The 72,089-nt window shown below is 42.9% G+C and overlaps 4 protein-coding genes across 9 annotated transcripts in view; all 4 read right to left on the minus strand.

The window, feature by feature from the left end:
- Positions 1–2,068: 2,068 nt before the first annotated feature.
- On the minus strand, positions 2,069–5,167 carry LOC143033127 (uncharacterized). The gene has a single exon (XM_076198332.1). It carries the CDS (start codon positions 5,165–5,167, stop codon positions 2,069–2,071), a length of 3,099 nt encoding a protein of 1,032 aa, XP_076054447.1.
- Positions 5,168–30,006: 24,839 nt separating this feature from the next.
- On the minus strand, positions 30,007–30,693 carry LOC143033128 (general transcription factor II-I repeat domain-containing protein 2-like). Its single transcript, XM_076198333.1, has one exon. The coding sequence runs from the start codon at positions 30,691–30,693 to the stop codon at positions 30,007–30,009; it is 687 nt and encodes a 228-aa protein (XP_076054448.1).
- A 2,705-nt stretch (positions 30,694–33,398) lies between these two features.
- Positions 33,399–34,705, minus strand: LOC143033035 (general transcription factor II-I repeat domain-containing protein 2-like). Its single transcript, XM_076198233.1, has 2 exons — positions 34,528–34,705; positions 33,399–34,345 (listed from the first exon to the last, which is right to left on the minus strand). Exon 2 carries the CDS (start codon positions 34,136–34,138, stop codon positions 33,416–33,418), a length of 723 nt encoding a protein of 240 aa, XP_076054348.1. The 5' UTR covers positions 34,139–34,345; positions 34,528–34,705; the 3' UTR covers positions 33,399–33,415.
- A 17,106-nt stretch (positions 34,706–51,811) lies between these two features.
- Shc (SHC-adaptor protein) overlaps positions 51,812–72,089 on the minus strand; it is a 291,472-nt gene continuing 271,194 nt past the window's right edge. For all 6 annotated transcript variants that reach the window (XM_076198803.1, XM_076198805.1, XM_076198804.1 and 3 more), the window contains one exon: positions 51,812–55,767. In XM_076198803.1, coding sequence (XP_076054918.1) covers positions 55,621–55,767 — 147 coding nt within the window. In that variant the 3' untranslated portion in view covers positions 51,812–55,620. The remainder of the gene's footprint in view (positions 55,768–72,089) is intronic.

Raw genomic sequence — 72,089 nt, forward strand, 5'->3', positions numbered from 1 at the left:
CCCGTTGTGGCATGTATAGCACAATTAAGAGTCCTCTGAGTCTCTCCTAAATATTTTGGCCATTGATATGGATGACCCTGGCACATGACATTGAGCAAAGTTTTCATGGTTCCGTGCATCCTTTCAGAGATACTATTACCTTCGGGATGGTAGGGGGTAATGAAACCAGTGTTTATGTTGTGTGACTTGCAAAGATCTCTAAACTGCTGAGACGTGAATTCAGCACCATTGTCAAGAATTACACACTTTGGAACTCCAAAATCATTCAAATACTTCTCAAAGTTTTTACTGACAACCTCTGTAGTCTTGTTCCTAAGTGGGTAAAACTTCACATAGCGTGAGTAGTGATCAATGATGGTAAGAACGTAACTGTATCCATTTGCTCCAGACACCATGTCTGTCAAATCAATACTGATACGCTCCAAGGGTTTGTTTACTGGAGGTAGTTCTTGGAACTTCTGCTGGAAGGATGGACTGTCTTTGTGGACTTGGCAGGTGATGCATTCTTTGACATATTTAACTACATCAGATCTAAGTGAAGGCCAATAGAAGTATGTCTCCAAAGCATCAATAGTTTTCCTTCTACCTAAGTGACTTGCAACATGCTCATGACCAAATTTTAGTGCTGCTTTCCTAAGCTCTTGAGGTACTACAAGTCTTAACTGAATACTATTATCTTGCCTGTCAGCACTCAGGTACAACAAACCCTCATACAGTATAAACTGATGAATCAAAGCTCGGGGAAACCTCTTTCTAGGCAATTTTCCTCCTTCTAAATAAGCAATCAAGTCACCCCATCTTGTTTCACTTAGCTGCCAATCTTTATATTCCTCCTTACTCAATCCAAGATAGTTGTCTTGATTATTGTGAAAGATTGCTCTAACTGGCCTACTTAGCTGATCTGCTACTTCATTGTGCTTTCCTGGTCTATACACAACTTTGAAACGGTAATCCTGCATTTCAATAACCCATCTATTCATTCTAGGAGACTTTGTCTTCCTTTTGAATACTGATACAAGTGGCTGATGGTCTGTCTGTACTGTGAACATGGTACCCCAAAGAAAATGATGGAAGCGTCTACAGGCCAGTACTATGGCTAAAGCTTCACGATCGGTAGTGGAATATCTCTGTTCTACAGGCTTTAATTTCTTTGAAAAATATCCAACTGGCTTCAGAAGACCATCACTCTCTTGCATTAATACTGCACCTACATGATCTAAACTAGCATCTGTAAATAGCTGAAAAGGCTTTGTCATATCTTGTCAAATAGGTTCGAACGGTAATACTCGGGAAAATTTGAGAAGGCGAGAGAAACACACGACACACCAACAAAATGTGTTTATTCGGAATAACACAGGCTAAAATTAAGCTACACAAAAGATTAAATTATAAAAACAAATTGTAACTTCCCTGGGTGGGGAGAAAGAGACTGAAGTGGCCTGCTCGGCAAGCAGACAGGTCTCTCTTGTCCTTCGACGACGACGAGCGTCGGAAAAGAAGTGCCTTCCAGGTTCTCCATGCCCTTCCTTTGCACGTCCGGGAGGGTGAGGGAGAGTGGAAGGGCATGGATCTGCGCATGCGCACAGCAGTAGTGACCTCGTATAGGGACAGTTGGCAGCACTGAAGCCAAGTCTGGACCTCACGATGACAGTCCTTCGGCCGGTCAGGTGCTCTGGTTCACTAGCACCAAGCTTCGTCTCGGGCGAATCACGTGGTCAGCGGGGGATGACCAAACGTCCGCGCCGACAGCCCCCCAAGTCTCGTCACGTGACCCACGTGACATTCCTCCGATGATGGGGACAACTCGCGACGCGGGTCGCGAGTTGTAAATGTGCCTATTAGCCTTGCTACCTCGATCTTCCGGATGAGCGAAAAACCTCAGGATCTTTCTTTTTCCTTGAGGGAAAACTCCGATGGAAGATGGAGTAGCTGTGGCTTCTCTGGCCAAAACGGCATGGCATACAAGTGTCGAATGTCTGTGTGTGTGTGTGTATGTAGACGTGACTGTATGGAATAAAAAAAAACGATGTCTCCTTCCTCCGGATCTGGGGACAAAAAAATACAGCAGTTATTTGTTTCCAAGTCTGGACAGTAGGTCCGCCCCCACATTCTCGTTCCCTTTTATGTAACGCAAGGTGTAGTCAAACTGTTGCAAGTATAGTCCCCACCTGGTGAGCCTGGCGTTGGCTGTCTTGGACGGCTTCAAATGCTCCAGCGGCATATGATCCGTCTCCAAGACGAACTTACCTCCGTACAGATAGAATTGAAATTTCTTTATCCCATCTACCACACCTAGTAACTCACGCTCGATGGTGCTGTAGTTCCTCTCAGCTGCCCGCAATTTTCTGCTATGGTAGGCCACTGGGTACATCCATCCGTCCTGCTCCTGGAGTAGAACAGCTCCGACGGCGTCCTGGGATGCATCGGTTCGTAGCGTGAAGGGTTCTCTGGGATTCGGGAGCTGCAATATGGGACTGTTACATAGGTGTGATTTTAGTTGTTGGAATGCCCTTTCCTCTGTCTCTCCCCAACTTACTCTGTTTGGAGCACTCTTCTTTAGAAGGTTATGCAGCGGCAGTGCTACCGCGGCGAATTCGGGGATGAACTGCCGATAGTAGCCCACAAGGTTGACGAAGGCCCTCACTTGTTTCTTCGTCGTAGGGATCAGGGCCTCCTTAATCTTCTTCACCTTGTCCTCTTGACAACCACATTTACCATTTCCCACTGTGTGGCCCAGATACTGGATTACGGTCTGGCCGAGTTCCGTTTTGGAGGGTTTGACAGTCATACCTGCTGCTGATAACCTCTCCAGTACCTTCCTTAGCACCACCATGTGCTCCTCGAATGATTCCGTATGAACCAAGACGTCGTCGACGAATACCTCTGTGCCGGGCACATCGTGAAGTACGTCGCGCATGGTCCTGTTGAACACCGCTGGGGCATTGGTGAGGCCGAAGGGCAGCACGGTGAATTGGTACAGCCCCCATGGTGTGCCGAAAGCTGTAATCCTCCTGCTCTCGGGATGTAGTCCTATCTGAAAAAATCCTCGGGAGAGATCTAGTTTTGAAAAAAACCTTGAATTAGCTAATCTAGAAAATATCATCCGTTGATCGGACATTGGCTCTGCGATGGGCCGTGTGATAGAATTGACTTTCCTGTAATCCCCACACAGCCTTACTCCTCCGGTCTTCTTACCAACCACCACTACGGGACTGCAATACGGGGAAGTCGACCTTTCAATTATTCCCGCTTCGACCATTGCGTTTATTTCTGCCTTGACGTCGTCCACGAGTCTGAGGGGTATAGAATACGGCTTAGTCTTAAGAGGGAATTCATTGATTAACTCAATGCGGTGGGGCTCCACTTGGGCTTGCCCCGGCTTGTCGCTAAAAACGTGGGCGAACTCCCTGCATAAGGACACAGCTTCGTCCTTTTGCCCGCTTTCCAGGCAGTCACTTACCGTTACATCTTTCCATGTCTCGTTTTGCCTGGCTTGCGCTGTCTCGGGACCTACATCATTCTCACCTTCCTCCGAAATGACGGTAGCACAGCCTACTAGCTCTCTCACCTCGTCCTGGAACTGTTTCCTAACTAAGCGCAGGCATCCTAGCTGCTCAGATGTCCTATGTCCTGTCACTCTTTCCTTTCCTACATTCATACTAGCTACGGCCTGCTGGGGCTCTATATAGCGCTTAAGCATGTTCACGTGGAAGCGCTTGGTCTTATGGTGGCCCACCTGTATGGTGTAGTTGACCTCGGAATTCCTGGCAACTACTTCGTAGGGCCCACGCCAGGTGGCCAACAACTTATTATGGGACGTAGGCATTAATAGCAGGCACTTGTCCCCTGGCAGAAATTCTCTCAGCTCGGCCTTCCTATCAAAGTAGGACCTTTGGACCTCCCTGGCCTTAACCAGCTCCTCCTTAGCAAGTTCACACGTGGCCTGGAGCCTATCTGCTAAGTTGAGCACATACTCATACGTAGAGCTAACCACGGGATCGTCCCACAGCTCACGCAACATCTGGAGGGGCCCCCTGACTTGCCTCCCATAAATCAGTTCAAAGGGGGAGTGCTTCAAGCTACTCTGAGGAGCTTCGCGGTATGCGAAGAGCAAGGGTGCGACAAACCTAGGCCACTCCTTAGGTTGTTCGCTCGCCATCCTCCTTAGCATCTTTTTCAACGTGCCGTTGAATCTCTCGCACAGACCATTGCATTGGGGGTGGTACGGCGTAGTTCGGATGCCTTGGATCGAAAGCAACCGTAAGAACTCGTTCATCATTCCCGAGGTGAACTGGGTTCCTCTATCACTAAGGATTTCCTTGGGCACCCCTATCCTGCTGAAAATTCCCAGCAATGCCTCCGCTACAGTGATGCTCTCTATGTTCTTAAGAGCTACGGCCTCCGGCCAACGAGTAGCAAAATCGACTAGCGTCAATATATATTTATAGCCTTCTCGCGATCGGGGCTTAATGGGACCCACGATATCGACCGCGACGCGTTCGAATGGCGTGGCTATGATGGGCAGCTGTTGCAAGGGAGCAGGCTTAACTCTGCCCCGGTCTGTGGTTTTCTGGCACGTATCGCATGATTTTGTCCAACGGGATATATCTGTGGCCATACCCGGCCAAAAGAAATCCTTGCTGATCCTATTGAGGGTCTTATGGTATCCCATGTGACCCGCTAATGCTGCCTCGTGTCCAAGCTTAAATACTGCCTGCCTATACCGCTCTGGTACTATGAATTGGTGTTTAATCTCTTGACTTGTCTCAACCTTCCTATACATTCTTCCTGCCTTCCTTACATAAGTCATAACACTTTGACCCACTCGCCGTACGGTACCATCCTGAAGTTTCCTACGTACGGTTTCTAACGAGGGATCGTCTAGCTGCCTATCCTGAACTTCCTTCGAATCTATTAACTCCTGCATCTCAGGCACAGTCAGAGGCACCGCAGCAGAAAGGTTTCTCACCATTGCGCGGGTTACTACGGCCGCGGTGGTCTGCGTTCCTGCTTCTACGGTGCTCGTATTACGCGCCCCGGGGATATTGCCAATCACGCAATCACTTATGGGATTCCGCATGACCGCCGCTTCTACCCATCCAGTGTATATGGCCGACTCCACGTGCACGGTAGCCTCGGGCACGACGGTAGTGGAACCGTCTGCCATGCTGCACTTAATTTTCTTACCCGTATACTGCTCGGGTCTAACCAGTTGCCTTCTCACGATGCACCCTGTGCAACCCGAATCTCTCATTACATGTGCCTCCTCGCCATACACCAGGCCTAACCAAATGTTAAGTCCTTCCTGGCCTAGTCATAACCGGTGCGTCTCGCGGCAGCCTCCTGTTACAATGTCAGGAGAACCTTCTGCCCACGAACGTGGCGAGCTCCCGGCAAGGATGGGACGCTCGTTACTGGTCTGACCTTGATTCGTGCTCATGGAGTCGTCCTGGGTACTCACCAGATTGGCAGCGGTCATGCCCGCACCCATCCTCCAACTTTGCGCTGGCTGTTCGCGCCCCTTGGCTCGCATTCCACCATCTTGTTGGGGACGACCTCGTGGCGCCGTCCATGAGCCAGACTTAGCCCTATTCATGCCGCTCCTGTCGGCTACCTGCTGCCTATACCATTCACGTGACTGACTTACCTCACCAGCACCACCTATTCCCTTACTCTGTTCTCTCCTAAAGGTATTTCTCCCGTACGCTGCATAGTGTGCTTCGGCCTTAGTGCACACATCCTCTATGCTAGTCACCTTATCTAACCTAAGCTGCGCAACTAATTGAGGACTACAAGCCTTCTCGAACTGGGTCCTCACCAAAAGATCCACTAGGCCCAAGAACGTCTTCTCTGCTCCATCTTTTTCAATCCAGAGCCCTAGGCGGCTCGCCAAGCGACTAGCATATTGTGATGCCGTCTCATATTCGAGCATTTCTGCTTCGAAAAATTGCCTGCGGGCGTCCTCACTGGACACGCCATACGCTTGAATCAGCGCCTGCCTCATAGAGTCGTGCGTTCTGTCCTTCGATGGCACACTCATCAATATATCTAGTGGCCTTCCGGAGAAAAGGCTCATGAATTGGATGGCTTTGGCGTCTTCGGACCATTTCATCCTACCTGCTATGTCCTGGAATCTCTCCATGAATGTTTCAATACATTCCCCTTCCGAATACCTCTCTAAATTCGCGGCTGCGGGCATGAAAGACGTACCCTGGCTCTCGTTCTGACCGTTGCACGCGAATCTCGCCCGTTCTAGCTCGTGATTCCTAACCCGCGCGGCTTCCTCCATGCTAAGCCTAGCCATTTCCTGCTCGTGAGTCCTAGCGGCCTCCTCGCGCGCCCATTGCCTGTCCTGTCGTTCCAAAGCCTGTTGGGATTTCACGTATTCAGCGATCTCGGCCGGGTCGGTCATTCCTAACCCTTCCTTGGCCTCCTCTATGATCGCTTGGGCGGTCCTGAAAGTACCTTCACTACCTGCCATGATGAGCGCTGAGTTAATCCGACAACTGCGTGGACGTACTTAATACTAATCATGCACACTTCACTTGTCCCGCAGTTCTGTATTTCTCTCTCTCTCAACCGAGTCCCTGTTCGTGGCGCCACTGTCAAATAGGTTCGAACGGTAATACTCGGGAAAATTTGAGAAGGCGAGAGAAACACACGACACACCAACAAAATGTGTTTATTCGGAATAACACAGGCTAAAATTAAGCTACACAAAAGATTAAATTATAAAAACAAATTGTAACTTCCCTGGGTGGGGAGAAAGAGACTGAAGTGGCCTGCTCGGCAAGCAGACAGGTCTCTCTTGTCCTTCGACGACGACGAGCGTCGGAAAAGAAGTGCCTTCCAGGTTCTCCATGCCCTTCCTTTGCACGTCCGGGAGGGTGAGGGAGAGTGGAAGGGCATGGATCTGCGCATGCGCACAGCAGTAGTGACCTCGTATAGGGACAGTTGGCAGCACTGAAGCCAAGTCTGGACCTCACGATGACAGTCCTTCGGCCGGTCAGGTGCTCTGGTTCACTAGCACCAAGCTTCGTCTCGGCCGAATCACGTGGTCAGCGGGGGATGACCAAACGTCCGCGCCGACAGCCCTCCAAGTCTCGTCACGTGACCCACGTGACATATCTGCTTTAATAAGTACAGGAGCTGTCATCAAAAGTTGCTTTAGCTGTTCAAAACTAGATTGACACTCTGGTGTCCAACTAAATTGTTCTTTTCCTCTCAGATGATTGGTTAAGGGGACAGCAATTTTTGCAAAATTGCGTATGTGTTTACGGTAAAATCCACACATACCTAAAAAACCTTCTAGTTTCCTTGACATTTGTAGGAGCTTTCATATGTCTGATTGCACTCAGGTTGTCAGGACAACGTTTGCATCCTTTCTTGGATATGATATGGCCAAGAAATTTGATCTCTTCTTGAGTGAACTGGCACTTCTTGATATTCAATTTCACACCCTTTTCACCAAATAATTGGAACAACTCTCCCAATCTCTCAATTAATTCTTCTAAGTTAGGAGCCCATACTACAATGTCACCTAAGTAATTCTTGACCCAACCCTTCTTTATTAAGGGGGCTAAGATATTTCCAATTACTCTTGAGAATATGGCTGGACTACAACTCAGACCAAAGGGGAGTCTCTTGAACCGATATAAGGTAACTCCATCACTAAAAGTTGTCAAATCTCTACTATCTTCATCCAATTCTACTTGGTAATAAGCATCCTTCATATCTAAAGAAGCATAAAATTGATTTCCAGATGCCGATTCAACTAACTCTTCTAATCTAGGTAATGGATGAATATCAGTCTGAAGGTGAGAGTTAACTTTCCTATAGTCCAGACACATTCTTTGAGAGTTATCGGGTTTTCTGACTAGAACTATAGGACTCAACCAGGCAGCTGTGGATGGCTCAATTATATCTTTGGCCTCCATATCCTCTAACAGATCGGCGGTAAGCTGCTTAGCCTTCTCGGGATATCTATACATCGGGGTCCTCACGAGCTGGGGATCACTAACATTAATATGCCCTTGAACTCCCTGGGATTTCCCTAACTCATTACTTTCTACTATGAAAATCTGGTGATTCTCAATTACCAGGTTCTTTATTTGGGCTTGTTGTCCATTATCTAGATGTGACCAATCTTGTTGTGCAATTAAACTTTCTAATTTCTCCTCTCTAGTGCTTCCTCATCCTGGTGCAACACGCATGCTTTCAGGGATAAGATCATTCTTAATTTCAATCTTTCTACATGTGGTAGCTACTGAACTGATGTCCCTTTCATCAATCTTATTATAAGTACCTATCAATGTTCCTATCTTCAACTTAACTATACCCTTTGTACTGTTTATTAGAGGTACGGGGACTTCCTGATCCTTATTGACTTTAAGGCATAAAGCTTTCATAGCACCACTATGTTTCAATCCTGACTCAAATCCAAGTACAGTATCTACATTTTCATTAACTTTAATGGCATATATTCTTGCAGAGGAAGGAGGTAGGATAATTTTTCTCTTTAACCTAATCTCATTTACATCATGGTTTGATGGTTTAATTATCTTGAGTCTCCTAATTCTGCTTGTGGAAGGTCTCCGTTTAAGAAGCCGCACACTGTAGGTAATACTATCCCAAACTAGTATACCCTTCTTATGATCCCATGTTAGACGGGCACTTCCAAGTAAATCTGCACCCAAAAGGACTTCTGTATCTAAAAGGGGGTCTGGCACAATATAAAATAAGTGAGTAACTACTCTATGGCCAATACTAACACCCAAATAAACAGATCCTAATACTGGTACAACTGTGTCTGTGACTCCCGTTAACCTAGGTAAATTTCTCATCTTAGCAGGCTTCAAACCTAAACTGGCCACAAAGGATTTCTTAGCTATACTAACACACCTACCTGTATCAACTAAAGCTGCAACCATATTATCATTAACCATCAAACTTATACTTGGAGATCTTGCTTGACCTCCTAGTCATTGTGTATTATTCCCATTTAATTGTCCTGGGCATCCTACATGACCTCTTCGACTAATGTATTTGGTTTATGGCAATCAAAGCATACTCCTCTAGGTGGATTACAAGGACAATCAGACAGGTTATGGTCAGTCACTCTGCAAAAGGCACAGTAAGTGTTACTACTCTTTTGCTTCTTCATGGATGCTTTCTCAACCCTTTTGCTTAATTCCTCCAATTTCTTTGTCAGTTTATCTATTTCATTACTTGGAGTTACTTGAGGAATACCTGTCACTGGGGTTGGTGACTGGGAATTCCCAGCACCTGAAATGGGCATGACTCTGTTACTATTACCAGTGTTCATTCCTTGAGCTCAATAGTATTCCTCTTCAGCATATGTCATAAAATTTCTCAAAGGAATATGATCTGCTAGGAAATCAACTAATTTAGCTTTAGAGTATGAATTCAATCCCTTATATATCTTTGTCTTGAGGAACTTATCTGATGTTGGGATTGGATCATTGGGGAACTTCAGTGTTAAAGCTGAAATTTTACACTGTAATATATTAATAAAGGAGCTAGGAGGTTCATCAAAATAATAAGTCAGGGCAGTTATCTCTTGCCATGCCTGCAACAGTGTAGCCGAACCTATAAAATGCCATTTCATTATCCTCTTAATCTCATCCCAAGTTAGATTATTACCCTTCGTGGCTAGCTCCACTGTTAAGAACGTGGCTATATCCTGTTCAGTCCTGGCTAATGCCACTTCTATTCTCTTCTCATCTGAGTTGGTGTATGACTCTACCTGCCTAACGAAAGTATTCAACCTATTATCGGCGCTAACACCCTTTAGCTCACTAAGTTTGAGGAGACTTACCGGTACATCTTTTGGCTTGAGTATATGTATTTCCTGAGGGATTGGCGTTATTAAGAGGATAGTTAGGTGATCCACTAAAAGGATTGGCTGTGACAGTCTGATTACCTTGCTGCAGATTGGAAGGGTTTGTCTGATTAACAGGAGGTTGCGGAGGAGGATAGGCTGGGGATGGATTAGGGACGGGTGTGGGGAGTTGTGTAGGAGGGGGTGTGGTGACTGTAAGGTTATGTGATGCTGGCCAGGCTCTTATAGGTGTTAGGGGTACTGTACTGATGAATGCAGATGCACCTAGTGGTGTGCTTTGTGTATTAGTATGCGGTGGTACTGGGGGTCTCGATTGTGGTGTCCCTGTTACAGTATTGAGGGGTTGTATGGATTGTGAAGTGTATGTGGTGTTGGTATTACTGGTGGTTGTGTGTTATTATGTATTTCTATTAAGTGTTGCATTGTCCCCTGTAGATTAGACATCTCCCTGTCCATATTGTTAATCTGTTGTGTCAAATTCCTTACTTGTGAACAAACTCCCTGATGGGACTGTGTAAGATTTTGTGTTTCTGTTACGGCTTGTTGGACTTCATTTTCCAATTGAATTAATTCCGTAAAAGAGTTATCCAAACCATGAGCCATCATTTTTTTTTCAAGTGTGCTTTAACCACTTACACCAATAAATCCCTAAAAAAGGTGAACATCTAACATAAGACATATCTGTTCAATAACAATTCTTGAGGGGAATACAAAGTATAAATCATAACACAATGATCAAGCTCAAGAAAAACTATAGAAATTTCTACTACTACACTATGTGACCTTCTTTACAATAATTAGGTCTCGTGGGTAAGTTGGAATCAATAGCATAAAGCTAAAGAATCCGAACAGCTGCCACCATTCTGTTGTGGCGAACCGCGACATTAAAAAAAAAAAAAAGATAAAAAGAAATTGTTGTATATATATCAACAATACAGATGCTACAGATTGCCACCCATCTTCTGGAGGAAGCGAGGATTCTTCCGCTACTCCGTGACAGCCAATCACACAAACCGAAGGATGAGGAGTTGTACTGGGCTGCAGGTTAGTCGTCTGGTAGAACATGGGACCTGTGAGTATGTGGGTCCTAGTCCTCTTTCCATTCTTGGTTGAAAGGAAACTCGACCGTCATTGGTTCGTTTATTCTTCTAACCTCATCCAAAAGCTTCCCAAACCGGGGAAGGGAAGGAATTGAGAACGTGCGTCCCATCCGGTCTTCCAGACCGGTTCACTGGTTTCCAAGACCAGTTCTGAGACTAGTTCTGGTTTCCCAGACTGGTTCCCTTTTAAAAGGGGACAATTTGAAGATGACTTTAATAGCTTGTTAGGCCGTCTGGCAGTGTTTACTTGGCATCGCTCTCTCAGACCAAGTGAGTGTGTGCAAATACATCGAAAACGTTTTTGATCCCTTCTTTCCGATAGAGAGTAGGAATATAAGGGACTTAGTAACATTTTTACATGTTTTTGTTGATGAATACAGTCCTTTTTATGGATTTCATTATAATTAATTTTAATTATTACAATAGTAATTTAAAGATATTAGAGCTGGATGATGAATCAATTTCTAAGTACATCCAAAATTTTAGAAGGATAGCTTTCCTCTCTGACACTATTGATGTGGTATTTTTTTCTGAGGAAATTGTAATCTTACAGGGAACCAGTCTGGGAAACCAGAACTAGTCTCGGAACTGGTCTAGGAAACCAGTGAACCGGTCTGGAAGACCGGATGGGATGCACGTTCTCAATTCCCTCCCTTCCCCGGTTTGGGAAGCTTTTTGATGAGGTTAGAAGAATAAACGAACCAATGACGGTCGAGTTTCCTTTCAACCAAGAATGGAAAGCGGACTAGGACCCACATACCCACAGGTCCCATGTTCTACCAGACGAATAACCTGCAGCTCAGTACAACTCCTCACCCTTCGGTTTGTGTGATTGGCAGTCAAGGAGTAGCGGAAAAATGATCGCTTACTCCAGATGGGTGGCCATCTGTAGTATCTGAATTGTTGATATACGTACAATTATTATTATAATTATTATTATTTTTTTTTTTTATTCTGTCGCGGTTCGCCCCGACATAATGATGTTGAACTTCTGGGCTGGGTTGTTCAATACAAAATTTTGCACTATCTTGGCGTTAAATCTATCTTGACATTAAACATCATGGTAACATACATCAAGATAAACTAACGCCAGAATTAGTTTTTGAACAACCCAACCCTAGACTACTTGTTATCAATGTTTATGTTAGGCAACTTTTTGTGCAACAATAACACCATGAAAGTTGTATAATTTCAATTTAAATAATTTGTTTAATAAATTTCATTTCATTTTCACACACTATGTGCAAAAAATATTGTTACTTTTAATAATATATTTTCTTTCAATGATAAATAAATAATGATAGCAACGTTTGGAGGACTGCTATTATTATTCATTTATTATTGAAAGAAAATATATTATCAAAAGAATAATATATCACCGGCGATTTCAGCCCAGAAAAACCCTGGGCCGAAATCACCTTGGGCCGAAATCACTCGAAGCCTAAGTGATCATTCTTTTCTGAGAGGCGATTAGTCTCCAACCGTAAAAGAACATTGCGAGACTCTGGTCAGTTTGGGTGCTGTAGGAGTTTTTGTTGTGAGAGCTGGCAACTGCGAGTCACGCTCGTAGAGACTACCCCAAGCGCGGGTAGTCAGTCACCCGCCAAGAGCCCTATTGTAATCAAGCTTAAATAAAAACCTAACATGGCGCAGTGATAATCCTTCCTACGCATCTTCGATGACCACCCCGAGACGCCCTAGGCTCCCTGCCACATCAGGTAGACGGAGGGAAGGAGAAGGCCTCCTAGCACAGGCTCAGACGCTCTTACTGTCCCAGCAGGGAGCCATAGCGGCTTTGCAGCGAAACATGGCGGCGATGGGGACACCAAGCCGCAAGGCCCTTAGCACAGCTGGGTTGGAGAAGTGCGACCTGGACATGACTACAGCAGACTTCAGGTCATGGCGTCGGTCCTTGGAAGATTGGATCGAGCTCAACGCTGTCGGCGACGGCGACGCCGCACGCTACATCCGGCTTTTATGTGCCCCAAGGCTCCAAAAGGCGCTCGACGCCAGGTTCCCCAAGGCTCGTTGGGACACCCTTCCCGCTGCCGAGGCCCTGGAGAACGTCAGCAAATTAGTGTTGCGTGCGGCGAACCAGGCAGTACAGTGGTCGGACTTCTTTAGTGTCAAGCAGGCCTCGGGGGAGTCGGTGGGCGATTACTTCACGAAGTGTTCCCAGATGGTGTTAGATTGTGCTTTTCAGTGCCCAAGTTGTGACGCGAGTTTAAGTGAATATATGTTAGTGCGAAAGCTCATTGCTGGGTTGCGTGAACCAACCCTAAGACGCGAGGTATTACAGTGCTACGCTCAATTCAAAGAGGTTGACAGCCTCAGATCTTACTGTGTGGCATTTGAAGCAGCTCAGAGGGACGCGCATGATTTCCCGCCAAACCGCCATCCCGAGGCTGCCGCGGGTGACGTCATACACGACGCTGCGAGTGACGACGACGTCATCGCTGCTGCTGGTCCCGGAAAAGCCCGCCACCGCCCTTGTTGGGACTGCGGTGACCGACACCAGCCCGGTAGGGCAGCTTGCCCGGCAGCAAACGCCACGTGTCTTGCTTGTGGAAAGCTGGGCCACCGCCCTTGTTGGGACTGCGGTGACCGACACCAGCCCGGTAGGGCAGCTTGCCCGGCAGCAAACGCCACGTGTCTTGCTTGTGGAAAGCTGGGCCACTTCCAGAAAGTGTGCAAAGGGGTTAAGAAGCCTGCGAAGAAGGACGCTGTGGCCAGTGCTGTGGTAGCGACCGCCGAGGTGATGAGCCAGCCACGGCTTCAAGTCATCGTCTCCGGGCCGGATGGCGACACACACCACTCCACCACAGCCATCGCAGATACAGGCGCGCAGGTATGTGTAGCGGGACTCAAGCTGTTGAAAGCTCTGGGCCTCTCGCCCAGGCAACTTAAGGGACGCACTGGCCTGCGCGACCTCGCCAATATTAACCTACCAACCTTGGGGACCATAACCTGCCACTTTAGCATCCCTGGCCGCTCCACCCAACAGGAGGTGTATTTCGTACGGTCTGTGCGGCAGGTCTATCTGTCCCTCGCCGCCTGCAAGGATCTGGGCCTGGTACACGAAGGCTTTCCGCATCCGCCACTACCGACCATAGCGAGCGTGGGCGGGGGGAGCAGCGACAGCCGGGGTCCGCCACCCAGACCAGCAACCATGCCTTTCCCTCCTCTCGAGGAAAACGTGCCGAGGCTACAGGAATGGCTGCTCGGCCACTTCTCGACATCGTCCTTCGACACCGACAGGTACCCGCTGCCGATCATGGCGGGGCCCCCTCATCATATCCACCTATCACCCGACGCTGTCCCTTATGCCTGCCACACTCCCGCCCCCGTCCCAAAACATTGGGAAGCGGAGGTCAAGCAACAGCTGGATGAGGACGTCCAGAGAGGCGTGATCCGTCCTGTCCCCGCGAGAGAGGCCACAGAGTGGTGTGCCAGGATGGTCGTGGTGGCAAAAATGTCTGGCAAGCCGCGCCGCACGGTCGACTTCCAGAAACTCAACGCATGCTGCCTACGAGAGACTCACCACACCCCTGCCCCGTTTGACATGGCCTCTGGGGTGCCGGCACACTCCTACAAAACCGTGGCAGATGCGCACTGGGGATTCCACCAGGTGGAATTGGACGAGGAGAGCAGGCGCCTCACTACGTTTATCACACCGTGGGGCAGGTACCAGTATTGCCGGACGCCCATGGGACACTGCGCAGCGGGGGATGCATATACCAAAAGATTCGACGACGCCATCATCGACCTGCCGCGAAAATACAAGTGCGTGGACGACACACTCCTCTATGACGCAGGCATAGAAGAAGCCTTCTGGCATGCCTACGACTTTTTGGAAGTATGTGCCAAGGCTGGAGTGACACTAAAGCCGGAGAAATTTCGCTTCTGCCAGAGGGAGGTCGACTTCGCTGGCTACCACTTGGATTGGGACACATACAAACCGACTACAGAGCGCCTTACTGCCATCAGGGACTTTAAGATGCCAGAAAAACCGTCCATCACAAACGTGCGCTCCTGGTTTGGCTTTGTGAACCAACTGGCGCCCTTCCTGGCCACTGCCCCTCTTATGGCGCCCTTCAGGGATCTGCTGAAAAAACCAGCAGGTAAGGTTGTCTACTGGGACGAGTGTCTCCAGAATAGATTCACACAAGCCAAAGAGATCATCTGTCAGCTAGCCAAACAGGGGTTAGCATACTACGACATGACCCGACCTACCATCGCCATCACGGACTGGTGCAAGGACGGCATCGGGTTCGTGGTGATGCAGCAGTACTGCTCATGCCCGCCAGCCACTGCTCCACACTGCTGCAAGGGAGGCTGGCGCCTGGCATTGTGCGGAAGCCGGTACCTTACCCCGGCCGAGTCGGGATATGCACCGGTGGAGGGGGAAGCTTTGGCGGTAGCGTGGTGCCTGCGTAAAGCCCGGCTTTTCCTCCTGGGGTGCCCCAACCTGGTTATCGCCACAGACCACCGGCCCCTAGTTAGGCTCTTTGGCGACAAGGCCCTCAAGGACATCACCAACCCACGGCTGTTTCGTCTGAAGGAGCAGACCCTGCAGTACAGGTTCACCATGCGCTTTCTGCCGGGGAAACACAACGCGGCAGCCGACTTCTTATCCAAGTATCCCGTGGCCAAGTTTAATCCGGACGAGATGGATGAAGAACAAGACGTCGCTATCACCGCAGCCATGTCAGCAGCTACTGTAGCCGCCCTTGACCTAAGTGGGTGCGCCACCATCGACGAAGAGATGGTGCTGCAAACGGCCCTTGAGGACCACACCTACCAGTCACTGGTGTTAAGAGTGAGCAGCGGCGACTGGGAGCCCCACAGATCACGGGAGCCCGCCTGCCTGCGGCCCTTCTACGGTGTACGAGACAGACTGGCAGTGTCCCGTGGCCTAGTCACCTATACCTATGATCAGGGATGTGTGCGGCTTGTCATCCCTGAGGCTCTGCGACAACGAGTGGCAGCTAGCCTTCACGCCAGCCATCAGGGCCTCGACTCCATGCTAAGAAGAGCCAGACAGACGGTGTACTGGCCTGGAATGGAGGGTGACCTGCAGCATTACAGGGCCACATGTAACTCCTGCAATGCTAACGCGCCGTCACAACCACCTGAGCCCCTCATTCTCACCCCACCCCCCGATTACCCCTTTCAGCAGACGGTGGCAGACCTATTCCAGCTGGCAGGTCAAACATACCTAGTCTACGCCGACCGACTCACTGGCTGGCTAGAAGTTGCGCACCTACCCTCGGGTGCCACGTCCAGCGAAATCATGAAGCACCTAAGGCACTACTTCACCAGATGGGGGGCCCCAGAACAACTCTCTATTGACGGAGGTACGAACCTAGTGAGTGGGGAAATGACCGCTTTCCTCAGGAGATGGGGCGTCACGACCCGCCTCTCCTCCGCTCAGTACCCTCAGTCCAACGGCCGAGCCGAGGCCGCCGTGAAGACAGCCAAGAGGATTCTGCGAGACAACACAGGGACCAGCGGCAGCCTGGACAACGACAAGGTGTCGCTTGCCCTCCTCCAATACCTCAACACCCCGCTACGAGAAGGAAACGCATCCCCCGCACAATTAACAACTGGCAGACAGCTACGTGATGGAGTCCCCACGGCCAAACAGAACTACAAAGTCAATTGTGAGTGGCAGCGGACCCTGGAGGAGAGGGAGACTCAGATGGCGCAACATCATGCAGAGATACGACAGAATAGCACGGGCCAGCGACGTCGACGGCGCCGCCTGCAGCCGGGAGCCCGTGTGTGGGTTCAAGACCAGACTTCTAAGGCATGGAGCAAGTCTGGTACCGTAGTCGAAGTCCACCCACACCGCCAGTATGCAGTGAGGATGGACGGAAGCGGTCGCATCTCACTGCGCACCCGCGGCCATTTGAGAATGGCCGCGCCACCACGGGGGCCATTATCACCCGGGGGTTCACCCGGGGGTTCACCCGAGCCGCAACCACCGACCCAGGGGACGCCTCCGCCTGCTTCCCCGAGAAGGGAACGTCCTCAAAGGCACAGGTCTCGGCCGAGATGGCTGGACGACTACATAATCTAGCTGTTCAATTTTGTTCATATTGTATGTCATTGGAATTGCCATTTATATTGTCTTGTTCAATGTAATCAGATTGTCAAGGTATTTGTTTTGTTTTTCCCTCACAATCTTGAGGGGGAGATGTAGGAGTTTTTATTGTGAGAGCTGGCAACTGCGAGTCACGCTCGTAGAGACTACCCCAAGCGCGGGTAGTCAGTCACCCGCCAAGAGCCCTATTGTAATCAAGCTTAAATAAAAACCTAACAGGTGCAATTAAATTTCTTAGAATATCGAGTGTATGAAACGTACAATACAGTACAGGAATACAGGAGAGAAGTGATATGATATCTGTTAAAAAAAAAAAAAACGCAATCAGAACGGGATGAAAGAACAAACCGAAGCCGGATGGATTCATCTGCGAAATAGATCAGAAGAAAAGATCCAGATGAAATACGAATAGAAATAAAACAACATCTGACATATAAAGAGATTTTGTAAGTAGTGTAGCAGTTGTAATATACTGTAATGTAATGTGTAATTCATAACTGAGTGTTTACCTACACGCATTCTCTAGCACAGCGTTTTCCAACCTGGGGTGCTGAAATCAATTATAGGAGGGTGCTGGGAAGTGATGCACACAAAAACTACATGATATATGTATTACTGATTACCCAGCTGTGTATATTTGACTTTTTCCGTGCTATTTTATTTTTCTATGGTGTTCTTATTTCTTCTACTAACAATATTATAAATTTGTTTCAAGCAGTACACTTCACTTTCTTTTATCCTTCTAATAAGATAGGGGTGCAGGGTTGCTTAGACATGACAACAGGGGGTACTGCTATGGTCGGAAAAGGTCGGGAAACGCTGCTCTAGCACAGCAAGCAACATGCACCAATATGTCGATGCCACATAATATGATATATAACTATGTATACCTATGCATATATGTCACGGCGAACCGTGACAAAAAAAAAAAAAAATTGTTGTATATAGATAAACAATTCAGATGCTACAGATTGCCACCCATATTCGGGAGGAAGCGAGCATTATTCCACTACTCCTTTTCCAATTGCACAAACCGAAGGAGGAGGAGTTGTACTGGGCTGCAGGTTAGTCTTATGGTAGGACCTGGGACATGGGGTAGGTGGGTCCTAGTCCACTTTCCATTCTTGGTTGAAAGGAAACCCGACCTTCTTTGGTTCGTTTATTCTTCCAACATTATTCCAAAAGCTTCCCAAACCGGGGAAGGGAGGGAATTGAGAACTTGCGTCCCATCCGGTCTCCTACTAGTTCCAAGACTAGTAGTTCTGAGACCAGATTAGTTCCCTGTAAGTGTATAATTTCCTTAGAAAAATATACCGTATCAATGTGAAAATGGAGTAGGGTATCTGAAAGATTCGGGAGGCAGAAGAAATCCTTATAAGATTAAGTGAGGTAACATGCCTCTTCCTGTAATATAACATAGGATAGGCCTCTTCAGAAATCTTTAAATTACCCTACTTAATGTTTACAAATGATTTTAGGTTAGGCTATAATAGGTCAGCGCGACCCTTAATTGTAGGTTAGGTGTAGGCTAACCCCCTATACGGCAGCCATTTCGTTACACCCTCATGCATAAAAAAAAAAAAATATATATATATATATATATATATATATATATATATATATATATAATATATATATATATATATATATATATATATATAAATGAAAACTTTTTGGCACATTTTACTTTTCATAAAACAGAGTATAACATAGTTATGAGAACCGAAAAGGGTTATCCAAACACATATCAACAACACAAGGCATGGGATTATTGCCAGCATCCGTGTAACTTGCATTCCCCTTTTACGTCTCATTTCCTCTATATCGGACGTGGTCTCTTTACTTAAATGTTAATAACTGGTTCTGACTTTAACTCTTACCTTTTAAAAGGGACAATTTGAAGAAATCATTAATAGCTTTGTTCGGCCGTCTGGCAGTGTTTACGGGGCATCTTTTTCCCTATCAGACCACGCGGGCTCGAGAAAAACATCGAAAACGTTCTTGATCACTTGTCCGATAGCGAGAGTAGGACTTAATTTGACATAGTAACATTTTTTTTACATGTGTTTGTTGACGAATAATGTCCTTTTTATGGATTTCATTATAATTAATGTTAATGATTACAATAGTAATTTAAAGATATTAGAGCTGGATGATGAATCAATTTCTAAGTACATCCAAAATATAAGAGGGATAGCTTTTCCCCCTGACATAGTTTTTCCCTTGGGGAAAAATTGATTCATGTCCACTCTAATATCAAGCCACTTTCCGTCATGGACCTGCATAACCTTTACTATGTGTCTGCCCCAGTGGAATACAGATCTTTGTCTAACAATCTCAGTCTATGACAAAAAAAAATATTTTACTCTTGTAACAAGACATGGATATATTGGAGCACTTAAATGTGGACACTACCCTATGGGTGTGCATTCAAACTGCTTTCCTAATAGCTTTGCCTGGCCTAATGCTGGGGTTGGATTGACTCCACTTACACAGGAGATCGCGTCACTCTACTTCAAAAGAGCTCTCCATTTAAGAAGACAAACTTGGCTCCTATCAAGGCATCCTAATGACTATCTGTCCAGACTTCTTGGCCAGAAACAACTCGTAAAAATTGAGTTTCAAAGGGGTTTGGAAAGGGGCGCACTCCATCCTAGGAAATGTACCAACCCGGTACTACAAGAGCAAGACTTAAGACAAGATCCATAATACCACTAAAACATTCACAATTATGACAATTTTCTGTGATACATTACAGATTCCTATTACAAACTTCTTTTCCTCCAACATAAACCTAAAAGAATATCATCCACTTTGAATAATTCTATGATACTACACAGAAGTTACAAGCAAGTACAAAAGTATAAAAGTGCAAAAATAGTAAATCCTTACAACTAGGAACAGATTTGATTCCCCATCCTGCTGAGGGATGGTCCTGGTTCTGGATTGTGGTGTCCCTGTTACAGTATTGAGGGGTCCACTTGCGGAGGGGTTGTATGGATTGTGAGGTGTATGTGGTGTTGGTGTTACTGGTGGTTGTGTGTTATTATGTATTTGTATTAAGTGTTGCATTGTCCCCTGCAGATAAGACATCTCCCTGTCCATATTGTTAATCTGTTGTGTTAAATCCCTTACTTGTGAACAAACTTCCTGATAGGACTGTGTAAGATTTTGTGTTTTTGTTACTGCTTGTTGGACTTCATTTTCCAATTGAATTAATTCTGTAAAAGAGTCATCCAAACCATGAGGCATCATTTTTTTTCAAGTGTACTTTAACCACTTACACCAATAATTTCCTAAAAAGGTGAACATCTAACATAAGACATATCTGTTCAATAACAATACTTGAGAGGAATGCAAAGTATAAGTCATGACTAAAATGATTAAGCTCGAAAAAAATATTTCAAAGAGAACTTTCTACCACTACACTATGTGATCTTCTTTACTATAATTAGGTCTCGTGGGTAAGATGGAATCAATAGCATAAAGCTAAAGAATCCGAACAGCTGCCAACATTCTGTCACGGCGAACCGTGACAGAAAAAAAAAGACAAAGAATTTGTTGTATATAGATCAACAATTCAGATGCTACAGATTGCCACCCATATTCGGGAGGAAGCGAGCATTATTCCACTACTCCTTGACTTCCAATGACACAAACCGAAGGAGGAGTTGTACTGGGCTGCAGGTTAGTCTTATGGTAGGACCTGGGACATGGGGTAGGTGGGTCCTAGTCCACTTTCCATTCTTAGTTGAAAGGAAACCCGACCTTCTTTGGTTCGTTTATTCTTCCAACATTATTCCAAAAGCTTCCCAAACCGGGGAAGGGAGGGAATTGAGAACTTGCGTCCCATCCGGTCTCCCACTAGTTCCAAGACTAGTTCTGAGACCAAATTAGTTCCCTGTAAGTGTATAATTTCCTTAGAAAAATATACCGTATCAATGTGAAAATGGAGTAGGGTATCTGAAAGATTCGGGAGGCAGAAGAAATCCTTATAAGATTAAAGTGAGGTAACATGCCTCTTCCTGTAATATAACATAGGATAGGCCTCTTCAGAAATCTTTAAATTACCCTACTTAAGGTTTACAAATGATTTTAGGTTATGTTGTAGGTTAGGCTATAACAGGCCAGCGCGACCCTCAACTGTAGGTTAGGTGTAGGCTAACCCCCTATACGGCAGCCATTTCGTGACACCCTGCATAACAAAAAAATATATATAAATGAGAATCTTTTGGCACATTTTACTTTTCATAAAACAGAGTATAGCATAGTTATGAGAACCGTAAAAGGGTTACCCAAACACGTAGCAACAACACAAGGCATGGGGTTATTGCCAGCATCCGTGTAACTTGCATTCCCCTTTTACGTCTCATTTCCTTTTCTCTATATCGGACGTGGTCTCTTTAATTAATGTTAATGAATGGTTCTGACTTTAACTCTTACCTTTTAAAAGGGACAATTTGAAGAAACCATTAATAGCTTTGTTCGGCCGTCTGGCAGTGTTTACGGGACATCTTTTTCCCTATCAGTAGTGGTGGGCAGCTACCGGTGAAATTATCGGTTTTATCGGCAACAAACTTAATGCTAGCTTACCGACAAAAAATTCTGCTAACGGTAAAGCTTCGTTAACCGATAACTCGATAAGCTATACCATAACACTCACTCAGAGAGCGGTAACTTCGGTAAGCACGTCTCGGCTTGGTGGTACTGAGTGAACGAAAATGTATACACCACACCCACCCTGAGGGTGGGTGTGGTGTAAGCCGAGACGTGCTTACCGAAGTTACCGCTCTCTGAGTGAGTGTTATGGTAAAGCTTATCGAGTTATCGGTTAACGAAGCTTTACCGGTAGCAGAATTTTTGTCGGTAAGCTATCATTAAGTTTGTTGCCGATAAAACCGATAATTTCACCGGTAGCTGCCCACCACTACGGCCTCCATTCACTCACTCGCGCGGTAGATACAAGATAGCATACTATAGTAGCACCAATTAAAGTATGACCTTTTCCCTTTACAATAACATAACAATAAAAACAATATGTAAAATAGGACCAGAGATATAGCTTATTAAAGGACAAAAACATTGATTTTTCGAACTCGACTAGAACTTGTGACGTCACGAGTCTTTTACCGGTAAACTGTCGGTAATTTCGGTAACTGTATTGTTGTTCACCAATAATTTCGATATTGAAATTAGCGGTATTTGCCCAGCACTACCTATCAGACCACGCGGGCTCGAGAAAAACATCGAAAACGTTCTTAATCACTTGTCCGATAGCGATAGTAGTGACGCAAATTCCTGGACAGTGGAAGAAGGTGGTAGATGAGGTGGTGTGGGTAACACGTACCTTAAGTGATTGATGAAGGGAGGGGGAAGATAGCTGCAGTTGGGGAACCGAAGTCCAGGTGATTTTTATCACATCTCGGGACCACTCGCCTTCCCTCCAAGGCAAGCGTGAGTAAATCAAAGAGGGGTGTGGGGACAACTCATAAAGATGACCGTCTTTGGGTAATGAAACCCAGAATTCCTAATGTGACTTTTAATTGATAACTTGTTCAAATATCAAATATGGTTAGTATAGTCTATAAAGGTAGGTCTAAAAGTTAATTAATGGTTCCTATCGTACTCTGTCTCCCTGCGCTTCAACTAAACATCTTACAGTAACATCAAATAAATTGAACTTAGCATCTAATGTGGGTAGTGGGAGTGGATTCAGGCGAGCACGGCTTCACACCTCGGATGAGGCCTTTGTTGGCGATGGGCGGGAACTGCCTGGTTACAGTTGACATCTCCGAGCGGGCACTGAAGACGGCTGGGCAGGCGTCTCTCCGCAATTCTGCCAATGTCCCTCCGGTCTGGATGTCCCGAAAGGGGATGCATCTGCATCTGGCGGTCTTGATGAGATGATCCTGGTAGTCTACGCGATGTTGATAAGATCCCGATCACCGGCAACACGGAACTCCGTAGCACTGAGTTCATCACTAAAAAGTGTCACGCGCTCACCCGTCACCGATGGTCACTCCGCCTTGAACACTGGATGACGTTTAACCAGTTCGTAATAACGAAAGGAACTCATCGTATCCACTGTGCGAGATCGATGCACCTGAATCTTCCGAGACCGTGTAGGAGTTCCTACATGGATTGGGAACCCACGCTAGACTGCCCCTGTCCTGCGACAGGTCAGGTCACGATGTCCGCTAGCCGGCTTCCGACGTTGCCAATAGTACTATGTCTCCGTCCCTAGTTGCGAAGGGTACTACGAATAATGTTCATGCGGGAGGGTGACACAGTTCCAAGTGTTCTTTGAGGTAGACACTGTTCACGAGCGGGTTAAACACAGTCCTAATAATTCTAATTACCTAGCTTAAAACAAATATGTGGCAGCGCGCAGGGGGGGGGAGGGGGTGTGTTTGAGTGCTTTGTGTGGGCGCGAATCGTTGAGCATGGCTCCGAGAACACAAATCAAAAGGGGGGGGGGGTGTTTCTAGGTATTAGAAGTCTCTCCCTTCGTTAAGGCATTGAATTGGTTGTCAAAAATGACATGACAAATAAAGAGGATAACGAGGAGAAAAGACAGGATGTTGCTACTAGTAGTCTTAAGGACTGGAAATTCCCCCGACTATGGGGAATGAAGGGCTGATACGGAGAGAAAACAGACGAGAAAATGGGAAGGGAGACAACGAGCTGGGTGTCACAATTTAAAAATTGTGACAAGTAGGACTTAATTTGACATAGTAACATTTTTTTTTACACGTGTTTGTTGACGAATAATGTCCTTTTTATGAATTTAATTATAATTAATGTTAATGATTACAATAGTAATTTAAAGATATTACAGCTGGATGATGAATCAATTTCTAAGTACATCCAAAATATTAGAGGGATAGCTTTTCCCCCTGACATATATTCTATCCGTATCCAGTCCTACCTTTTCCTGTAGCATCTTAGCATGTAGTTGTTCTATATGTATCCATGTTCATAATGTAATTCTGAGTTATGTACTAAGTATGCCCGGGCAGAGACGCCCGAGGCATACGACCTAGGATCTGGAGTAAGCTACTTGCGTTGATTTTGCTTGTAACTTAATATCATGTAACCTCGACTTTTATTTGCTCTATCCACACCGTATTCATGGTGACCCGTACTATAGTGGTTTACCCCGACTTTGCCTTTTCTTTTTTGCTTATATTTTTGTCATCACTGGTGTTTCTTTTTGTATATGCAAAAAATAAATAAGGGTAACAGTGATTTCTCTAATGGAATGAGGCGCCATGTCATCAGTTTCCGCGACATTACTCGGTAAAATAGTGATTTTTCCTTATCTACTAGACTCCTTCAAAACCTCGCATTTTTCGAAGGTATTGTTATTTCTTTCTCCCATAAGACACGTTTTCTCTTATCACCCTAAGAGAAAACAAAAACAGCTTAGCCCTGACTGATATTTTCTATTTTTTCTTGAGTAATGTTTGAAGTTATTTCGTCCATTATTGACGCAGCTGAGATGGACCTCCTCTGAGGCACCCTGTGGTACGTGAACCACTTTACTTCGCCACATTGGTTTAATCCTGCTTGATAAGGTTGTATGTATAGTGATATATCACATTTTCTTCGCAAATCCAACAAAAATATAAATATACTTACATCAAATATATTTTCAATTAATATTTATTTTGTGCAGTAGAACGTTGTTTTTTACTCACCCAATGTCGAACGTTCTTCTTTCCTTCACGTCAGTGCGGGCGATCACTTTCGCTCTTACTCATAACCCTATCACTAATTCCTACTCCCGAACCGCCTAATCCTAGTCTTTGTCACCATCCTTTCACTCTTAGTCCACACACGTCATCCACTGCACCTGACCAAAGTACTGTCCCGACCCTGACCCCCGTAGTGTCCTGTGGTGCCTTGCGTCCCCCGGGTCAGTGGTGTCAACGTACTCAAAGGATTACAAAGGATTACAAAGGCAAAGCATGCCGACAGGAGACCTTTTGATCCATATCTAGGTCGGATGCAAAAAAAAAAAAAAAAAAAAAAAAAAAAAAAAAAAAAAATTAATTAAAACTATAACAATGTAAATAACAATTAAAATACATAAATAAATGCATTGGTATAGTTGAATAACAAACAAACAGGTAAATAGTAAATGATAATAAATTGACATATAACTAATAATAAATGAAAATCAGACAGACAAATTATAACAAAACAAAAACAAATAATATAACATAAATTATAATAATTACAGCATCTTACTTAGGTATTTATCTAAATGATTCTTAAAGCTTCGAACTGAACTACATTGCACTACCTGTGCAGGAAGTTTATTCCATTCATTAACTACACGGTTGGCAAAGTTGTTTCTACCTACTTCCAAATTGAATCTATTTCCGGACAGTTTGAGACCATTGTTTCTTGTCTGATTCTCATTCAATGTGAAAATGTTGTCACTTTTGATGTTGTCAATTCCCTTTAAAATCTTAAAGACCTGTATCAAGTCACCTCTGAGTCTACGCTTTTTTAGGGAAAACAGATTCATGTGCTTAAGTCGATTTTCGTATGATTTATTTTTGATATTTGGAATCAGTTTTGTGGCTCGCCGTTGTACTTTTTCCAGTCTGTCAATGTCTTTAATGAGATTCGGTGACCATACGGAAACAGCATATTCCAAATGTGGACGAACTAACGATTTATATAGCTTGTTAATGAGTGATGGACTTTTGAAATCAAAAGATCGCGCAATTAATCCCCTCATCGCACACATTCCGTGCATTCGTCCACCACATTCACACACACACCTTGATTAGGAGTAAGCAAAAGTGAGCGGCTGCACTGACATGAAGGAAAGAAGAACTTTCGACATTATTTTATGAGTGGCAGGAAACATTATATGTATGTATGTTTTCCACGATGAAGAAAATTATTAATGTTATTCTAGAGCAAGGTTTCTCAAAAATTAACCAAAACTTTGGGGCGCATCATTGATGCTAATATAAAAGTTAGTCTTGAATTTTGAAAATAGGAAACTTATAAAGGAGTATCCTGAAACAACCATTTATCTTTTAGACAGTACATTTTACAGTTAAAGTATCCTAATGTGAAACATGTGATTGATGAGATTTGGCAATTTGCCGATCTTGTGAATGTCTTGCCTTATTTGTGATAAGCATACTCATCTCTTCATCAATGCATTTAATATTTGATATATTTTTACACTTAATGTTTGTACAGAAAATCCTTGGTGTCTGTAAAGTATGTGAAAACCATACACATTTTTAAAAATATAAGCATATCTTATTAATTAAATCTTTCGTTATCTTGTGGCTCACCTGGCTACCTTCCAGGGCGCACCGTTTGAGAAACACTGTTCTAGAGGTTATGTCACTCTTGACCTAAGGTCAACAGCTCAATTTTGTACTTGGAAGGCCACCCCCAATGGAGAAACCTGACCTTGATATATAATATTTTATCTAATCTTATCATTGATTCTAAAATCTTGAGTAAAGGATAATGTAGCGAGCTAAAAGGTTGACACATCTATAGTTTAGACGATACTAATCAACATTAAAATAGAGTACAGTACTATATTTTACTTTGTGAACTATTACAAATCTATATAATAAATAGCTGCATATGGCACACAAATCCACCCACTTCTCACGACAGTCTCACATTTCTTGCGCAATACAAATTGGTGATCAGGCGTGCCAGCAGATGTAGGCTGTCAGTTTACGTTGCTATTGTTGGTAGAACCTAGCTGTTGTAATTCGGGACAGCCAATCAGGTGGAGTCTGCTTTTTCTCAATATCAAGATACCCCTTCTACATGTTATCGTGGGGTTAAACGCTCCTCAGTGGCATGCAGTTGATACTTTAGGATCTATACGGGGCGCCCTTACGGACCAGAGTCACACATAATTTTGTCTGTGATAGAGGAAATCTCTCTTATGTTGTACCCCACCCTTAATACTGTGCTGTACCTCTTCTCTGAATATTCATTTCCTTTTCCGCTGAGCCCTGTGGTAGGGGAGAAAGAACACTGCCACCAAGTCTTCCCACTTGAGTCGTAAAATGCGAGAAAAAAAAAACGGGATGGGGGTAGGACTAAACATAAAAAAGGCAAAGACATAAAAGGGTCTGGGAGGAGTTTTCCAACCAGATTGAGAGAAGTAAGTGTTCTGGAGGATTAAAAAATTAAATAAGTAGGCATTTGGGAATGGATGCAAAGAGATTATATGAAGATTGTGCTGACAACACTGTATGGGACAGAGACATGGAATTTAAGGCATAGAGGAAAAGTTTAAATGTGTTTGAGATTTAATGTCTAAGAAGTATGGTATGCGTTAAAGTTTGGGTAGAGTGAAAAAGGTTCGGAGAACTGGGGGTGGAGAAGGGGCAGATAGGGTTGATGAAAAAGGATTGGGATGGTTTGGACACATGGAAAGAATGAGTAAAGATTAATAAGTGTGGAAGGCAGAGGTGGGTGGAGTGAACATAAGGGGGCAATCAAGGATGAGATGGATAGCTGGTGTAAAAGGGACATTGAGCAGGAGGGGAATGTCTGTTGAGCAAGGAATAGATAAGGCAGGAGATGGGGTGAGTGGGGAATGGCTATGTATAGATGATACTGTGATACAAGGAAGAGAGTGGGAGGGGGAGGGGGGCAGTTTAGGAAGTGGTTATGTGTGAATGATATTTTGTTGCAGCCCAAAGGGATTTCTCTCAGACTTCTATTTTTCGGAATGAGGGGACAGAGAGGGGGTCACCAATTAAATTAAACAGCTTTGCTGTGGATGTGCTGTGTCTTGCTGCATTGCTTTTGACCTGGGGCAGTGGGCAGGATATAGGTATGACCCATCATATATGTGGAGCTAAGATAAGAGGGAGGAAAGGGTGGTGGATGGGAGTGGAATGGGTGGGGATGAAATGAATGGGAGTGGGTATATGGCTTTTGACTTTGGCTACCTCCCTTATAAGGGGGAAAAAGCCATTGGTATGTGGATGGATGGACCTTTTCCAAGTCCAGGCATACACAATCTATCCTTCTCATGTAGCAGACCAACTTCAATGCAATTTCTTACTGTTGTCATCACTCTCATCCATTTTTCCTCTCTCTTTTTCCTTCACCTATTTGAGCTTCAATAATTTCTCCCTGCTGTAAAGTTGGTTAACCACTTCTTGTTATTGTTATGAATGTCTGTCTCAATTATTTTTTCAGATAGTATGTGTCTGGGCACTTCATCAAAAGCCTTATTTATCCATATGGCAACCATAACTGTTCTCTCTGGTTGGGCTTCTTTTATAAAATATTTTCAGTGCAGTACTTTTCATGTGATATGTGAGCAGTGTTGGTAGAGTGGCCTTCCTTAAAACCATGTTGTTTGGGGGTTTAGGTATTTCTGAATTAATTCTTGCTATTACCATCCTTTCCATTGGTTTGGATATTGTGAATAATAATGAGATTGCTCTATATGATATAGTTTTCAAGTGGTTTGTTTGGTTTCAAGATTGGTATAATGTGAGCTCTTTTCTGGATGTTTGGGATGTTGTTGTATAACCAGAAGTAATTGAAAATATTAGTTAAGGCTCTTATAGCTGTCTGGCTAAGGTGTTTGAGGTGACGAAGTATACAAGTTGTGCACTTTCTTTAAATTGCATACACTCTAAGAACGTCTTGGCAAGGATGAAACGTCAGTGAATAAAATTACAACTCTGTGCTTCTCAACGTGAGCAATTTTTTTTTTTTTTTTTTTTTTTTTTTTTTATCTGAAGTGTTAAACCAAGGTTTTATGCTTTTTCAGGCTGCCAGTGGACGTCATCTTGTCCAGTTTCTTGTTGATCTTGAGAGCTTCGTCTTCACAACCCATTGTTATAAGAATAAAAGGGTGGTTTGTAATTTTAAGTCACGAATACAAAGCCAGAAATGCGTGACGCTTCTGGAAGCGAACGCCGGCCAGATGTAAGATAGCCAGATTTGCAATATTGAAATAGAACAATGAAGGGTTATACTACAATATTACTATATTTAGAACTCAAAAGGGTTATAAATGTATTAATTACGGCGAGTATAAGTCAGATGATATGAAAATTAAACGTTCACGATGATACACGACACAATGTGACAATGTCAAAGAATGTCAACTGCGACAAATGTCGACATTTCAGATATCGACGTGATTATGTGTATTGTTTATATCAGTATATTGTATTATGTATAGAATGAAGCAACATTAAGAGATAGAAATATTCTATTGAATTTAATAAGCCGTGAAAAAATTCAATCTGGAGGTATTTCTTAAGCCGTTACTATCAATCCCTCCCTTTCTCCATCCTTCTCAGGCCTTCCTCCCGTGTCATAAGGTAATATCTCTCCACAGAAAAGTTCACATGAATGTTTAATTTTCTCTTCTATATTTCTCCGTATGTAAAATCTAAGAACACCATCGTGTTCACGACATAATTATTTATTAAACCACACATTTTATTGTAAGCTTGCTATAATGATATATGCATATATCAATAATAAAATGCTGTATAAACTGTAATATCTTGTCATCTGACTTATACTTGCTGTAATTAATACACTTATAACCCATTTGATTTCTAAATACAGTGATATTGTAGTACATATAACCTTTCATTGTTCTATTGCAGTGGCTGGCAACCTTTTCAGAGTGAGGGCCAGATAAGACTTTTGGAAGGAGGCCGCGGGCCGGAGTGAAAAACGAAATCCCCAGAATTACTCTATTTTGTACAATACATTGAATACAATGAATAAATTATACAAGAATTGCATTGAACACCCTACAAATCAATGAGACTGCTGGTGCTGTTTGCCATGAAGAAGTATTTCCATGTCTGGCTTGATGGTTGAGGTAGACAACAGAATAATGTCATTGGGAGCAAAGGTAAGACCGTGTAGTTCATTTTGGAGAAGAGCTGTTAGCAACAGTAGGTGCTGCCAAACATGGCCACAATGTGTTGAACATGCGCAATGTATTTTTGAAAATTGTTAGAAGGGAGGACGATGTCGCGGAAGAAGGACAACGGAGAAGAGGTGTGGAATTTCGCCTTCATTTCATCGTTGCACTGCCGCTCCACCAACTCCATCTGGAGGGAGGCAGGGGCGTCTTCCACGGGAAAGTCAAAGGGAGCAGTGAAAAGCTTGAAGTCCGCAGCCAGCACCCTGACTCCTGCAAAACGGGAAGCAAATCCCTCATGCAGAGAGGTGACGACACTAACGCAAGTGTCCAGGTCCACGTTGTCAGGGGCACAAGCAGCAAGGTGAGGAAAATGCACAAACTGACCAGAAGCCAATTGAGCCTCCCACAAGCGCAGCTTAACCTCGTAGGCAGTGATGTGTGCGTACATGTCTGTCACGAGAATATCTTTGCCTTGCAGCCTCATGTTGATGGCGTTCATGTGCGCCGTGATGTCCGTGAGCAGGGCCAGGCGAGCTAGCCACCATGGATCAGAGAATTTATCAGCATGGAGAAGGTTCTTCTGACGTGGGAAGGTGGTAATCTCCTGTTGTAGGTCGCACAAACAAGACAGCATTGCCTCACGACTTAGCCAGCGTACCTCACAGAAGTAGAGCAGGTCGTTGTAGTAAACGTTCATCTCGTCCATCAGTACCTGGAACTGACGGTGGTACTTCCCAATGCAGTCGTAGCTCCTCTTGGGGATCGGTGCCACCTGCATAGAGCCGGTGGCCAGGGCTGGCTATAATCATACACATATCCCACACCAAGCCCTCTACACTCCCTCCTCTCCTGATATCACCTTTTGCTCCCCCTGCCTAATCCCAACAACATCATGGAGAGTGGTCGGAACCCTTGGTTCTGACCACCTTCCAATCATCATCACCACCAAAACAAGATGCACTTCAGTTGGCAACAGACACACATACACCAATTACAAGAGAGCTAACTGGGAAGCTTTTACGGAAGAGACAGAACAACATTTTGAAACACTTTACAGTACACCAATCACAAACATAAACAATGCTGTGCACACTTTTAATACAAAACGCAGACAAGAGATACATCCCTAGAGGCAACAGAAAATCACACAACCCCAACTTCACACCAGAAATCCAAGGCCTCATCAGACAACGAGATGCACTTAAACACAATACCCCCACACCTATCCCTCAAAACATAGCAGACCAAATACAAACACTAAACACTGTGATTGCCAATAAAATACACGAACAAAAAACACAAAATTGGCCAAATTTTATCAATACACTTGATCACAAAACAAAAACCAGCAAATTGTACAAAACACTCAACAGCATTACACTATCCAACAGTAACACAACACGCTCTCATGCAGCAATAATCACAACAACAATCTACCCTCAAACAGACAACAGGCAAACACACTCATAAATAATTTTGCACAGACAAGCCATCTCACTTCTCACCCTGACCACCGACGCACTATTCGACGTAAGACTTTCCCACACATTCAGACTATACACCCTTCATAGACAGTCAGACAAAACACATAATACATAATCTCAAGCACTCATCTGCCTGCGGCCCTCATAACAAATAACATCCACCTAAAACACATTGGACCACAAGGTATACACGCACTCACAAACATTGCAAACTACAGCTATTCACACAACACTATACCCGACATCTGGAAGCATGGTAAAATAATCACCATTCCAAAACCAAAAAAGACCCAACAATCCCAACATCGCACCGCCCAATCACACTTCTCTCCATCCCCTCTAAAGTCACTGAACGCCTAATACTTCAACTTGTCACACCACATATTCCCCTTGCTGACTCACAACACGGTTTTAGGCCACTACACTCCACAAACACTCTTCTGATAAACCTCACACAATTTTTTTTAGATGGCATCAATTCAGATAGGCCCCACCACAGAACACTTCTTATAACATTAGACATTAGTAAAGCTTTTGATGCTATCCCCCGCCACAATCTAACAAATAAAATATACAACACAGACATGCACAATAACACCAAAAGATGGCTGGCCAATTATCTGGCAGATAGGAATGCTTATGTGTCATATAATGGCCAATCATCGCACATCAGAAACATTAAGAATGGAGTACCACAGGGCTCTGTTCTATCCCCCACGCTCTTTAATCTATATATGCATGACTTACCCACACCAGACACCTCAGAAATACAAATCTCTTCCTACGCAGACGACATAACAATCACATGCACACATCGTAACACAAAGCTGCAGAAATAATCCAGCCATACCTTGATACACTCAACACATGGTTTATCACAAACAGACTCAAAATAGCTCCAACCAAATCTACAGCAACACTTCTCACCAACTGGACAAAAGAACACAAATACATACCTCATCTCTATATCAACAACACTCTAATACCACACACAAACACACCGAAAATTCTTGGTGTAACATACGATACATCCATGTCTTTCAAACAACACATCACAAACATAAAAAAAAAAAAAAAAAAAAAATGCACACCTAGACTTAATGCACTTAAGTCAATCAGTGGAACAACATTTGGACAAAACAAAGAAACTAATACAACAATATACAAACAATGCATACGCTCAGTGATGAATTATGGGCTCCTAATCTCAGTGAGACACACCACAACACCCTTCAAATCATACAAAACAAAACCCTAAAAACAATTACAGGCTGCACAAATACAACACCTACAGACCATTTACACCATGAAACAAAAGTCCTCAAAGTCAAGGACCACCTCGACATGAGAGGCACATAAACACTTGCCGCAGCCATCACAAACACATCACACCCGCTACACTACATAGCAGAACACCCACACACACCAAGAAACATTAAAACAACACCCAAAGACCTGTATCACACACAGATACTCTCTTCTCTTCCTCCACAACCACCAAATACCAGCCTCCGGAAACATATTCATAATCATATCGCTCCATGAACACACTGAAAGACAACACACTGCTGCATGCCAGACCCCCTGATATCCACCCTTCTGAATCCTCTCTCCCACGAAAGGACAGAGTCCACCTGGCCAGACTGCGGTGCGGTCACCACCCAGCACTTCTAAGCTACCAGAAGAGGCTGGATGACCGCATTGTGGACAGCTGCCCAGGATGTAACACTTCACCCCATACCATACAACACATAATGGAAGACTGCATTATACACAATCATGCACGCAAACAACACAACATACACTCTATAAAGGATTTGTGGGAAAACCCAGTTTCGGCTATGGCATTCCTTGGGGAGACGGGACTGCTCGGACAGACAGTCTAGGGAACGACAACAACAACTGACGGTGGTTAAGGTTGCAGAAGAGGATGGAGTTGACGACCTACACCATGACAGACATGACATCAACGAGGTTGGCAGACTTGGCGCACAGGGGCCCTTGGTGGATGATGCAGTGCATCATGTTAATGGGCCAAGGTGGTCCGGTGGCTTCACAGTGGTGCACTAGCTGCGAAGCGGCGCCCTTCTTCTCCCCAACCATCGCTGGGGCACCATCGGCCGTCATGCACACAAGACGGGAGAGGACCAGGGAGTACAGATCAACACAGTGAAACACAACATCGCAGATGTCTTGCCCAGTGGTGGTGCCGTGCAGCGGGACAAGCTGGAGGAATTCCTCACACACCTGGAGGTCAGTGGTGATGCCGCGGATGAAAACGGCCAGCTGTGCCATGTCCTTTGTGTCGGTGCTCTCATCCAGAGCGAGGGAAAAGGCGATGAAGTTCGAACTGTGTGTTTTGAGTGAGTCGTGCACATTGTCCGACATGTCCTCAATACGACGACGATCGGTGTGGGACAAAAGGCTCACGCTCTCAAAGGCAGAACGCTGCTCTGGATAGATGGAGTCCACTACAGTGAGGAGGCATTCCTTGATGAAGTCCCCATCTGCGAATGGCTTCATTTGGTGAGCAATGATGCAGGAGACTTCATAACTGGTGCACATCACCTTTTCGGCCTCAGAATTCTGCTTGCGGAAGAGCGAAGTTTGTTTCTGCAGGTTGCCCGATAGTCTAACGATGGCGTCCTTCCTCTTGGCAGCAGACATCGACGTAAAGTTTGACGATCGGTGCTCTGTCTCTCAGTGGCGGCACACATTGTATTCTTTTAGGACAGCCACAGTCTTCAAGCATATGAGGCACTGGGCCTGTCCAAAGCGCTCGACGAAGAAGTACTTTTCCAACTCTGGGTTGAAGGTCCGATGCTCGAGGTCCATTTTTCTCTTCTTAACACACTGGGTCGTAGACATGATGAGCTGAAAAGGAAGAAAATTAGGTATATCAACAATGAATAAGTGAAATAATGGTGCATTGATTGTAAATGTACGTCATCTAATTTAAATATAATCAATTAATAGCTATATAATTTCAGTAGTTGTTAATGATTTTTATAAGAAATAACTGTAATTGATCTGTACTGACCAAAAAGCTTACGTACCTTGTATTAATGTGAAAGTCTAATGGACACTGACCGCTGATGTCTGGCTGCTCTGGCAGTGGCAACATCGTAGACCGTGCATGAGGAGCAGAATTGCCAAAACAGTATCTGCCAGCGAATGTTGTTCGGCAGATTTCATTTACATGATTTCAATTACGTGATTGTCCGACCTGAACAATAAACTGAAGACACCATCCAATATATCACACAGAAGGTTTGTGAAAATTTGAGAAGTTAACAAATGATGACATGAACTGGATTTGAAGCTTGAATTCGATAATACATGGTTGACGAGTGATGAATATGACAGTTGATTTTGAACTCAATCTGAAAATTAAATTTGATGATTGCCGACGACAGAATATTCTCAAGAATGATAATGTTGAAAGTTGATTTTATAAATCCAATATTTCCAACAATTGCCAAGTTTTTTTTTTTTTTTTTTTTTTTTTCAAACCTTCGATCTCTTCCAGTGAAGCCAGTTTGGTATGTCAGACAAGATAATCATGCTTAATAGATAAAGTTATTTTGTTGACTGTATTTAATTAAATATTCAAATTCTAACATTTCATATTCAAATAAATTTGTGTTTGCAATTTTGAAACTCCCCATTAAAAGTTTAGCAGAATCTAGTGTAAACTTTGGCTTTTCTAGTATTTTGCTAATCTAATCTAGCTTAAATTTCTACATACTACTACTACTACTACTCCATATCATTACAGATTTCATAAGTGTTTTGTTTTTGTACTACTACTACTACTATTATTTTTATTTTATTATTATTATTTTTTTTTAAGCACGACCTCCATCCTCGTGGAACTGTGTGGTGGAAGCAGCAGGATCTGTCTCCCACAGACACAGTTCATTGGCCCCTCTCCCGCCAATGACTGTGGTCGACAACCCTTTTATTTATCTATTTAATTTTTATTAACAATGCCTAATACAAAAGTTCATTTATCCTACTGTCAACCACCGTCTGCTCAAAATCTAGGTTTTGTATATGTGCCGATTTGGGCGGTGGGGACCTTGTACCTCTCAGGCACAAGAGGGCTGATCTTAGGAGTGAGAATGACTACTACTACTACTACTACTACTACTACTACTACTACTACTACTACTACTACTACTACTACTACTACTACTACTACTACTACTACTACTACTACTACTACTACTACTACTACTACTACTACTACTACTGCAATAAACTACTACTCTTACTAACAAAATATTAAGTAATTCAATAATTAAGTTTGATTATTTAAAAACATAATATTTATTGGAATTTTTTTCTCTCCTTTTGCTAGGAGTTCTGCAGACCGGATTGCATATTGGAATCCGGTCTGCAATAATAATGCCTAGCAGGGTGGCGGGCTGGACGCTAGGCCTTCATGGGCCATATGTGGCTCGCGGGCGGAGGTTGCCCGCCCCTGTTCTATTGCAATATAGCAAACATGGCTATCTTACATAATAGTTGAGAAAAGTGTGAAAAAGGTAACACAATGTACTAAATATTTTTTAAAACAGGAAGCTGAGCGTGGGAGTGGAGGTAGCCCAGTAGCAGTCCTACCAACCTATGGGAGCTGTGCCACACACATTGAGAGATTTCCTTAGTGAACAGACTATACATGGCCTTCAAACAAATAATTTCCACAGCTTTTACTTTCTTCTCTTATATTCATCACCCAGGTACCTTTCATAATGACAACTTCTGCTTTATATACTCCAGTCATTGCTTCTACTGACATAATTTTGTACCTCCATACTCTACATACACATGCATACATAGCTAAATGCCCTCTCCCCATTATAAAGGGGGTGGTCAATTAAAAGCATACACCAACCCCATATCCATGAAAACTCATTCATTGCCTCTCCCATCTTAGCACCTTGTGGACAAAGGGTCATCCTTGTACCTTGACAAACTGCTCGAGTCAAAGGAAATGTAGTGAGAAACAGCAGGCCCAACATCTGAGGTCAGTTTACCCCCACCACTTCATCATTTGGTGAAACCATCTCCCTTCAAATTCATGCAAAGAAAATACATAAAAGAAAAGAACATCCCCTTGGGTCACATCATGCTTTCATCCAATCCAAATCTTCAATGACTCCCATTTGATGGGGGATATTGAACCAAGTAGGTACAAAGAGTGTTCAGGGTCATTGTTAAAAAACACAAAAAAATTTGTTCCAACTTTGAGAAGTCTAGGAGAGACAATATAGTAAGTTTTTTGGTGTTGCTCAGGATAAGAAACAAAAGAAGTACGATATCAGAATTTTTTTTTTTTTTTGCCAAGTTTTGTTTACATTCACTTCAAACACCTTGGCCAAACAGCTATAAGAGCCTTAACTGATATTTTCATCTGCTTTTGGTTATACAACAACATCCCAAACATCTAGAAAAGAGCACGCATAATACCAATCTTGAAACCAAACAAACCACTTGAAAACTATATCATATAGAGCAATCTCATTATTATTCACAATATCCAAACCAATGGAAAGGATGGTAATAGCAAGAATTAATTCAGAAATACCTAAACCCCCAAACAACATGGTTTTAAGGAAGGCCACTCTACCAACACTGCTCACATATCACATGAAAAGTACTGCACTGAAAATATTTTATAAAAGAAGCCCAACCAGAGAGAACAGTTATGGTTGCCATATGGATAAATAAGGCTTTTGATGAAGTGCCCAGACACATACTATCTGAAAAAATAATTGAGACAGACATTCATAACAATAACAAGAAGTGGTTAACCAACTTTACAGCAGGGAGAAATTATTGAAGCTCAAATAGGTGAAGGAAAAAGAGAGAGGAAAAATGGAGGAGAGTGATGACAACAGTAAGAAATTGCATTGAAGTTGGTCTGCTACATGAGAGGGATAGATTGTGTATGCCTGGACTTGGAAAAGGTCCATCCATCCACATACCAATGGCTTTTTCCCCCTTATAAGGGAGGTAGCCAAAGTCAAAAGCCATATACCCACTCCCATTCATTTCATCCCCACCCATTCCACTCCCATCCACCACCCTTTCCTCCCTCTTATCTTAGCTCCACATATATGATGGGTCATACCTATATCCTGCCCACTGCCCCAGGTCAAAAGCAATGCAGCAAGACACAGCACATCCACAGCAAAGCTGTTTAATTTAATTGGTGACCCCCTCTCTGTCCCCTCATTCCGAAAAATAGAAGTCTGAGAGAAATCCCTTTGGGCTGCAACAAAATATCATTCACACATAACCACTTCCTAAACTGCCCCCCTCCCCCTCCCACTCTCTTCCTTGTATCACAGTATCATCTATACATAGCCATTCCCCACTCACCCCATCTCCTGCCTTATCTATTCCTTGCTCAACAGACATTCCCCTCCTGCTCAATGTCCCTTTTACACCAGCTATCCATCTCATCCTTGATTGCCCCCTTATGTTCACTCCACCCACCTCTGCCTTCCACACTTATTAATCTTTACTCATTCTTTCCATGTGTCCAAACCATCCCAATCCTTTTTCATCAACCCTATCTGCCCCTTCTCCACCCCCAGTTCTCCGAACCTTTTTCACTCTACCCAAACTTTAACGCATACCATACTTCTTAGACATTTAATCTCAAACACATTTAAACTTTTCCTCTATGCCTTAAATTCCATGTCTCTGTCCCATACAGTGTTGTCAGCACAATCTTCATATAATCTCTTTGCATCCATTCCCAAATGCCTACTTATTTAATTTTTTAATCCTCCAGAACACTTACTTCTCTCAATCTGGTTGGAAAACTCCTCCCAGACCCTTTTATGTCTTTGCCTTTTTTATGTTTAGTCCTACCCCCATCCCGTTTTTTTTTCGCATTTTACGACTCAAGTGGGAAGACTTGGTGGCAGTGTTCTTTCTCCCCTACCACAGGGCTCAGCGGAAAAGGAAATGAATATTCAGAGAAGAGGTACAGCACAGTATTAAGGGTGGGGTACAACATAAGAGAGATTTCCTCTATCACAGACAAAATTATGTGTGACTCTGGTCCGTAAGGGCGCCCCGTATAGATCCTAAAGTATCAACTGCATGCCACTGAGGAGCGTTTAACCCCACGATAACATGCAGAAGGGGTATCTTGATATTGAGAAAAAGCAGACTCCACCTGATTGGCTGTCCCGAATTACAACAGCTAGGTTCTACCAACAATAGCAACGTAAACTGACAGCCTACATCTGCTGGCACGCCTGATCACCAATTTGTATTGCGCAAGAAATGTGAGACTGTCGTGAGAAGTGGGTGGATTTGTGTGCCATATGCAGCTATTTATTATATAGATTTGTAATAGTTCACAAAGTAAAATATAGTACTGTACTCTATTTTAATGTTGATTAGTATCGTCTAAACTATAGATGCTATGTCCCCTCCATGTTCACTTCCTACCCTTGCATCAACAATGTATTCATGAAGTAAGCAGGAGCAGCAAGCACCTTCATCATCAAGGAGGTCAAGAGGACATAACAACAATAGGGTGGACAACTGGGGGTTGTGACATGGTCGGAGTCACCAGAGAAGTCCAGGAATACCTCACTTTACGATCAGTTAAGCAGTAGTCGTCATTCAGTTCGGCAGTAGTCGTCACTCAGGTCAGGTCATCCGGGTAGCTGCTTCAGTTAGTGATATGGCGAGTGGTTGTGTTTCTAGTATTCAGTGCCGATGAGGTACAATCTCTACTTAGTAGAATTGAAGCCTTGGAGGATGCTGTAAAGTGCCTTAACCCTTAACAGGTAAAGGTCTTTTTGGCAAACGCCTCAGGTAAAGCGGGTCTGACCGACAAAAAAAAAAAAAAAAAAAACTTTCACTGCATTTATTGACATTGAAATCAAAACATATGTACTTCAACTTATCTTCTTCCATTTACATGCTAAAAAGTGACTATAATTGTTAGACATATATTTTAATGAAAATTACAAAAAATAAGAAAAAAAAATAAGGTATTGCTGACTTTAGAGGGTACTTGCCTGAAAACATGAAATATGAAGCGGTTGGTCATCATCATTTTGTATAGACCAATGTCCCAACTATCTTTAAGGAAAAGCAGAGCTACAACAAATGAATAATGAATGTGTTTCTTAAACCATAAAATCTGAAAAAATCGGAGGTAATTACAAAGGATTACAAAGGCGGAGCATGCCGACAGGAGACCTTTTGGTCCACATCTAGGTCGGATGCGAAGAAAAAATCATAATAAAATAATAAATAAAAACTATAATAATGTAAATAACAAATAAAATACATAAATAAATGCATAGGTATAGTTAAATAATAAACAAACAGGTAAATAGTAAATAATAATAAATTGACATATAACTAATAATAAATGAAAATCAAACAGACAAATGATAACAAAACAAATATATATATATAAAATAAATTATAATCATTACAGCATGTGGTTTGACAATCCCCCACATGTGCTATGTCGGCTTATACCATCGCGGCATCAGCAGTGAGAGGAACCATGTATTCGCAGTCTGTGTAGAAGTAGTCGGCCTTCGGACTTGTAATAAGAATGTTAGAGTTAAGTCTTTAATAAGCCTGTACTTCAGGTATTTGTATACTCAAACAAACACACTTCAGGCCTACGCCCGGCAACCCTTTGCCAACCAGAGGTAAGCTACTTTTCGGTACTCAAGGAGAGTATTTAAGGGTTGCCGGGGTCAGGTCGCGGTCAGTCTCTTTTTAGGCCTAGTCTGGGCCGGGTGTGCTAGTGTATGTACATAGTGACGTCAATAAAACCCAGAAGCTAAAACCGACTGTCAATCTTCCCGGTCGTCACTAGCCCAGTAACGGTATTCAGTTACATTGGTGAACCCGGAGTTTTGACTCGACACCCAGCCCGGTTTTTTTTTTTTTTTTCTGGCGTTTTCGACACCACCCACCCCCCAATGGCGGTGCAACTTCCACCATTCACCTACGACATCGACCTCTGGCTCGCGCACATCGACGCATGTTGGCCCACGAACGATGACACAATCACCGACCCCTACAAATTCCGACTGACAGTTACGGCCCTCCCTGCACAAATTGCTGCGCGCATTTCTACACTCCTCACAGATCCCCCAGCGACTGACCGGTACAACGCCCTCAAGGTTGCCCTCAAACAGGCGTGCGGGAGAACTACGGAGCTCGCCATGGAGGAACTCCATACCATCACCTACGACGGCGGCAGGCCCTCAGTCTTCCTCGAGCGCCTGAAGGACCTCAATCGGGCGGCTGGATCACCGATGTCCGATGCATTGGTGATGTTTCGGCATAAACAATCACTCCCGCCGCACGTAAGGGCGCCCCTTACGTTGTTAGACATTACCGATATCAGTGAATATGCGAAGAAAGCCGACAGGTTGTTCCACGCACTCGCTCCGCAGGATATGGCAGCAGGATTAGTGCCCCGTAGATCAGTGGTCAGTAACCTGTCTACGCAAAGTGCGCGAGTGTGTAACGTCGACAACAGTGCGTCGATTCGTGTGTGTAGTGATAATTACTGTGATTCTACTGACGCTAGCGCGCGCGCCAGTACGGCGCGGCCTCCCCCAGCGGACGACTTGGATGTCCGCTTAGCGCGTGTCGAGGGCCTGCTAGAGCAGCTAGTCGGCGCAGGGGGCGTGCGCGACCCACCTCCTCCAAGTCGACGCGCGTTTTGTTTCTACCACACTACATTTGGCCCCAGGGCTCGAAACTGCAGCCCTCCATGCACCTGGTTTGAGTATCAGCCATGGTCACGGGGGACGGGAAACGCAGCAAGCGGGAGGCGATAGTCCCTCCCGCTTCCACGCAGAATAGGCGGATGGCCTGTCCCCCACGCCCTCGTCACAACCCCCCTCGCTCGTCCCGGGCACACAGTCGCGCGCTATTGCGCGTAACGGATACGGCTACTGGCTGTCACTTCCTCGTCGACACTGGCGCCGTGGTCAGCGTCGTTCCACCCGCCGCTAAGGACAGGACGCATGCACATACAGCGTACGACCTCTTAGCTGCCAACGGCACTCCAATTGCCACGTACGGCACCAGGCACTGGCGCGTATTTTTTGCCCCCGATCTGTCATTCCCGTGGACGTTCGTGGTGGCGGACGTAGGACAACCCATCTTGGGCCTGGACTTCTTGCGGGAACACGACCTTTTGGTGGACGCGCGGCGCCAACGGTTGATACACAGACCTTCCAACGCCGTCATCCGCACCGTTCTCTGGACTTCCCCAGCGCCGCTGCTTACCCACGTTCAGGGGCCTTCACCGTGCACCGACATCGTCCGAGAATTCCCCTCCATCACGTCCAGTCACTCCCACCCACGGAAACTGAGTCACACCGTTGAGCATACCATTCTCACGCACGGGCCGCCTTGCTTCGCTCGACCACGACGCCTCCCGCCGGAAAGGTTGCAAGCAGCGAAGCAAGAATTCGAACTTTTGCTGCAGGATGGTATTGCGCGCCCTTCGGCCAGCAGTTGGGCGTCGCCCCTGCACTTAGTGCCGAAAGCCAAGGATGGGGAATGGCGTGCATGTGGGGATTACAGAGCTCTTAACGCGATGACGCAACCGGACCGTTACCCGATTCCTCATGTGGTGGACTTCCACGAGAGACTGCACGGGAAGACTGTGTTCTCCAAGATCGACTTGATGCGCGCGTTCCATCAAATCCCCGTAGCAGAGGAGGACATCCTCAAGACAGCTGTAACCACCCCATTCGGCCTGTTTGAATTTCCGGTCATGAACTTTGGCCTCCGGAACGCCGCACAAACCTTCCAGCGTTTCATGGACCAGGTGGTGCAGGGACTAGACTTCGTCGTGGTATACATCGACATCCTCGTCGCTTCGACATCCCATGAGGAGAATTGCCAACATCTCCGCCTTCTTTTCCAGCGACTCCATGATCACGGCTTGCGGATTCACCCTGCAAAGTGCGTGTTCGGGACCGAGTCGGTCGACTTCCTCGGCCATAGAGTTTCGGCGTCGGGTATTTCGCCCCTTCCGTAAAAGGTGAAGGCTATCGACGACTTCCCACAGCCTACTACTGTCCGTAAGTTGCGGCAATTCCTGGGCCTCATCAACTACTACCACCGGTTCATCCCGGGGGCTGCGGGACTACTCGCGCCGCTTTACGATCTTCTGAAGGGAACGAAAAAGCACTCGCCAAAGCCACTGCAATGGTCCGCGAGTGCAGGGCAGGCCTTCCAGGCTATTAAGCACCGCCTAGCGCAGCTGTCTCTCCTCGCATATCCAGTTCCGGGAGCGACGGCGGTCCTCACGACAGACGCCTCGGCAGAGGCAGTGGGCGCCGTCCTCCAGCAGGAGGTGCAGGGCGTCCTTTCCCCGATGGCATTCTTCAGCAAGCGATTGAATGACGCCCAGCGCCACTACAGCGCTTTTGATCGAGAACTTCTAGCCATCTATGAAGCGGTGCGTCACTTCAGCCATTTCCTGGAGGCGAGGACGTGTAGGGTGCTTACAGATCACAAGCCCCTTACGTATGCGATGGCGAGACCAGGGCACAAGCTAACCCCGAGAGCCAGACGCCACCTTGCATATATATCTGAATTCACAACGAATATCGGGCATATTCGGGGTGCCGATAACACCGCGGCAGACGCATTGTCTCGTAGTGCCAACGCAATTACGCGTTCCGCAACGCTGGACTATGCTGCAATCGCGCAGGCCCAAACGGAAGATGAAGAGTTACGGGACCTGCAACAAGGAACCACGTCGCTCCGTCTAGTGCTGCAGCAAGCTGACGCACTAGCTGCCCCATTGTGGTGTGACATCTCCACGGGGCACGCGCGCCCTTACATCCCGAAAGCATTCCGCCGACCTGTGTTCCGCCATTTCCACGATATGGCCCACCCAGGAATCCTCGCGACGCAACGCCTTATTCAGAAACGGGCCGTGTGGCCAGGGATGAAGCGGGACCTAAATTCATGGGTGCGCACATGCATTCCGTGCCAGACAGCGAAGATCCATCGGCACACAAAGCTCCCGCTAAGTCAAATTCCCACACCTACCCAGAGATTTCACACTGTGCATATCGACATTGTGGGACCCCTACCCCCCTCCAGGGGGTACCGTTTCCTCCTCACCTGCGTTGACAGAGCAACTAGATGGATGCAGGCGATTCCTATGGTGGATAGTACTGCAGAGTGTACAGCCTTCCATTTCCTGCATGGCTGGGTGGCTAGTTTGGGAGCCCCTCACACAATCATCACGGACCAGGGCCCGCAGTGGGAATCGAAGGCGTGGACAGATCTTCTACTATTCCTTGGCACAACCAGGCAGCGTACCACCGCATACCATCCACAATCCAACGGAATGGTAGAGCGTTTCCATAGGAGACTTAAAGAAGCCCTTCGCGCCCAACCACATCCAACGTCATGGGCGGACGCACTCCCAATCGTTCTCTTGAACATCCGTTCCACCGTGAAGGAGGACCTCCAGGTCACGCCAGCGGAACTAGTGTACGGCGAAGATCTACGCTTGCCCTCCCAATACACGCCTCCCCTTGACACGTACTCGGAGCTAACGTTCATGCCTGCCCTTCGCCAAGCCATGAGGTCTTTCACACCTCAACCGCCTAAACCTCCTGCAGCATCCGCCACATACCACCACCCCACGCTCATGTCGGCAGACAAGGTATTTCTCCGTGTAGACGCGCGTACTGGTTCCTTGGCGCCAAGATACACGGGCCCTTACCAGGTGCTTGCACGAACACGAAAGCACGTCACCATTCAGATCGGTGACCGCCGGTCGGCGGTATCATGGGATCGGGTAAAGCCCGCCCACGTCGATGCAGACGCCCAGTCTACCCTTACAGTCCCTACCCCTCCTCCCACAAACCCTCCTCCTCCCCCTCTCGTACCTTCCTCCAACCCACCCCCATTCACATCGCACTTCTACTACCCCTCCTCCCCCTCATCACCCTCCTCCATTTCCCACTCCGCACAGAGTTGTCATACGCCCGTTCCCTATACAAAACGAAACGGTCCCACCACCTTCCCCGCGTCTGTCCACCACTCCTCCCCCTCCTCACCCCCTTCCTCTTCAACCCCCAAGCGCGGTCCTCGGTCATCCCAGTTCAACCCAAGATGAAACGTTACCCCTCACTCCTTCGCCGACCTCATCCTCTCCACCTCCTCCTTCAACACCTCATCATCAGAACCCAGCTCCTCCCACCCCCTACTCTCCACAGGCAGAGCCGCCTCTACATCAACCACTACAGCCGCCCCCTGGCAGTCAGGTCCTTCCGCGCCCACCGACGCCCACACAGGGTCCACCAGAGTCCATCGCACTTCCCGCGCCGCTCAGTCCCCACCAGGGCCACCTCCACATAACCCCAGGAGACGGAGATTTCAACCCGGAGGGCACAATATTGCAGTCGGGCCGGGTAGTGCGCAGGCCCCAGCGGTACCAGGTCAACAGTGTGTATCCGCCCACAGTGGGGGCCGGTACTTGGTACGGTGTCACCGGCACCCTTTTCCTGCCCGTAGGCGCGGCGCCCCCGTGTAACGTGTTTCCGAGCGCTCACCCAATCGGACATCACGACTCACGTGCCACTGACGTCACCCACGCCCCCCCCCCCCTGCTCGGACATCACGATTCCACGCTTCGCAGGGGAAGGGGGGTAAATGTGGTGGACAATCCCCCACATGTGCTATGTCGGCTTATACCATCGCGGCATCAGCAGTGAGAGGAACCATGTATCCGCAGTCTGTGTAGAAGTAGTCGGCCTTCGGACTTGTAATAAGAATGTTAGAGTTAAGTCTTTAATAAGCCTGTACTTCAGGTATTTGTATACTCAAACAAACACACTTCAGGCCTACGCCCGGCAACCCTTTGCCAACCAGAGGTAAGCTACTTTTCGGTACTCAAGGAGAATATTTAAGGGTTGCCGGGGTCAGGTCGCGGTCAGTCTCTTTTTAGGCCTAGTCTGGGCCGGGTGTGCTAGTGTATGTACATAGTGACGTCAATAAAACCCAGAAGCTAAAACCGACTGTCAATCTTCCCGGTCGTCACTAGCCCAGTAACGGCATTCAGTTACAAGCATCTTGCTTAGGTGTTTATCTAAATGATTCTTAAAGCTTCGAACTGAACTACATTGCACTACCTGTGCAGGAAGTTTATTATTCATTAACTACACGGTTGGCAAAGTTGTTTCTACCTACTTCCAAATTGAATCTATTTCCGGACAGTTTCAGACCATTGTTTCTTGTCTGATTCTCATTCAATGTCAATTATTCAATGTCAATTATTTTGACTTTGACCAACTTTACGCAAAAATTATGGACGGGTTTTAATGACATTTTCAGGGAAGGTTGATACTACGTCCAGCAAACAATTTATAAGTTTTTAATGGTATCTAAGTTTATTATTTATAAGTTTTTATGGCTCTAAGCACTCCTATCCTGACTCAGCAAAACCCCATCCTTCGTTAACGGAAGTTTGTGGTCTCGGAGGGTTTTGAGTTTTCTCGAGAGGACATGAGTCTAGCAATTCATACATAATGCTAGTGATAATGAAGAACATATTTTATTGGATATACTAAAAGTGGGATTTGTGATACTGAAGAATCTAATTGCAGTCATTGCAGATGTCACATTTTATGATGATATGAGAATAGTGTGTGAGAAGAAACATATTATTAACAGAACAGAAGATATTAAACATTTATATGTGATACAAATTAAATTTGAACAAAAGAGGGGAAGGATGGAATAAATTACAGTTGTATGTGTGGGAATAGAGTGGCTGAGGTGTCCCTAAAATGTGGCGAGATGTCACATTTTATAATAATATGAGAATAGTGTGATCTTGTTGTGAGAAGAAACATATTACCAGAACAGAAAATATTAAGCATTTATATGTGATACAAAATATGATACAAATTAAATTTGAACAAAAGAAGGGAAGGATAAATTAATCAAATAAAATGTGGCGGAGTGTGATGTTTTATGATAATATGAGTATAGTGTGACCATGATATGAAAAGAAACTCACATTACCAGAACAGAAATTAAACATTGTGATAAAAATCAATGTGATCAAAAGAGGGAAAATGGAATAAATCAAATAAATTAAATCAAACTCGGATGTATGTGTGGGAATAGAGTGGCTGAGGTGTCCTAAAATGTGGCGAGATGTCACATTTTATGATGATATGAGAATAGTGTGTGAGAAGAAACATATTATTAACAGAACAGAAAATATTAAGCATTTATATGTGATACAAAATATGATACAAATTGAATTTGAACAAAAGAGGGGAAATTATCAATTAATCAAATAAAATGTGGCGGAATGTCATGTTTTATGATAATATGAGTATAGTGTGACCATGATATAAAAAAAACAACTCACATTACCAGAACCGAACATTGTGATGAAAATTAATGTGATCAAAAGAGGGAAAATGGAATAAATTAAATAAATTAATTAAATAAATTAAATCAAAATCGGATGTATGTTTTTCTGTTCATAGAAAAAAAGAAATTATTATTTACCCATAAGTATAAATGATAAAACATTTATATGACATGAACAAACCTCAGGTAAAGTGGGATCTGACAAACCCTACGCTACTCACACCTCAGGTAAAGTGGGGTCTGACAAACCCCACGCTACTCACACCTCAGGTAAAGTGGGGTCGGACGGGCCCAAAAGCTTTATAAAGCTTATATAGAGCAAGATTCAGGAATGACCCTATCACCCACATTAAACTACTCCACTCGTCAAGAAGGTATATGGGAGAACATATCTATATGTAATATATTAGTATATCAAAAGTAAAAAACAAAAAAGCATGGGGTCTGTCTGACCCCACTTTACCTAAGAAGGGTTAAAGAGGAGAATCGAGTTCTCCGCTCGAAGACCCAAAATACGGAAGACAAAACTAGCTATGAGCTTGGATGGAAAACGACAAAAAACAAGATGCGGAATAATGGAAAAAAGTCCTCGCTTGCAAGAACTCGTTTCAAGCACTAGCGAATCTGCAGGAAGCAAATGAAACTCAAGAGAAGGGAAGGGCAGACACTGGATCCCTGCCCACAGGTAAGATTTTGGTTGTAGGAGACAGTCTAGTGAGGTACTTACACAGGGCTTTCTGCGATAAAGATAGGAATCATAGGACGCAGGTGTGTTTCCCCGGCGCGGGGACAGATGTTAGAGGTAGGATTGAAGAGTGTTTAGTAGGGGAAGGTAAGGACCCTGTAGTTTGCTCAAGTGCCGGGGACAATGATATAGGTAAGTTAGGGAGTGAGGAATTGTTTGCGCGATTCCGGGATGTGCTAGACAAGATTAGAAATAGGGGAGCCGTTCCTGTTGTATGTGGAATCCTTCTGAGGCGTAGAGTTGGAGGCATGTGGCATTCCAGCGCTATTGCAATGAATTGCAGGCTGGCAAAACATTGTAAGGCCAATGGATTGGCACTTGTCGACAACTGGGATCGCTTTTACGGTAGGAATCATCTATATACAAGGGACGGGGTGCACTTGTCACCCAGAGGATTTCTGCTCCTTGCTGAATCCCTTGAGCGAGTAGGCATCCTACAGTTTTTTTCGGGTAGATTACGTGGGAGTAGGAGTGGGGGTGAGTATCGGAATATAGTTTAGGCAATAGAAACAACTTAGAGAGGGATTGTGAAAAGAATCAACAAAGCAGGTGGAGGGAAGATAAATTTAAAGTTTACTATACAAATAGCAGAAGCATAATTAACAAAATTTATTTGCTGCGAGGTAAAGCATGCGTAGAGAACTTCGATATTATAGCTATTACTGAGTCCTGGATCAACATGGCTGATAAACATTTCCTTCCGGAAATCGAAATAGAAGGATATAAGTTTTTCACAAGGATGGGCTTGGCAGGAGTAGGGGGGGGGGGTGTATCACTTTTCGTTAAAAATACAATAAACTGTATTATCAACAATTCGATTAAGGAAGAGGACTGTACGGAATCCATTTGGGTAGAGATTATAGGCAAAAATAAAAGTTATTATTGGCGTCTTGTACAGACCTCCTAACCTCAGCATTGAGCAGACTGATCCCCTGATTCATGAAATTCACAGAGCGTCCCAGTGCAAAAACGTTGTGATCATGGGAGATTTTAACCATTGAAACATTGACTGGGAAATTTTAATAGGTCAGGAAACAAAGAAATTCCTAGATGTGGTGCAGGATAATTTCCTTAAACAAGTGATTACCGATCCTATGAGGGGAGTAAATACTCTGGACTTAGTTTTAACTAATAATGAGCACCTAATGAGTAACGTAAAAGTGGGAGATAGTCTAGGCTCTAGCGATCATCAAGAAATAAGATTTAATATTAGTTGGGAAAAATTAAAAAGTACGAATAACGTCCAAGTACCAGACTTCAGGAGACCAGACTTTGACAATATAAAAACCTATTTGAAATTGAATATGAAATGTCATGCGGACGTTTCGGACACTGTCGAGTCTCGGTGCGTGACCAGCTGTCATGTCATAACCAGAGGTCGGGTCACGGAGGGTAATATGCATACCTTGGATCAGGTCATTTGGGGGCGAGGGCTCAACAGATAGGTCAGCAATTTGTATGAAATGTATAGCAATCAGATTTAATTATTAATGCACAAAATACATTTATCCCCCTGAAATCAATACGGAAGAATAGTAATACTCCCAAATGGATGACGGACAGATTGAAACATGAGATCGGAATGAAAAGAGGACTTTACGTAAAAAAAAAAAAAAAAAACGGGGAAACACACCTTAGATCAAGATATAACGAAATGGCAAAGCTGGTTAAAAAGAATACACGTACAGCGAAATGTAATCATGAAATTAAGGTTGTTATTCAAGCAAGATCCAACCCAAAGGGCTTCTTTCGTCTCTATAGAACAAAAAATAAAGAAACAATAGGACCAATCAAAAACGATGAAAACGTCATGATAGAATCGGAGGAAAAAATGAGTGAGGAGTTTAACAATTATTTTCTAACGGTGTTTACTAATGAGGGGTTAGATAAAGTACCTGACTGCGATCCGATTTTCAGATGGGATGAAGAAAGTAGTCTATCTAATATCAGCATTAGTAAAGTAGAAGTAGTTAAGCTGATTGAAAGACTTAAATCTACAAAATCCCCGGGTCCAGACGAAATTTTTCCGAGAATGCTAAAGGAGTGTAAAATTGAAATCTGTGACCAGTTAACTGAAATATTTAATAAATCAGTAGACACTGGTTTTGTGCCTACTGCTTGGAGGCAAGCAAACGTTGTTCCTGTTTTTAAGAAGGGAGATAGATCGTCTATATGCAACTACAGGCCAATCAGTTTGACATCGGTTATAGGAAAAATGCTTGAATAAGTAATAGTAAATAGACTCGGAGAACACATCAAAAGACATAATTTAATTCGTGATTCACAGCATGGTTTCTCCAAAGGTAACTCATGTGTGACTAATCTTCTATCCTTTCACACTAAAGTATATAAGGCATCAGATAACAATGATAATTACAATATAATTTACCTTGACTTTAGCAAAGCATTCAACAGGGTGCCACACCAGAGATTAAATAAAATCAAAGCCCTTTGCATAGGAGGAAAAGTGATAGAATGGATACTTGGATTAGTAATAAAAAAAAGTGGGTCACCATAAATGGAGTAAAATCTAGATGGGGCAATGTTACTAGTGGGGTCCCCCAGGGCTTGGTTTTGGGTCCCTTGTTGTTCATTATGTACATAAACGACTTGGTCGACGGGATAAATAGTGATGTTAGTAAGTTTGCAGGCGACACTAAAATAGGACGCCTAATTAGGTCAGGAGATGACGCAGAGATTCTGCAGGATGATCTAAACAAATTGTTCACATGGTTGGTGAAATGGCAAATGAACTTCAATATCTCTAAGTGTAGCATGTTAAACGTAGGGCTACACAACCCCGAAAATAGATACAGCTTAGATAACATGCTTTTAGAGAAAACTGAGTGCGAGAGAGACTTGGGAGTTCTAGTGAGTCCGGACCTTAAAACCAGAAAACAGTGAATTAGCACCAGGAATAAAGCTAACAGACCATTAGGTTTCATTGCTAGGACAGTAACGAATAGAAGTGCAGAGGTAATTATTAAACTCTACCTAGCGATAGTTAGACCCATCCTTGACTATGCAGTACAGTTTTGGTCTCCGTGCTACAGAATGGACATCAATTCACTAGAATCAGTACAGAGAAGAATGACCAAAATGATACATGGACTCAGAAATTTGCTTTACGAAGAGAGGCTTAGGCACCTAAACTTACACTCTCTGGAAAGACGCAGAGTGCGGGGTGATCTAATAGAGGTGTTCAAGTGGATCAAAGGCTTTCACAAGGGGAAATGCAAACAAGGTCATCATATTAAAACAACAGGACAGGACTCGCAGTAATGGTTATAAAGTGGACAAATTTAGATTTAAAAAGGGAATAGGCAAGAATTGGTTTACCAATAGGGTGGTCGACGAATGGAATAAATTTAGTAACCATGTAGTAAGTGCTGAAACTATCAGTTGTTTTAAGAAACAATTAGACAACTTTATGGATGGGAATGACAGGTGGTGATGGATACGGAGCTGCCTAGTTTAGGCCTTATGGTCTCTTGCAGTCTCCTTCATTCTTATGTTCTTAATAGTTGAGAAAAGTGGAAAAAGGTAACACAATGTACTAAGTTTTTTTTTTTATGGGAGGCCGAGTGCAGGAGTGGAGGTGGCCCAGTTGCAGTCCTACCAACCTATGGGAGCTGTACCACGCACATCGACAGAGATTTCCTGAGTGAACTGCAAAATATGGTAAAAGTGCAGAATAGTTTGTGAGAGGATGGGTGGAGATGGGATTAGGAGAAAAGTTAAAATGTACCAGCCAAAGGTGGTTTGGTCATGTTATGAGAATAGACAAATGTAGCTATCCTTGAAAGATTTGTAAACCTGTGGTGTTGGAAATGAGAGCAAGGAGCAGACCAAAGAAAATGTGGATGGATGGAGTAAATGAAGCTATAAAGGCTTGTAGTCAGGATATCAACAGTGTTGAAGAGTGTACTGATTACAGCAACATCCTGTTACATGAAAGTAGTGTACCAAGGATGAACTGGTAGTATTCCTGAGGAAGTAAAATGGTGCAATTTTCTCATGGTTTGGGCAGGAAGGAGTGAAAGACAATTAAGAGGGGAACAAAAAGGGAAAGGATCTTTCTCTCCCATATCTAACAGCTCATACTGTGGGACATATTGTATAGGGAGTTACAGAGAAAAAAAAGTAATAAAACAAAATTTTAGCAGAATCATATACTTTATTTGATTATACATACAAATCAGTAATTATATTTCAGTTATTCACATGTATTTCATTAATATCATAGTCTTGTACAAGGAAATAAGAAATTCTTAAGATATTTTTGATTTTATACAAAGCCAATGGAAAATAAAAGTGAGTGGATTTGGCACACAAAATAATATTATTTACACAAGAACCTATAGGTCTGTACAACAGAAGCAGACATGCTAGAGGCAGTAAAGGAATGCAAGAATTAAATAACAGAATTAAGAACAGGTCAGGATGACTAAACAAGTCATTTACTGTGGGGAAAAAATAATGGGATAAAATAACAATAATAAAGCAGACTGATACTAACTAGAAGACATGAAACAGCCGAGACATGGTGTACGTAATCCAAGGCAAATTTGTCACATGGGCATGACTACGGTGCAAAAATATCATCTGAAAAATATAGTGTCCTTGGGTTGCAATACATCCAACGTCAAAAATAATGAACAGAGAAGCTCAGTTTCCAATGCTTAGATCTATGATTCACTCTTTGGCTTAGTAAACCCCCAAACTAGAAACTGTACAAGTATTGCTCATGTCCATTCAGTGTACACCACCACCTCATTTGTTACTCTTCTAAATTTGATGCTCAGTTGATTAGCCAAACTATTCCCACATCCTGGCACATGTCCTCCTGCCTAGTCACACAGGTATAAACATAAAGTATATATTAAATAAATTAAATTACATTTATTACACCTCATTTCATTGACAGCAATCTGCAGATATGGATCCCCACCTTCTCTCCTCCCATCCCAACCCAATGATTTAAAAAATGGTGGTGATTATTATGGTGAAAGAAGAAATAAATTATGGCCAATGAAAATTCCTATCTCCTCCTTGAGGAATGTGGCATGAGCCTTCATTTTACAAAGCTTTGGCTGAAAAATTATACACATATACAGTATTGCTTGATACACAAAAAAGAAATCCAGACCAGAAAGGGCAAAAGCCATTCAATGGGTTTCCTATAAGGTAATTTTGTCTAAATCTGCTTGGAACAGGAACCTATTAGGTTTGAAATGCACTAGTTTGACAATAGAACTGCTTAGGGAATGTTGGTGTTGACTACAGCTGATCCACTGATAAATAGGCTCTACCTGACATGCAAGTAACAATAGTTAAAGTAAAGTAACAGCTTGTGATTTGGGAAAACCTGGATTAGTTCAGTACAGTGAAAACTAGTGCTTATGTCTATGGACATGTGCAGGTTTGCACAGCTGGTATGTTATTTGCCATAAGGAAGGCCCGGATCAGGTACAGCCATGGCCCTTTTGGCCTTTGGTTGATATAGTCATGGCTTGTTGTCCTTGGAACAGCTATTGGTCTTTGGCCTTTACTCAGATAAGGCCATGGGCTCCCAGGTTTCTGTCAAGAAAAGCCATGACTCTCTGGCCATTGTCAGTTAAGTCAGGTACAAGCCATGGCTCTTATGACTTCTTCATTGCCTCTAATCTTGTTACCTAAGTTACATAAATGTAACCTTTATTGATTGTATATATTCTTTACCTTTTTTCTTTAAGCTATTACACTTAATACTAGATACCATCAGGATAACTGCTCACCTAACCTTAGAGAGGTGAACAAGTAAATGACTGCAATTTTACTGAACAATTTTCATGTCAAACAAGTGAATAGATATCTGAAGCAGGAAAACCTACACAGAACCTGTCATTATGGAATAAACTGTTATTCTTTGATGCTCCTAAAGGTCCCACTTATTTTGGCAGGGTGGCATTTCTGTTCCTACAGCAAAACTCCAGCCACTGCCTCTTACTTACTGCAGCACCAAACATCATCAGTAGACAGGGCTTGACAACATAAATATTTGACTGTATATCCCTTGATTACTCCACATCCTACCCCTTTAAACTTTCTGAAAATACTTACCCATTTGGACTTGAAAAGACCCTAGAATGTACAGTACCATGGCCCTTCCTTCTGCACCAAAAGACAGAGGCAATGGCTTATAAATGCCAAAGCGCAGTGTAAACTATAGGTTACCCAAAATGTACCAGACAAGTCCTTTGTGTAATAACTGAAACATTAACCAAGTGTAATACTTGTGGAGTGTAATGGTTTAAAACATAACTTTTCTACTTTAAATGCAATTGAAAATGCCAAAGGACATACAATACCAAATGAAATGTTCACAAAATTGCTAAAGAATCTACACAGAGGGAGCCCTCCTACCACTAAGCAATGTTTCTAAGTGTGAACTGTGAATGTACATGGAGTAATTCAGAGAATTTTGATGTCACAGCTGGGCTGAAGTTTCAGAGAGGAAAAAAAAAAGTCATCACTTCAACACAAGTATTACTTTTAACATATGAGAAAGAATTACTCAACAAAAAACTACCTGGTCTTTTGGAGAATAAATATATATATATATATATATATATATATATATATATAAAATAATAATAATAAATAAAACATGGAACTGGTGTGGCCATGGTTAGGTAACTAGTGGGCCACAGTATCTATTTGTAGTCTTGGAAACACAAAGAAATACTGATTGCCCACCAGATACAAAAGTGGCATTGGCAATGGGCTTTAGATATCCTTCTTGCATATCATCCCAAATGTCATGAGTAAAGGGAAGTTATGCATGTGGAGATGTGTGTGTGTACTATAGACAATGCAGAATAGGTGAGGCACAAATGGTGGATGGGCACAGGGCTGACACAAGGCCTTTAGGAAAGACTTTTGGACACATCGGCCTCCTGAGTGCAGAACCAGTACCTTTGTGCAGCACAGCCACCACAGGTATCCCCGCCACATAGAAGTTGGGTGCTATGTGTAACACAGCCATCCACCTTTGCATGTAACATCACAATTGATCCTCCTACATGCTACAAGATCTGCACTCAGGAAGCTTGGAACTTGTGGTGGGTTGCTTTGTATACAAACAGATGACTGATAGGTTATATAAGTTATCTCTAAATAATCATCTTTGTGCCCTGCACAATAAAAATACATTTCATGAAAATTTGAGGAAAAATGTAGATAAATTGTGAGTTGTTTGAAATGATAAGTGTATATGGAAACAGAATCATGAGAGTACAAGCTTTGTCAAGGTTGCAAGCACTTGCATGGCACAGTCTGCACAATGAGGTAAACTCCCTCCTCCCACCAGCATCACTTGAATGCCATGCTACAGTATATGTCTGCACTTTAATTCCTTTGTACTCAAGTATGCTAAGTTTGACGGTATTTACACACATGGTGCTGCAGCCTGAAGATCACACTACAGTAGCAACTTGCTTTTTCATTTTTGCAAATTGACTGTTGTGACTTCTGGACTCTTGCTGTCATTTCTACTTTAGAACCAGCAATAAAGTAAGCTCCCAAATACCGGTACTCTTATTTTCACTCTTGCTATAGCCTTTTTCTTTTTTTCCTTACAAGTTATTTGTGCTGCAAAGTAAGCCATTTACTATTGTAACTGTATTCACAAGTTTGCTGGTAACAAGTTTCTACATACACAGTAAATGTAATTGTGTCATAGCAACTTCCCCTTTGTTTTGAAATGGTTTCTTTGCTTATAACTGTTTTCAGATATGGTTGGAATTCTTCATTACTATGCAACTGCTCCCAAGTGTCTTACATGAATTTCATTTTAAATGGCTTACACTCATTATTTTCTCAATGCTTATTCAAACTTTGAACTGAGATGTATTATAATGGTTGTTGCTGTTGGATCACTTTACTGTTTTGCCACCAGGACTGTCTCAGTAATGGTCTTTGTTACTCATTGTTGCACAGAGGTACCTATTCTACGCATGACTGGATTCCGTAGAACGAGGGCAGATTCTGCTGATACTATGGGTAATTCATTGTTGCGATGATAGTTGATAAGGTGACTCACGCTGTCAAAGGTTCGGGACTTTGTACGGACCTTGAAATAAAAGAAAAAGAGTGATTTAGTGTACACATATGTAACAGAAAAGTAAACATACATGATTAACCCATACTAAATCAGGTTGTGCAGGCTGACTAATAATAGGTACTTGTAATCCTGCAAGATGGACATCAGAGAGAATTACCCCCTGCCATCCATCTTCAAAAGCTGTCAACATTTTCACCTCCATCTAGAAAAGCAACCCCAAGAGGCTGACACTCAGTCTCCATACTAGGCCCAAGACCTCTTGGTCAACTTCAGCTGTATTTACTCCTTTTTATGCAAGAAATGACAACTAGAGACTGCTCCCCTCCTCCAAGTACATTAAGCTGGTGACACTGAAACTAACGAACAACAGCATGAAATTTCTTCCCACACAGATCTTCTGGAAGCCCCAAGGACCACTGTCAGCCTCTGTGGGGCTGCAGGTTACCATTCAGCAAAACTTGAAGCATTTAACAACTCCCTTAGCCTTGATATTATCCTTCTGTGTACTTAAGATTTTGGTATTTACTTCTTTCAGTTTTTCAGTCTCCCTCATTAAGTGATAAATTTTAGACCTAAGAGTCATATTGATCCTATGCTCCCTTCCCAACTAAGACTTGAGTTCAAGATCTTCAAATTATGAAATCAAACTGATTTCTGCTAGCCATCAAATTTGAACAACAGTAAATAATATTTGAAGAAGAATAAAAACATACACACAGACATATGCATGCATGCATGCATGCACACATCTACTGGATATGACCACTGAATACATAATGACTCAATGGGTAAAGGAAAATACTAGATATAAAAATAATGAAGAACCATCGAGACTAAATATTTATGTCATGACATGGTGTAGAATGTTATGTGAACTTCTTTGCAGATGATGCAAAACTACTTAAGTACATGAAAAAAAAAAATCATTGCAGAGAGACCTGGACAAAGTCTGGAAATGAAGCCAAAAGTGGAAAGTGAACTTAGCATCAAGAAATGTAGTATAATGGGAATTTGGAAAAAGTAAAAATAGAACATCAGGGCAATATAAAATTGGTACAAAGGAAATAAAAGTTAGCTTGGAAAAGGACCTAGGAGTAATTATTAACAAAGACATGTCACTAAACAAGTATATTAACAAAATAGTCAAAGAAGTCTACAATTTACTAAGATCAATAAAGGTGGCCTTTAACTACTTGGATGAGGTAATGGTTAAGAAAATATTAGTCACACTGATAAGACCAAGATTAGAGTATGCTGCAACACTGTGGACACCCAGTACAAAAAAGAATATAAAGAAATTAGAAAGAATCCAATGAGCAATGACAAAAATGGCACCAACACTTTCAAAATTGACATTGAACAAAGACTGTCTAAACTGGAACTACCAACCCTGGAACAAAGAAGAGAAAGAGATCTACTGGCCATTTACAGAATCATGAGAGGGATGGAAGTCCTTGATAGTGAAGATTGATTAAAGTGGGATAAAAGAAAAACAAGAGGACATGAAAAGAACTCAAAAAGGATAGTTATAGAAGAGATCTGAACAAGAATAATTTCCCCTGCATTCTACGCATTCCTTCAATATCCAATTCCATCCAGACCATGCAATTTTCTGACATCAAGGTTTTTTATTTGGTCACTGATTTCCTTCTTTGTTACAGTTATTTTCTTAATGGGGAGGGGGGGTTTCCGTCTCTATTCCCTCACAGTTTGGTGTGTTCTCAATTGTGAAAACCAATTTGAAGTGGTTGCTCATAACTTCTGCCATTTCTTGTTCTTCTGTGTACGTATTCATGACTTCCTTGGCGCAACTTTTCCATTTCTTGTTTCTTTTTTAGTTTACCATTCACATATCTATAAAATAGTTTCGGTTGTTCCTTGCATTTTTCTATTATTTCCTTTTCATAATTTCTCTTTTCTTCTCTGCATATTTTTACATAATCATTTCTTAGTTTGATGTATGTTAGCCATTTGCTCTTTTTTTTTCTTTCTTTTTTTCCATTTTTTCCAGGCTTTGTCTCTTTCATCCTTGGCTTCACTAAATTTGTTATTGTACCAGTTCTTTATGTATATTCTTTCTTGCTTTTTGTTGTGGAACATATTTGGTCACACCCTCATTATAAATTTCTTTTAGTATATTCCATTTCTCTTCCATCATTGTTTCTTCCTTTAGGAATTTTTCCCAGTTTGCATTACAAAAGAATTTTTTAAGTTTCTCAAAATTCGTTTTGTTGTACATTGGTCTTCCTATTCTATGTTTCTCATTTCTTCTTAGGTCTATTTGCTCTTTTAGTTCAAATTCTATTAGTACATGGTCACTCTTTATTTTTGGTGTTTTGTAATCTATTCTGTCTACAATTTCATTTTCTGATGTACGTATTAAATCTAGTCTCGAAGGTTCCCCATTGTTTCTGTATCTGGTATTTTCCCCTACCCAACGAGTCATTGTGTATTCAATGGTCATATCGAGTAGCATGCTGCCCCATATGTCCTCTCCCCCTTTAATTGTCATCTCTTCCCAACATATTTCTTTTGAGTTAAAATCACCCATAATTACTGTATTTCCTTTTCCTTTCAGTATATCAGTTAGTTCATGTTTAGTATCTTCTAGCAATGCATGCATTAGCTACAAGATGTCAAGTCTGATCTCTAGAAAATTCCTGCAGGACTGCATATTGTGTCTGACCTCACTGTGGTCATTTGAGCTGAGTGCAAAAGGATACCTGCATACAAACTGCTAACTGCAAGTCATCATACAACCAATATTATTTCTAAAATGCATTTTCACTGCTTGTATATAATCTGTGCATAAGTACTGTGTGTCCATACTCAGTTCATGTATTGTACATTGTAGCAGAGTAGGCAGTATAGAGAATAAAGTGTATATCGCTCTTTGATTTGGCAACAGCAACCATGTGTATATAAATAGCAGCATTGGCAACCACCAGTGTTTTTCTCGTGAAATGTTCCAAGATGTAGATCAGTCTAGACAGAGAGATTAATGACCAGAAACCACCACTTTGTCTCAGTGCCACCAAACTCACTGGATTCAAACTTCAACATTATATTCCTCGAAAGTAGCAACCTACATTCTGGTGACAGCAGCTATGGATTAGCAGATTTCACGTGCTGAGAAGATACATAAGAGATCTACACTCCAGTCAAACATAGCCACTTCCCAACTCTATGCTCTTTGCTGCATCACCAAGCAACACTTATGAGCCAACACTCCAACACTCCTTTTTTATCAGTTTGGTCCATGAACATGTCCAAACATCCTTCTGACTTGACATACCAACCCTGTACATGTAGTTGCTCTACCCTCACTTCCATTACACCAGACATGCCCCCCTCCTGCTAACAACTCTTTGGAAAATTCACCTGCTACTCAACACAAAATCTTATCACTGTAGTCAAGGATGAGACCACATTACCTCTTTTTAATGGCAAGAACATTTCTGTACACAATTTCCTCTCAGAGATTGATTCAGAGATAACACAAAGGAACATCACAGACGACAAAGGTAAAATATCCATTCTAACATCCAGAATAGACAACAATAACACTTAACAGTACACCAATCACAAACATAAACAATGCTGTGCACACTTTTAATACAATCATACAAAATGCAGACAAGAGATACATCCCTAGAGGCAACAGAAAATCACACAACCCCAACTTCACACCAGAAATCCAAAGCCTCATCAGACAACGTGACACACTTAAACATGGTACCCCCACACCTATCCCTCAAAACATAGCAGACCAAATACAAACACTAAACACTGTAATTGCCAATAAAATACATGAACAAAAAACACAAAATTGGCAAAACTTTATCAATACACTTGATTACAAAACAAACACCAGCAAATTGTACAAAACACTCAACAGCATTACACTATCCAACAGTAACACTACACACTCTCACGCAGCAATAATCACAACAACAGATAATCTACCCTCAAACAGACAACAAGCAAACGCACTCATACGTCATTTTGCACAGACAAGCCATCTCACTTATAACCCTGACGACCGACGCACCATTCGACGTAAGAAAGACTTTCCCACAGACTCAGACTATATACCCTTCATAGACAGTCAGACAAAACTCATAATACATAGTCTCAAGCACTCATCTGCCTGTGGCCCTGATAACATAAGCAACATCCACCTAAAACACATTGGACCACAAGGTATACACGCACTCACAAACATTGCAAACTACAGCTATTCACACAACACTATACCCGACATCTGGAAGCATGGTAAAATAATCACCATTCCAAAACCGAACAAAGACCCAACAATCCCAACATCGCACCGTCCAATCACACTTCTCTGCACCCCCTCTAAAGTCATTGAACGCCTAATACTTCAACTTGTCACACCACATATTCCCCTTGCTGACTCATTACACGGTTTTAGGCCACTACACTCCACAAACACTCTTCTGACAAACCTCACACAAAGAATTTTAGATGGCATCAATTCAGATAGGCCCCACCAAAGAACACTTCTTATAACATTAGACATTAGTAAAGCTTTTGATGCTATTCCCCGCCACAACCTAACAAATAAAATATATAACACAGACATGCACAATAACACCAAATGATGGCTGGCCAATTATCTGGCAGGTAGGAATGCTTACGTGTCATATAATGGCCAATCATCGCACATCAGAAACATTAAGAACGGTGTACCACAGGGCTCAGGTCTATCCCCCACACTATTTAATCTATACATGCATGACTTACCCACGCCAGACACCTCAGAAATACAAATCTCTTCCTACGCAGATGACATAACAATCACATGCACACATCATAACACAAAGCTGCAGAAATAATCCAGCCATACCTTGACACACTCAACACATGGTTCATCACAGACTCAAAATAGTTCCAACCAAATCTACAGCAACACTTCTCACCAACTGGACAAAACACAAATACCTACCTCATCTCTACATCAACAACACTCTAATACCACACACAAACACACCGAAAATTCTTGGTGTAACATACGATACATCCATGTCTTTCAAACAACACATCACAAACATAAAAAACAAATGCACACCCAGACTTAACGCACTTAAGTCAATCACTGGAACTACATTTGGACAAAACAAAGAAACTAATATAACAATATACAAACAATGCATACGCTTAGTGTTGAATTATGCGAGTCCTGCATGGGCTCCTAATCTCAGTGAGACACACCACAACACCCTTCAAATCATACAAAACAAAGCCCTAAAAACAATTACAGGCTGCACAAATACAACACCTACAGACCATTTACACCATGAAACAAAAGTCCTCAAAGTCAAGGACCACCTCGACACGAGAGGCACACAAACACTTGCCGCAGCCACCACAAACACATTACACCCGCTACACTACATAGCAGAACACCCACACACACCAAGAAACATTAAAACAACACCCAAAGACCTATATCACGCACAGATACTCTCTTCTCTTCCTCCACAACCACCAAATACCAGCCTCCGGAAACATATTCATAATCATATCACTCACCGCTCCATTAACACACTGAAAGACAACACACTGCTGCATGCCAGACCCCCTGATATCCACCCTTCTGAATCCTCTCTCCCACGAAAGGACAGAGTCCACCTGGCCAGACTGCGGTGCGGTCACCACCCAGCACTTCTAAGCTACCAGAAGAGGCTGGATGACCGCATTGTGAACAGCTGCCCAGGATGTAACACTTCACCCCATACCATACAACACATAATGGAAGACTGCATTATACACAATCATGCACGCAAACAACACAACATACGCTCTATAAAGGATTTGTGGGAAAACCCAGTTTCGGCTATGGCATTCCTTGGGGAGACGGGACTGCTCGGACAGACAGTCTAGGGAACGACAACAACAACAACAACAACAACAACAATAACACATTAGCTGGTGACAACATTCAGTCTGATCTATTTGAGGAAACTAAATCTTATCATGATTTCTGAGAGCAATTTAAAAAGTCCTTTGCATCATTTGAGCCACTTGGATCACTCCCCCCCCCCATACTCTTTGGCTAGAAGTTACAATCATGGTCCACACCACATTGAAGAGAAAGCTGTCAAAATTGCTTCAACATTTATGAGTTAACCCCATGAAAGCCTCAAAAACTCAGACTGGGTCTCAGACAACAAATTTTATTGGAATATGTAGTCTCACTCATGGCATACTTTTGACTACTACCACAATTACACCCAGACACACTCCAGAAAGCTGATACTATTCCCTTCACACCAGGTATCACACTAGGTGAATTCTCTAGGAAATTCTCTGACATGGACAAAGCTATCACCCAGATTCAGAACCAGTCAGTTTCCATTGCACCCACCCACACAATAGCCCAGGTTACATGGTCCCCCTCACATAACACGAGATCAAGACATATATCTCGCACTCAACATCACTCAAGCCAATGCTCTCCATCAAGAACACAACTGGTTTGTACATACTGCCACAAACCAGGACACCTTGCAAGCACATGTTACCACAGACATCTGGAACAAGTTGGACGAAAAAGTGGTGTGTGCAAAAACAATTCATGAATTTAAAAACAGTTTAGATAAAATGAGATATGAAGACAGGACACCGTGAGCATAGCTCCCCTTCCTGTAAAATACAACTAGGTAAATACACCTAGGTAAAATACAGAAACCCTTCACAACCAAACTGACACTGTGATTATCACAGTACATGATTCCACACGAGTGATCACTACCATGTGCTGTTAGCACGGAGGCAACACATACTAAATTCTCCAGATCACTCTTCCCCAAGGCATTCATGTAACACATTTCCTTTATGACTTCAGAATACCTAGATTCAGTGCATATCAAGGACAGTTACTCCATACCCAGAAATTCACTCATCAACTCCACCTGTACATACCTTGGATATCTCAGACATGTCTTCCCATTCCTTAACATTCAATGCTACATAATGTCAACACACATTTTCCATAAATTCTGCACTGCAACTAAATATGTCACTATTTTGGAACCCCTGATGTCAACCTTTGCAATGTAGATGGCGTACCATTCCCATTAGTTGGTAAATTCTCCCTAGACATTAGCTTCAAGATAAGAGTCCATCCATTCCAGTTACCACCTACATAACTGACATTCACTTTCCTGATATTCTCATAGGTTTAACATTGATGAAGCAACATAACATAGTCATTTACCCTGCTCAAAATGGTATAATTTATGCAAACCATTTCCTCCCTGTATTGCCATCAGTAATTCCTCATAACAAAAATCATATTCATGTGGCCAAGCAGGCACAGGCAGACCATGACTCTGCATCACTTGCTTGTACTTACTCCATTTAAATTCATTCCGCTTCATAACCACCTTCATACAACAGTTCCCAGTGCTCAACAACTCCAACCCATCCCCAGGACTCTAACTCTTCTAATTTACTGACAGCTGTGGACATGTTTTCCAAACATAAAAGATGTACTACCTCCCGCATGTCCAAGTCAGTAAAACTCAGGACTAAACACTCATTAAATACTGCTGGATTTTCACCACCTGAGGAAACCTTCTTGCCCCTCTTAGATGAATTCAACACCAAATCCACCCCAGTCTTAGGAGTGTTATTTACATTCAAACACACTCATGCTGTTCCCTCATGAATATACAAAGATATACCTATGAATTTTTCAAGCACAAGACACTGATGTACACTATATGTCAGATACTTGCCATGTCAACGGCAATTCCCTCCTTTCAGCCATCAGCTCTATATCAATGGTCACAATTGTATTTTAATTGCCAATGACACTAATGCACCCCTCCATCTCACAGTTGGTACAAACATTTGCAATTTTTAAGTATATCCCTCATGCATCAAAATCATGGTTGATCATTTCCCTACTTCTCAAGTTTGCACCACAATTTCTAACATACCCACACAGCACAGGAACCCACTGATGCATCACATTTCAATCCCATAGACTTCCCTGATGCACAAGCAGACTTGTTTGTACTTTGCAACAAGTTCAGGTAAACCCCTTGGAGTTACTAATCTCGTTTTGCTTCATATGCCCCTTTGTGCGAACTCTAAACCATGTTACATTCCCACACATAGAATGCCACACAGTAAATGTATGATTATAGATAACCTTATCCAAGACATGATTGTGCAGGACATCACTGAACCATCAGTGAATGAAATTTCCCTCTGTTGTCCCAGAACACATTGGTTCCTTCCACCCTGTAGTAGACTTCAGGGAATTAAATAAGCTCACAATACCAGTAGACACCCCATCCCTGTATTACTGGACCTCTTGCACTCCATTAGTGAAAACAATGTAGTGTTAATGACCTTGAACCTTATGTTGAGATATTTCCAGATTCCCCATGCCCCAGAGTCTAGGCCTCTGACAGCCTTTAGTACCCCCACGGGTCATTATTGGTTGAAATGACTAGCCATGAGTCTCATTTCAGCTCCTTCAGTATTCACACGACTTATGCACACAGTCCTTGCAGGTCTTGTAGGTCATTCAGTGTTTATGTACCTCAATGACATGATCATTGCTTCCAAATCCATAAGCAAACACTTGCACACTCTTCACGCTGTCTTCTCACGGCTAGCAAAAGGTCTCAAACTGAAGCTTAAGAAGTGCTCCTTCCTTTAGAAAGAAATATGCTTTAAAAGGCATGTACTTAACTCACAAGAAACTTTAACCTCACAGAACAAGGACAAGAAATTCTAACCTTGCAGGACAAGAAATTTTAACCTCACAGGACAAGGACAAGGTCAAGGATTTTCGATGCCCTACTTCTGTTGATCACATACATTCATTCCTTGGTCTATTAGAATTTTACAGGCATTACATTCAAGATTATGCTGGTATAGCAGCACTTTTAACTTTGCTACTTGAGGGGGGACTGACAACCTAGAATCATGAAATTTTCATCCAAAAATCAAATTTTAGATATGGGCATATTTGAATAATATAAACATCCTATAAGGAAAATATGAAAAACTTTTTCCTCCTCAGCATAATGGAGGGAGTTTAAAGGGCCCAGGCCCTAAATATTACAAAGGATTACAAAGGCGGAGCATACCGACAGGAGACCTTTTGATCCATATCTAGGTCGGATGCAAAAAAAAAATCATATTAATAATAAAATAATAAATAAAAACTATAATAATGTAAATAACAAATAAAATACATAAATAAATGTATAGGTATAGTTAAATAATAAACAAACAGGTAAATAGTAAATAATAATAAATTGACATATAACTAATAATAAATGAAAATCAGACAGACAAATGATAACAAAACAAAAACAAATAATATAAGATAAATTATAATCATTACAGCATCTTAGGTATTTATCTAAATGATTCTTAAAGCTTCGAACTGAACTACATTGCACTACCTGTGCAGGAAGTTTATTCAATTCATTAATTACACGGTTGGCAAAGTTGTTTCTACCCACTTCCAAATTGAATCTATTTCCGGACAGTTTGAGACCATTGTTTCTTGTCTGATTCTCATTCAATGTGAAAATTTTGTCACTTTTGTTGTTGTCAATTCCCTTTAAAATCTTAAAGACCTGTATCAAGTCACCTCTGAGTCTACGCTTTTTTAGGGAAAACAGATTCATGTGTTTTAGTCGATTTTTGTATGATTTATTTTTTATATTTGGAATCAGTTTTGTGGCTCGCCGTTGTACTTTTTCCAGTCTGTCAATGTCTTTAATGAGATTCGGTGACCATACGGAAACAGCATATTCCAAATGTGGACGAATTAACAATTTATATAGCTTGTTAATGAGTGATGGACTTTTGAAATCAAAAGATCGTGCAATCAGTCCCAGAATCTTATTTGCTTTCTCAGAGGCTGAAATACACTGCTTGGATGATTTGAGGTCGTTACTGATAATTACGCCAAGATCTTTTTCACTATCCACTTTTGTTAAGGAATTTCCAAATAACTTGTAATCGTACTTACTGTTATTTTTACCTATGTGCATTACCTTGCATTTACTTGTATTAAATTTCATTAGCCACTTTTCAGACCATTGCTGTAATTTATCTAAATCTTCTTGAATATCTATTAATATGTCTTGTTTTCGCTTGTCCAATTCCATGAAACAGCTATATTTTTGTATGTCTGGCATCAGCGTGACTTCCTCTTCCTTGTGGTGTGCACAGCACGCTTCATGCCTAAATTACCCATCAAACATCAGAGTAGATTGATGCATAAACACCTCACTGACTGTAGCAATATTGTGTTACTGTGCCACTGTTTGCCTCATTTCCTGGACATTACTACACTTACTAGATGTCCAATCATCAACTGCATCATGATGAAGAGGAAAACCAAAGAAAAGATGAAAAAATGAGCCAAAAATGGAATGAAAGTTGTGCTAGAAGGAGGGCAAGGTATGAGAGGCTTGGGGGAGGGACACCACCACCTCACGCATCACCACCAACACCACCTCCATTGCCAACACCATCTCCACCACCAAATACCACCACACCTGACAACACAGCTGACAAAGTGCTTTCTTCCAGATGAAGAGAAGATGAGGAAAATTCAGGAGGAGGAAGAGAAAATAGCTGGCGAAGGAGAAACATACGGGGCTGGGATCACGCCTGTGTAGGACAATCAAACACACTTGGTGAGGTTTGTCATTGAGCATAGAGAAGGCGCTCATTGCTGGTGAAAATAAACCACTCTGCAATGATTTGACAAAGGAATACTTAACTTAAAATATTTATTTTCATTGGATATAAAACTGGGGCGTGTCTAAAGCAAAAGTTCCTAGCCTAGGATTTTTTCCTACCCTAGGAATTTTGTTTAAAACCTAGGAATATAAAATTTGCCTAGCCATCGATCCTACAACATGGCTGCTGCCATAGACCAACACAAATATTAACATGCTAGATATTTTTAGTTACTTTTGTGCCATTTTATATCAATAAATAAAATAAAGTTATATCTTACTGGTTTTGGGTTTTACCAGCACTCATATTTACATATTTTCACATCATCGTTATGTCATATTTCAATTTATTCTAAAATAGCTGACAAAATTGCTGAAAGCTAGAATAGCGTCTAAAGCGAATGTAGTTAGGAAAACATTCATAGGCTAAGAAAATTTGCTTTAAACATGGTCCTGATGCTACAGTTGAAAAATCTGTTTAAAAATAGTACTATATTACAACCTTAAAAACTCATTTTGGTATCAAATTTATGATTTTTGTTAGATTTTTATTATTCTTATTCTTATTACTGTATTATTATTATTATTATCATTTATTTATTTATTTATTTTTTTTCCCCATCAACATTCCGCCCCCTGGCACGTGCCGCCCAGGGCGGACTGCCCCTCCCACCCCCCTTTTGCTACGCCACTGCAATCTCCTCTTAGCATCCATTCCGAAATGTCTATTTCTAATTACACTTTTATATTCACCAAGGCATTTACTTGCTTCTCTCAATCTACATTCCACCTCCTCCATTCCTCACTTTCCTGTCACATTTTCACCCAAGTATCTAAAACTATCCACTTCCTCCAGTCGCTCTCCCTTAATGCTCACTTCCAGTCTGCTGCCACTTTCACCCCTTGTACATCTCATCACCTTACTTTTACCCACATTTATCTTCAACTTTCTTCTTTCACACACTCTCCCAAACTCTGTCACCAACTTCCTCAATCCCTCCTTTGATCCTGCTACAAGCGCAGTGTCGTCAGCAAACAACAGCTGGCTCACCTCCCACTTTTCTCCATTTTCTTTAACCATCTCCAATCCCTGAGCCACTACCCTTGCATTTACCTCTCACACCACCCCATCCATGCATAAGTTGAACAGCCAGGGCGACATAACACATCCCTGATGAAGTCTCCCACCTTTACCTCAAACCACTCACTCTCTCCATTTCTAATCCTGACACATGCTCTACTACTCTCATAAAAACTCCTGATAGCTCCTAAAATCTTTCCTCCTATCCCGTATATCTGCAGTACCTCCCACACTGCCTTCCTGTCTATCCTGACATAAGCCTTTTCCAGATCCATAAAAGCCCAAAATACATCCTTACCTTTTCCTACAGCTTTCTCACATAACTGTCTTACCATAAAAATCTGATCTACGCAACCTCTACCCGTCCTAAATCTACACTGTTCTTCACCAATTACTCCCTCTGTTCCTCTTCTAAACCTCTTAATCAATATCCACCCATAAGCCTTTCCAACTACACTTAACAAGTTAATCGTTCTGAAACTACTACACTCACACTTGTCCCCCTTTCCCTTGTAGAATGGGACCATACAGGTACTCCTCCAGTCCTCTGGCACTCTACCCTCTCTTAACCACTTCCATACGGTGATGCCTACGTAGGCGGCATGAGGAGCAAGTGGGTACTCGATGATGCCGACATCGCCATCTTGATTATATTTATTGTAGTCGTACCTACGTAACCTTCATTCTCTCTAAACTGGCTTCATCATATTTTCTATGGTTATCAAAATACACGGGTGAAAGAGAATAAACGATTGAGCACTGACTTTATTTTTTATAATGCGATTATTATGACACAACATCGCACGTCGGGCAGCTAATGCTGCCAGACGTGCGATGTGCCCCGGAGTGAAGAGGTTAAACAAACATTAAATAACCTCACCAGCCAGTCCACCATCACTGTACCTCCTTTCTTTAGACATTCTGCATGGCATCCATCCAGACCAGGTGCCGTACCTGCTCTTATCATCTTAATAACTGCCTTCACTTCATCCTTCCTTATTTCTCCTCCATTTTCCTCACTCATCACTCTCATTTTCTTAGTGCTTCCCACTGCAACTATCCCTCCCTATCCTCCTTCACATTTAGTAACTCCCTAAAATACTCTGCCCATCTTCCTCTTACTGCCTTCTCTTCCATTATCATCTCACCATCTGCACCTTTTACCTTTTCTTCTCTATTTGATTTGCCTCCTCTTCCTCTCTTAATTTCTTTCCAAAACATCTTTCTATTACTTTCAAAATTTTCTGTCATACTCTTACCCCATTTCACATCTGCTCTCCTCTTTGCCTCCTTTATCTTGTGCTTTACTTCTCTTTTCTTTTCTTTATACCTCTCATATGACTCCCTCATCCTATTTTGTAACCAATCTGTGAAAGCTCGTTATTTCTCTTCTACAACCTTCTTTGTTTCCTCATCCCACCATTCACTACCCTTCCTTCTATTTCCTCCTGTCCTTCTTGTTCCACACACTATCTTTAAACACTTTGTGACTCCCTTCTTGAACCATCCCCATTCCTCCTCCCCTCCTAGTTCTACTCTATCCTTCACTCCCTCCCATTCCTTCCTCAGTTTCTTGTACTCCTTCTCATTTACCTTTTCATTTAAAGAGTTCACTCTAAGCACCTTCCTACCTTTTGTCCTTTTCCTCTTTCTCCATCTATCCTCCACTCTCAACTTACCTTCCACCAAAAAATGATCTGATATTCCCCCACCCTCTCCCCTTAGAACATGTACATCCTTAACTCTTCCTATTATACTCCTATCTACCACTATAAAGTCCATCAATGCTCTATCTACCACCCTTCCATCCACCACCCTCTCCCATGTGTACTTATGCTTGACTTTCTTCCAAAACACTGTATTTGCTATCACCAACTCTCTAGACACATCTCCACCATCAACTCTCCGCTATGATTCTTTCTTGGGACTCCATATTTCCCAACCACTCCATCTATGAGTTTATTTCCTACCCTAGCATTAAGGTCTCCCAATACTACTACACTGAATTTCCTCCCTAATCCCTCTATGCACTCATTTAAATCTATCCAAAAAGCCTCCCTTTCTTCTAAACTCTTCTCACTACCAGGCCCATATGCACTAACAAAAACCCACTTCTCCTTTCCCAGTTTCACCTTCATCCACATTAACCTTGAGGAAACCTTCCACTCCACTACACGTTTACCTATCTCTTCACTTACTAGTATAGCCACCCCTTTTCTCCCTCGCCCTCTCTTCACTCCTGAGAACCTCCCAACTACACTCCCAAACTCACACTCACCCTTCTCTTTCAACTTAGTTTCACTCAAAGCCAACACGTCCATCTTTCTTCTCACAAACATACTACCTATCTCTTCCCTTTGACTCTCATCTGTACCACATCCGTGCACAATAAAAGACCTAAAACTTCAGGGTGTTGGTTGGAAAACTCCTAGACCCTCTTATGCCTAGCAATGAAACCTAATGCTCTATTAGCTTTATTCCTGGTGCTAATGCACTATTTCCTGGTTTTAAGGTCCGAACTCACTAGAGCTCCCAAGTCTCTCTCACACTCAGTTTTCTCTAAAAGCGTGTTATATAAGCTGTATCTATTTTTGGGGTTGTGTAGCCCTACGTTTAACACGCTACACTTAGAGATATTGAAGTTCATTTGCCATTTCACTGACCATGTGAATAATTTGTTAAAATCATCCTGCAGAATCTCTGCATCGTCTCCTGACCTATATACATATATATATATACATATATATATATATATATATATATATATATATATATATATATACAGTAAAACCCCGATTATCCGAAACGAAAGGGGGGAAGCCTCTTTCGGATAAGCCGATTTTTCGGATAATCCAGATTTATCAGAAATATATTTCGTGTTGACATACTTTGTGTGTGTGTGTGTGTGTCCTGTGCCTTCCTCCCCCCCCTCTATCTCTCTCCATCAGTCTCAAGTTGTGAATGGAACACAATTTTTTTTTCGTGTTGATGTACATACCTTATACGTAACAGAGAACAAGAATTATTCCATACATATATCTTCCACTATCCTGACTAACACAATAAAGCAACTCCGCCACTCCCCGCCTCTGTCACCATCACTCCACAACCCTTCCACACACACGCGCGTATACATACACAAACACACACACATACATGTACACAAGCGCACACACACACACATAAACGCACAGACACACACACACACTTTCAACGAACGGACGGCTTGAAGAACGTTCTGAAGAAAAGTGAAGATTGTGGATCCCAACGCAAAGAGAAGTGCCTTTTTGTATTTGCAGGGTGGGGGGAAATTGCTCGTGGGGTAGTGGGAAAGTAAGGAAAGAGGAGAGGGGGAGGGATTGCTGGGGAAATGGAAGGTAATGAGGAGGTGGAGGAAATGGCCCTGACGGGCCGCCGAAAGGTAGACAAACGACCCCAAGACGAGTTGGATGATGACGACATGTCTAATAGGAATGTGAAGATTAGAGGTATAGATAGGAGCAATATAGCAGAAAGTGATGAGAATATTTTCAAGGGATTTAAAGAGAGTGGAGGGGACACAAACCCCCCCCGACTGACAAGACTAGAGAAGAAGGTTGATAAGGTGATCGAGGACTTGGAGAGTAGGTTAGGTCATATGAACACCATTTTACAAAGGGTTGAAAGATTGGAAGAACTGGAAAAGGCGAATAAAAACTTAACTGATGAAATAGAAGACCTAAAAAGACAGTTAAGAGAGGTAAAGGTGGAGAATGAGGAATTGAAGAAGAATAGTAAAGAAAACAGAGAAACGATAGCTAAAGAAAGTAAAAATTGGAAGAAAACCCAAGAAGGAAATAAGATTTCATTCACTGACATAGTCAAACAGCAATTGAAAGAACATACTGAAGACTCAGTTATTAAAGTGATGAGACAAAAGGAGAATATAGTAAGGGATTTAGCAGACAAGAAGAAATGTATAATTATATTAGGAATGGAAGAGAAACACAACACAGATAGAACCACAAGAATCAAAGAGGAAAATGAAAAAGTAAGCCAATTACTAGAATCAGTTCAGGAAGATGAACCAGAAATTATGAAACAAATCGAAGAGAAATTTAGACTCGGAAAGTATAGCACAGACAAGACCAGACCAATTAAGATTAAATTCAAGTCACAAACAACGGCATAGAATATCTTATCCAAAACAGGGAAACTAGCAACAAGTGAACAATACAAAAAGATATGGATAAAAAGAGAAATGAATAAAGAGGAAAGAGAGGAAGAAAAGCAGAAAAGACTGGAAGCTAAGGCAAAAAACGAGAACAGAACGGAGTCAGAGAAAGAGAGATTCTATTGGAGAGTAGTGAACATGAAACTAAGGAAGTTCGACATACAAAAGAAAAACATAAGGGAAACAGAGAACACAATGGAAGTGGCAGAAAACTAAGAGTGTCTTACACAAATATAGATGGATTAATAACAGGATTGAATGAGCTGAATGATTATTTGAAAGAAAAAGA

This window comes from Oratosquilla oratoria, chromosome 15, assembly GCF_046742065.1.
Source record: "Oratosquilla oratoria isolate Oo_2021 chromosome 15, ASM4674206v1, whole genome shotgun sequence".
Classification (NCBI taxonomy): domain Eukaryota; kingdom Metazoa; phylum Arthropoda; class Malacostraca; order Stomatopoda; family Squillidae; genus Oratosquilla; species Oratosquilla oratoria.

Coding starts and splice junctions, on each gene's coding strand:
- LOC143033127 (XM_076198332.1), bottom strand. CDS start 5,167: ATGGCAGACGGTTCCACTACCGTCGTGCCCGAGGCTACCGTGCACGTG.
- LOC143033035 (XM_076198233.1), bottom strand. CDS start 34,138: ATGTCTGCTGCCAAGAGGAAGGACGCCATCGTTAGACTATCGGGCAAC.
- LOC143033128 (XM_076198333.1), bottom strand. CDS start 30,693: ATGGACGAGATGAACGTTTACTACAACGACCTGCTCTACTTCTGTGAG.